Source organism: Podarcis muralis, chromosome 5, assembly GCF_964188315.1.
Source record: "Podarcis muralis chromosome 5, rPodMur119.hap1.1, whole genome shotgun sequence".
In the NCBI taxonomy this organism is placed as follows: Eukaryota; Metazoa; Chordata; class Lepidosauria; order Squamata; family Lacertidae; genus Podarcis; species Podarcis muralis.
Genome location: NC_135659.1, coordinates 92,992,415 through 93,064,503, shown reverse-complemented (window position 1 = coordinate 93,064,503; position 72,089 = coordinate 92,992,415). Strand labels below are relative to the sequence as shown.

General features: G+C 45.5%; 1 protein-coding gene across 1 annotated transcript; it reads left to right on the top strand.

The window, feature by feature from the left end:
- Positions 1–54,345: 54,345 nt before the first annotated feature.
- On the top strand, positions 54,346–60,493 carry BHLHE23 (basic helix-loop-helix family member e23). The gene is made up of 3 exons (XM_077929365.1): positions 54,346–57,560; positions 59,481–59,573; positions 59,754–60,493. Exon 1 carries the CDS (start codon positions 55,064–55,066, stop codon positions 55,805–55,807), a length of 744 nt encoding a protein of 247 aa, XP_077785491.1. The 5' UTR covers positions 54,346–55,063; the 3' UTR covers positions 55,808–57,560; positions 59,481–59,573; positions 59,754–60,493.
- The last annotated feature ends 11,596 nt before the right edge of the window (positions 60,494–72,089 follow it).

Here is a 72,089-nt window from a genome sequence, read left to right as displayed (position 1 = left end):
GCAGCGTGCCATAGAAGTTGCAGCTGGTGTTATCGCCTCTTCTCTGCAACTGTCAATGATGAAGGAGCCTCCCCAGTCCTCCTTTTGTTTATCCGGCCACTCTTATCTACAGAGCTGGCCGTCCGCGTTCAGGCCGGTGTGCTGCTTCTTGCAGCTGCAGCCTGGAAATTTGGGTTGCTGCGACGAGGCCATCCGTCCTGCGGCCTCTCTAATTAGTATGCATGCTGCGTCCAGATGGAGGAGGGACATACAAATCCCAGCATGCAACTGGACCGAAATTGCAGCCTTGCGCGCGGTGCAGCAGCACAGCAGCCATCTGCCACGGAAAACAACCAGCCAAGCAGTTTAAAGGCAAAGCATCGCGTTATGAACTGTGGAAGGGGGGGAGGAGAGGATGGGGGGAGGTAAAAATGTAGGGGTGCGGGGAAACGGGGAGGGTAAGATATATGTTCCTGCTGTACAGGTTTTAAAAGATTTCTCCCCATGTTAAATGAGGATGTGTACAAAAGCATCTTTAACCCACTGTCTGCTCCTACAGCCTATGGAATATTGGGCAGCGGAAGATCTAGCACTTTTGTGTCATTGCAAAGAATTATACCATGGTTAAATTTTGTACTGGAGAGAGAGAGGGAAGCAGAGATCTCCCCTCTAGCTGTTTAATTTGGTTACACATGAACACACATGCAAGCACACACACACACAGAGTCATCTTCCGCTTGTTGCTTTCTATAAACAAGCATGACAGCTCCTCCCACCCCAAATAAAGTTATTTGCCTCCACAAATTAATATCTCATGCCCGCTGCTGAAGTATCAAGAGTTATTTGTCTCTGGAGAAATCATGTTGAAGACTGACGTGGTGGAAACCACCAGCAGCCCCCTTTCATTTGCGTATGCAGATCTGCCTAATTATTCAGCTTGCAATTAAAAGGCTTGCATGTCAGCAAATGAGACTAATTAGATGCATTTATCTATGATAATCAGCTTTATTACAAACAACATAGATTCCCCTTGACTTCACAAGGAAGAGGGCGCCCGTTGGCAGGGGTGAGCTGGTCAGGGGTGGGTTCTCGGGCGAGGGAGGGAAGCCGCAAATTGACAATCAGAGCTTCCTGACTCATCCAAAGAGGCTGGAGGTAACGAGGAAGCAGCAGCTCTTTTACGGGTTGGAATCGGAGAAAGAGTCAGGGCGCTGATCTCCTGGCCTACTTAATTTGTTGCTGAGTGGCCAACTTAATTGGATGCTGGTTGCTGCAAATAAAGACATCACCTTCAGCCATGAGGCTGCTGTCTCTTAGGCCTCCTCCTCCACAGGATTCCTCCTCAGCTTTCCTTGGAATCGTATGCCGAGAACATAAGGCGCTCCCTGCTGAATGAGGCCAATGACCCATTCCCTGAAGGACCAGGTGTGCAGCCTAGGAGTCATTTTGGACTCACAGCTGTCCATAGAGGCGCAGGTTAATTCTGTGTCCAGGGCGGCTATCTACCAGCTCCATCTGGTATGCAGGCTGAGACCCTACCTGCCCGCAGTCTGTCTCGCCAGAGTGGTGCATGCTCCAGTTATCTCTTGCTTGGATTACTGCAATGCGCTCTACGTGGGGCTACCTTTGAAGGTGACCCGGAAACTGCAATTAATCCAGAATGCGGCAACTAGACTGGTGACTGGGACTGGCCGCCAAGGCCACATAACACCGGTCCTGAGAGATCTGCATTGGCTCCCTGTACGTTTCCAAGCACAATTCAAAGTGTTGGTGCTCGGTCCTGTATACCTGAAGGAGCATCTCCACCCCCATCATTCTGCCCGGACACTGAGATCCAGCGCCGAGGGGCTTCTGGCGGTTCCCTCATTGCATCTTCTAAAAGTCAGATAGTTGTTTATTTCCTTGACATCTGATGGGAGGGCATTCCGCAGGGTGGGTGCCACCACTGAGAAGGCCCTATGCCTGGTTCCCTGTAACATTGCAGTGAGGTAACCACCAGAAGACCCTCAGAGAAGGACCTCAGTGTCCAGGCTGATTGATGGGGGTGGAGACGCTCCTTCAGGTATAGGATGTCCCTGTTTTCATTGGAGAAATGTTGAGGGATATGGAGTTATTCGACCCCCGAGCCATCTGAAGGCAGCCCTGAAGGAAGGTTCCCTACACTGGAGTAACAGATAAGGCCCTTGGGCTTTCATAAGTCCTTGCTGGCAGCAGCTCTGCAGAGTCTCAGGAAGAAAAGACTTCCTTTCACCAGCTAGCCCAGGGCAGTCCAACCTTTCAGACCAAATGGGCCGCAAGAGTCCTTAGAGACAGAACCCAGCAGGAGATGCAAAAGGATGGAGTCTTCCCATGAAAAGCAACTACCATGGTGCTATGGTTCCACCTAGCTATTGGGTGGCATAACAGATTTCCGAAAGATCGCCTAGCATAATTCTGCTTGCTGTTTTTCATTTTTGAGGAAAGCATTCCACAGCATAGAGGCGTTATCCGTGTCCCATCATGTAAATAGCACCGTGATTTTTCATTAAATAAAGCATGAGCGCTTTTCCAGTCTCCTGCTGCCGTGTGAGAAATGGCTTGCTAAACCCCACTCGCTCTGTTTCAATGAAGCTAATTTCAAAGCAATTAGCACTAAACTGTGGTGTCTGCTAACGAGGGACGTGACAGTTCCCTAATTCAGAATAGATCTGTACACAGAGCTGCACCAATTTTGAATATCTGGAGTCGCTGATTACACTAATGTTAAGCCAAAGCGGCAACACACACATACACAAATATGGGGGGAAGATTGGGGGGGGGAGAGAGGAAGAGAGAACATTGGTATCAGATAACAAGCTACCAATTGGTAACATCAAGCAACATTGCCAGAGACACCTAGATCCATTACATTCAGTGAGGTTGATTTCCAGTAATGAATGAGTGTGCATACATGCGCACATTAGGATTGCACACCAAATTTTCACGGGGTGCATTTTTTCACAGCAATAGGCGCCATTTTGGATGGCTGGTGGGGAGGAGTGAAGTTTCATTCAAAACAACAGCACTCCCCTAAAAAGAGAAATATCACCTTTCTCTAAGTGATCTGCACCCACCTCCCTAGAAAAGCATTGTGGGAATGTTCAGGGTGGCAGGAGAGGATATATTGTTTATTAATAACCTTCCTAACTTGCGCTAGCAAGTTCGTTTATGTAGCAGAGTTACAGTCCCCCTTTTTAAGTGCACAGCAGATAGCTGGCTGCAGGCTCGTGTGAGCCTCTCACTATTAGACCATTCAATCTGTCTCAGATTGAATTGTATGTTCCTGGTAAGTTCCTTTGAATCCCTCTTAAAAGAATAAAGATGCCACAATCTTATTCAAAGTCAGTAAAAGAAGTTTACTCACATCAGTTCACAGTTGGATTCCTGAAGGCAGACTTAGCTACAAATATGTACATGTGAATCTGCCCCATATGGGGGAATAAGCCAAGTGCTTCTGCTAGCTAAGAGCTAGCAGAGCAGTCCTAGTTAGAAGCTGGTCAAATGAAGAAGGAAGTAAAAACAGGAAGGTGTGCTGCATGACTCGTCCTTTGGTTACCTGGACAGGTTAGGTCACACCCACCTTTAGTCACATGCAAAGGAAGGATGCTCCAGCCAGGAGGAACAGGAAGTTTTCGACTGGCTGGACCAAACATTCCCTCGCATGTCTTCTCTAGCATTACGAAGAATGTTGTACTTGACGGCCTCTCATGGATCACATCTCACAATCATCAGACTGAGTGTCGTGCTGCTGATCATCCCCTTTAAAGCTGCCACAGTTGTCACTTTAAAAAGGGTGAAGATCTTCAAAAGGTGTGTGTGGCGTTTCACAGAAAGGAGTCTCCCAGCTTTCACTCTATATGTTGTGATTCCTGCATTGCAGGGGGTTGGACTAGGTGATCCTTGGGACCCCTTCCAACTCTGCAATTCTATAACTCTGTGATTCATTTAATCCATTTGTTTGTTCATTCCTTGGTAGGGATGAGAGAGAAATTGGATTCAGTTTATGTTTAAAGGTGTACCACTTTTTATCTATGTTGTTTTGATTTGCTGCAAGTCGCCTTAAGTCCCAGTCTGGGGAGGAAAGGCGGGATATAAATAATACAATTGCCACTTCTGAAAAAAATACATGAACTGAGATCCTTTGAAATTTGCACTTCTGAAAACTTTACGCTGCGGTTGTGCAGCCAAGAAATGTGTACAAAATGTATACCCTACAGTAACATGCATGAGGTATCGTGAAACTGCTTTGTAAAAAAATGTCTATGTTAGGAGAAATTTGCACTATAATACTGGTTAATTTTCAAGAGTTCTTTTTTTAAAAATTGCACATTGATGTGGAAATGTAGAGAACCAAATTGGAAAAAATGAGAAGCTGAGAGAAATCAAAATGGACAGATTTGCCCATCTCTACTCTGAGGTGCCTTTAGACCTTCAAGACAACTATAATCAACTGAAGAACTCTGTGTCTAAGTGAGCTGTTGCAAATTAACCACCACAGCTCAAGCACAGTGCACATCAGTGGGAACAGCTCACACATTGTGACTTAGAGTCAAGCAGGGTTGCCAGCAATCAGGGTGTGAAATGGCTTGCTATTGTGCCTTTAAATATATATATATATATATATATATATATATATATATGGAGAGAGAGAGAGAGAGAGAGAGAGAAGACTGTGTGTGCAGCTTAGGAGCTGCAGCCTGGCCGCAGCTGGCTACAAATTATTGCATAGGATCTTTGGAAGGTCTGCCCTCCTCAGCTTCCTCTTCCCTTCTCCCAATTAACCTCCATCTCCAGGGCTCAGCGGTGGGAGAGACCCTATTGGATGAATCACCAGGGGCCGCCCCATGACATCACCAAGAGGCTGCCCTTAGGTCTCAGGTTTGGGCCCTGAAATCTCAGGGTCTGAGATGCTCCTGACATGGCTCATTCAATAGTCAATGGCGTCTAAACCTCCCTGTAAACCAGCCAGGATGATGACTCAATAAGCATGTCACCCAGAAGTCCCCTTTGCTTAATAGCCATGGGAAGACAACGCCCTCGCAAACAACAGACGAGATAGGAAGCCCATATCGGAGTGCTACAACTTCAGACTGTGGGGGTGGGCTCGCATGACTGCCTCTTCCTCGATTTAAAAATAAAAAAAATTTAAAATCTGCACATAGAATTTTAAAAAAGCTTTCCCTGGCGCACCAGTTTTCTGTGTGTGGAGAGATGTATTTATTATTTTGGTACAGCCAATCGTATGTGGCCCCAAACCTGCTTGCAATATGAAGTGGTACAGTTCAGAAAAAGCCCCCCCCCCCCAATTCATTTGCTGTTTGGGATAACTAGGCCTCAGGCTAAGCATGTCTCAGAATCACATAGGGTGCGGATATAAATATTTCCAGGACCGCGCCCCATAAAAGAGAGATAGACAATTTCCATAAGGAAGCACATACCGGTATATATGTTATGTATATTTTATATATATATATATGTATGTATATGTGTGTGTGTGTGTGTATATAAATGACAACAACATAGGGAGAAAAGAAAGAGCAGCTACTCCTTTAAATTATAATGTTGTACCAGGCTGTCCACCGGGAGTTGATGGATATCTAATTATTCAGGCAATCTGGCATCAAATGTCCTCATTTCCCAAATCCATGTGGGAATGAAGAATTCACTTATTCAGCCCAAACTCTGGTAGCGTCTTCCGCATTGTTCTTTTGTTCGTCTCTGCAGACTCGCAACAAGAGAGAAACCCGCTTTTGCCAGAAACCGTTCTCTCTCCCCTCTCCCCTCTCGCCTCGCTTTCCTGCTCCACCAACCTTTAATTAATTAGTTCAAGGCTCCAAAGGGAGCTGGGACATAAAGACCGCAGGTCAGTTTAGCTCAGAAGTGCCCACACCCAATTTGTGGCTCACCAGGGTTTGGGGTGGGAGTTTTCCCCAGCCCTTCCTGGAGATGGCTGGGATTCAATTTGGGACCACCTCTACCACAGATCTAATCCCCCACCCTCCAACATTCTGTTTAGGAAACAAACAGTCAAAGGATTTTGAGGGAAACTAAGAAAACTTCGCTAAAACCAGAGACATTCCTGAGGGCAGTTCAACACTTCACGCATCAGTGTAATGCATACAGCTTACAGGAAAATAGGGGCAATTGCTTTTCTCCCTCCCGCACTCCATCGTCACACTCAGAAAGGCTACACCTGTTTAATGTCTGCCTGCCATGCACTCATCCAAGGGGCAAGAACCCCACCCAAACAAAAGGGTGACGAGTCCCATTCAAATCTCACATTCCCATTCAAAGCCTCTAACACTCAAAGCAACTAACCCGGTAAAAATCTGCTGAGGCAAAATTTGAGAATTTAAATTTATCTCCCTGGCATCACCGCCTCTGATTTGTTTGATTTTTGGCACGTATCCTTTTTTTAAAAAAAAAAAAATTATTGGTTTTCCAAATTTAAAGCAAACATATCAACAAACATAAAAAGAAAACATCAAAAAAACAAGCAAGCAAACAAACAAATATATATCATAACTATAAGAAATCCACTTTTGTTTACCTTGTTAGGTGACTTCCTCAAATCCCCCTGGCTGAGTTTCCATATAAATCATTGTAGCAGTTTTCCAAAACTAGTTTCACATAAAATTTACTTAGTCCAATTAACATCTTTCTTTCTTATCACTTTAACTTTTATCCATACTATTCTACAACATCATATGTTTAAATCCTAGGCCATTTTGGTACTCACAAGTAATTCTATTTATGTTATCTTAACATATTTAACTAAATAATCTTTAAATTTCTTCCATTCCTCTTGATACTCCTCCTCCTTCTGGTCGCAGACTCTTCCGGTCAGGTCGGCTAGCTCCGAAAAGTCCATCATCTTCATCTGCCATCCCTCCACTGTTGGTAATCCTTGTAGTTTCCAGTTTTTGGCTAACAAAATTCTTGCTGCAGTTGTGGCATACAAAAACAATCTAACATCTTTCTTGGGCAATTCCAAACCTATTATTCCAAGAAGAAAGGCCTCTGGTTTCTTAATAAATGTATATTTCAACATTTTTTTCAGTTCATTATAAATCTTTTCCCAGAAGTCTTTCACCTTGGGACAAGTCCACCACATATGGTAAAATGTGCCTTCTTTACATTTCCAACATAAATTATCACTCTTATGGTATATCTTTGCTAATTTTACAGGGGGTAAGTACCATCTGTACATCATTTTCATGACATTTTCCTTTAACACTGTACATGTAGTGGGATTTTTGGCATGTATCCTAGTAAAGCCAATCACCGTTTGGACATTGCTTCCTTGATATCAGTCTGCTATTTGAGAGCATAGTAAAAGCTATGGTTTTCCCAGTAGTGATGTATGGAAGTGAGAGCTGGGCTATAAAGAAGGCTGATCGCCGAAGAATAGATGCTTTTGAATTATGGTGCTGGAGGAGACTCTTGAGAGTCCCATGGACTGCAAGAAGATCAAACCTATCCATTCTGAAGGAAATCAGCCCTGAGTGCTCACTGGAAGGACAGATCCTGAAGCTGAGGCTCCAATACTTTGGCCACCTCATGAGAAGAGAAGACTCCCTGGAAAAGACCCTGATGTTGGGAAAGATGGAGGGCACAAGGAGAAGGGGACGACAGAGGATGAGATGGTTGGATAGTGTCTTTGAAGCTACAAACATGAGTCTGACCAAACTGCGGGAGGCAGTGGAAGACAGAAGTGCCTGGCGTGCTCTGGTCCAGGGGGTCACGAAGAGTCGGACATGACTAAACGACTAAACAACAACAACATTTGAGAGCAGGCTTCCCAGCAGATAATCATTTTAAACAGATCTTTTCTCTGATCTTCTCTCCAAAGCTCCTCCGCACACTAGCCTGGGTGGAGAAGAGTTCATGGGCCCTTTATAAATATTCAGTCCCTATCGAGGCAACAGTCAAAAACATTTAAGCACAGCCTTCTGGCCTGGCATGCCAATAACTCACTGATTTTGCCTTTTTAGCTCCTTCAGAGTGCTGCTTTGACACAATAGCGCATCTCCGATCTGGGAAGGGGCCTCGGAAGCTATTGTACCAATGCTTGTGTGATTAAGAGACCCAGTGATAAAACCTTGACATGGCAGGTCAAGGCAATCTCCGTGGAAGGGAGCAGGGTTCTTTCAGCACTACAAAAAGATGGATGTCAGTTCCTTTCTGGTGTCACTGGGAGTTCAAGGGTGCGGAACATTTCCTTGGAAAGGGATGTCAACAGACCAGGAAAAATAAACAGCATGTTCTGCTCTTCTGCAGTTTGTGCAGCAGAAATAAGGTGAGATGAAGCTTTTCATGGCGTTGGAAACAAAGCATGCTGTCATCTCACATCTGCGCATCAAGGTGCTGCTAGTAGTTCCTATTCTTTCTTTGGCGATCACTCGTAGCCGAGTAAGATTGTCTGCCATCAACACTGTCTTAACAGTGAGTCCGTAAGTAACTGTGGAAGCCAATTCTGGATCCACACATCCTTCCACAGTGAGGACATAGGTTTCCGGGCGGGAGTGGATCACGGTGAGGGTTTGCCAAGCATGCCTTCCTCTTAGCACATTTCTCCCTTTCATCCTGAGTTTGAGCATCTTCAAAGTCCATGACACCTTTGGTAAAGGCTGTTCTCCAATTGGAGTGCTCGCAGGCCAGTGTTTCCCAGTTGTCAGTGTTTATACTACATTTTTAAAGATTTGCCTTGAGAGAGTCTTTGAACCTCTTTCGTTGACACCCAGCATTACGCTTTCCATTTTCATGACCAGTCCAATGAAGTTGATATTGAAGAATCATTGCTTCAACACTGGTGATCTTTGCGTCTTCCAGTACACTAGCATTAGTTTGCCATTAGACAATGCTGGATTTCGGCATGCATCAATGTCAGCCCTTGTGGAAAAATAGCCGCCCAGGTAGGAAAAGTGATCGACACTTTCCAACATTACACCATTGAGCTGGATTTGTGGCGCTGCAGAGAGGTTGTTTTGTGCTTGTTGGTGCACCACTTTGGGTTTTTTGGATGTTGAGGGATAGGCCAAGCTTTTCATAAGCTTCTGCGGAGATATTTAGGATGCTTTGGAGATCATCCTCTGAGTGTGCACACACTTGAATGTCATCAGCATGTTGTTGTTGTTGTTTAGTCATTTAGTCATGTCCGACTCTTTGTGACCCTATAGACCAGAGCACACCATGCACTCCTGTCTTCCACCGCCTCCCACAGTTTGGTCAAACTCTTGTTTGTAGCTTCGAGAACACTGTCCCACCATCTTGTCCTCTGTCGTCCCCTTCTCCTTGTGTCCTCCATCTTTCCCAACATCAGGGTCTTTTCCAGGGAGTCTTCTCTTCTCATGAGGTGGCCAAAGTATTGGAGCCTCAGCTTCAGGATCTGTCCTTCCAGTGAGCACTCGGGGCTGATTTCCTTAAGAATGGATAGGTTTGGTCTTCTTGCAGTCCATGGGACTCTCAAGAGTCTCCTCCAGCACCATATGTATTATTATTATTATTATTATTATTATTATTATTATTATTATTATTATTATTATTAAGCCAAGGAGTTATTGGACTCCAAATCCCATCAGCCCCAGACAGCATGGCCAATGGTCAAGGATGATGGGAGTTATGGTTCAAAAAGTCTGACGGGCACCAGACTGGGGAATGTTGACCTAATAGATATTGAAAGCTCCAGCCCTGAATGTCTAGCTTCATCTGAAGGGCAGCATATTACATATCCCTGATGCAACTGAAAGGGCTGTTTTTGATGTTTGATGTTTTATTATGTTTTTATATATCTTGGAAGCCACCCAGCTGAAGCAACCTAGCCAGATGCTTGGGGAATAATAATAATAATAATAATAATAATAATAATAATAATACATATCTATAAATGTATATCTCCAATCCACCTCATGGCCCCAATCTGTAGATTGACCCTCTGTCTCAGATCCAGTCCTGAATTAGTTCTGGGGTGGGGCTAATGTTTAATTAGGATTTTTATTTATTTATTTTTAAAGAAAATGAATTGCCATGAAGGGAGGAGGAGACATTACATCTCCTTTCCACCCCCCAACTGACTGAGAGCTAAGCAGGGAGGGCTCCATTCTGCGTAGTGCTCCTTCACAAGGAGCTTCTCTGCTTGTGAAACAGCACCCCACAGGATTGATGCCTCCACTTTAACAGCTGTTAGGTTTTGCAGGAAACTGAAGCTTAGAGAAAGCAGCTTGCCTAAGGCCCCTTTGAGAGCTTTGTGGCTAAGCAAGGATTTGAACCTGCATATCCCAGATATCAAATCTGAGGTTAGATCTACAGTATGCAGGCAGCAGGATGTGGTGTGGACTGCTGGTGTGGCAAAATATACTACAGTGGTAAAGGTGAAGGTAAAGGGACCCCTGACCATTAGGTCCAGTTGTGACCAACTCTGGGGTTGCGGCGCTCATCTCGCTTTATTGGCCGAGGGAGCCAGCGTACAGCTTCCGGGTCATGTGGCCAGCATGACCAAGCCACTTCTGGTGAACCAGAGCAGCGCATGGAAACACTGTTTACCTTCCCGCCGGAGTGGTACCTATTTATCTACTTGCACTTTGACGTGCTTTCGAACTGCTAGGTTGGCAGGAGCAGGGACCAAGCAAAGGGAGCTCATCCCGTCACAGGGATTTGAACCACCGACCTTCTGATCAGCAAGTCCTAGGCTCTGTGGTTTAACCCACAGCACCACCCGCATCCCTGCTACAGTGGTACCTCGGGTTAAATACTTAATTCGCTCCGGAGGTCTGTTCTTAACCTGAAGCACGACTTTAGCTACTGGGGCCTCCAGCTGCCGCCGCGCTGCTGGAGCACGATTTCTGTTCTCATCCTGAAGCAAAGTTCTTAACCCGAGGTACTATTTCTGGGTTAACGGAGTCTGTATCCTGAAGCGTCTGTAACCTGAAGCGATGTAACCCAAAGTACCACTGTATAAGAAAGGCAAGTCTGATAACCCACTTTTTAAATTCTGTTCTACATATATACCACTCCCTGCAGATAGAAAACTAACACATCAAGGGGAAAAAGCTGTTGTTCGGTCCATTGTCTGAGGGGCTAGTTATCCACTTGCACAGTTTTTCACATAAGATATCCCCCATGTGCTGTCTAAAGAGGTACAGTCCACTGTGTCACTGCCACCATATTCTGCTGCATATAGAGATACGGCTTTAAATGATCAGCTGTTGGATCCAGCTTTCTAGGGGAGAGATGTTCACACAAGATGCATCTCTGATGGCTAACGCTGCAGATACACACATATAAATGTGCTGAAGAAATATGCTCAGGTGGTTCCTGTTTTTCCTGCTTCTGATGCCTCTAAAATCAATGGGTCGCACGCTTGTCAAATGAGACTCTTTGCATCCCTTCGCCCCTCCTCCCCTCAACAGGTTCAAATTAATAGAGACGTCTGAAGAAAACCGTACATTTCCTTCCAGATATCTCCCCAAACATTGTGAGCATTTGCAATTGCAGGAGGCAGCTGTGTCAGGATGATGGCATTTGAGGTTGGCTTGGTTCCAAAGGCTGCATCTCCCACAAGGGAGCTGGGACAGCATTCTTCGAGTGTAAAATAGCTCTTCCTGGTTTCCATCATTCTAATGAACATGTCTGCAAAGATAGCTGAGTTTCTCTGCACAGCTGATAGGTTTGGTTTCTTGGCGCATGTATCCACACAGCCCGCCCAATGGGGAGCATCACAGAGTGCAATCACACAGCTGCCAGCTGAACGGCAACCACTGTGAAATCTTCTGGTCTGATGGATCAGAGTGCCATTTTTAACCTCTAGCCACATTGTGAGCTGAAACACCTCCCTAAGGTAAAGGGACCCCTGACCATTAGGTCCAGTTGTGGCCGACTCTGGGGTTGCGGCACTCATCTCACTTTATTGGCCAAGGGAGCCAGCGTACAGCTTCCGGGTCATGTGGCCATCATGACTAAGCCGCTTCTGGCGAACCAGAGCAGCGCACGGAAACGCCGTTTACCTTCCCACCGGAGCAGTACCTATTTATCTACTTGCACTTTGACGTGCTTTTGAACGGCTAGGTTGGCAGGAGCAGGGACCGAGCAACGGGAGCTCACCCCGTTGCGGGGATTCAAACTGCTGACCTTCTGATCAGCAAGTCCTTTCTATTAATTTTGTAAAAGCAAATTATTAACTGGCTTTCCACACACTTTTTTTTAAAAAAAACTGCTGCACAATACTTTCAAGTCAGTGAGTTTTAATAAGATCAGATTTTAAAAAATCAAAATGTAAAAGGACAAGCCTGGCTGAAGAAGAACAAGCATGACCTCTGCAACAGAAAGCATTGCCTCGCTGATGTTTCAAATAGAAATAGTGTAAAATTAGAGCTAATGCTGGTGAGGCGTGCCCCAATCTAAAAACAATGAATGATGAATCCTTGGTCAAACATGTGCTCTCTCTCTCTCTCACTGAAACACTGCAAATCTTTCCAAAGCAAATTATGGGATGGCATGGTCAAACATCACTAGGGCATGAAGTGAAAGAAGCAGGCAGCCAGTCCTTGTGAAGTCAATGTTTAGTCAGTCAACCGCCTCCCACTACTATGCAATGGGAATTGGCATTTGTATAGTCAGGTCACTTTCAGTCTTTTGATCTCCAGCCTTCAAATTAGGACTGCATGCAAAGGAGGGGTATCATGTGTGTCCCTTCTCATTTTCTGCCTCTCTCTTCTGCTTCTCTTTATCTATCTATCTATTTATCTACTGTATTATTTGTTCAGATAGTATAAATAATGCTTGATATTTAATGTTAACATTTAATAATAAGTAAAGGTAAAGGGACCCCTGACAGTTAGGTCCAGTCACGGACAACTCTGGGGTTGCGGCGCTCATCTCGCTTTATTGGCCGAGGGAGCCAGCATACTGCTTCCGGGTCATGTGGCCAGCATGACTAAGCCACTTCTGGCGAACCAGAGCAGGGCACGGAAACGCCGTTTACCTTCCTGCCGGAGTGGTATTTATCTCCTTGCACTTTGACGTGCTTTCGAACTGCTAGGTGGGCAGGAGCAGGGACCAAACAATGGGAGCTCACCCCGTCGCGGGGATTCGAACTACCGACCTTCTGATCGGCAAGCCCTAGGCTCTGTGGTTTAGACCACAGCGCCACTCGCATCCCTTTAATAATAATAAGAACTAATAATTAATCCATCTATCTATCTATGAACTGTTATTTGTTCAGGCAGATAGATAGATGTATTATTAATTATTAGTTGTTGTTATTAAATGTTAACATTAAATATTAAGCATAATTTATAACAGCTTACAATCACAAAATCACAGAAATAAGGTGAGTTCTAATAATATACATCTCAAGTGTCAAAAGCCAGGATAAAGAGGTTCATCTTCAGCATTTGATGAAATCTGCGCCATGAAGGCGTCAGATGCACCTCTGTGTGGAGGGAGTTCCACAACTTAGGAGCTGCCACAGAGAAGGCCCTGTCCTAGGCCGCCACCCTGAGCCTCTGACGGTGGAGGAACTACCAAGAAAAGAGCCTTCTGTTAATCTTAGCAACCGAAAGGTTTTGTGGGGAAGGAGGAGATCATTCAGGTATTTGGGAGTCTCAATCACTAAGGTCTTTAAACGCTAATGTGAGCGCCTTGAATTGGGCCCATAAACAAACTAACAACTAGTACAGCTGTTTTAAAACAATGAGGCTGCTACAATTTGGACCAAACTGAAGTTTCTGAGTGGTCTTCAAGGGCAGCCCCAGGTAGAGTGCATTGCAGTAATCCAGTCTAGATGCTGCCAGAGCATCCCTGCCTTGCTGGCAAACCAGATGGAGCTGAAAAGGCAACTGTTTATCGTAAATCCCATCCCTCGGGGACCAGAGGTGTCATCCGCAGTCCTCTAGGGAGGTTTACCATCTAAAGGGACCTCAGAAAAGGAAATATACCTTGTAGCAATGCACAAAGAAGATATCTGCCAAGGATGGTGAGAACTTTACCTGGTTGTTTCCAAAGACTTGCTTTTAACACTTTAGTGTTATTAGCATCATATTTGCAGTAAAAATTTATCACACCTTTTGCTCACGCTCTGAAGCATGTTGCTATTTTTCTCGACATTTCAGGCGTGGCGGGGTAGAAAACAATGTATATGGAAATGCCAGAATTGCCTTTCCTCTCTTCCATGATGACTTCAGATGTATGGAAATTCAATAGGAATCTGATATCATGTGAATTTGGGGTGCCTGGGAATCCCAGTTGCTTTTTCTTAAATCTTGTAGTGCTAGTAGTTCTTTATCATTTAAGAATTTATTGGCTAAAATCTGCGTTGCCCAGGGCAACTTACAACAGGGGGGAAATACAGAAAAAGTAAAAATACACCTGCAACTTTTACGTACATCTTTGTCCTTTCCCATCCTCTTTGGGGTTTTTCCTGGTGAAACCTAAGTAGACACCTTGAAAGCAGGAGATCTGTTGGAGGCTGAGCTGGAGGAGGGAAAGTCACAAGCAAGATGTATTTTGGGAAATAAGGTCAGAAGGCAGGACAGGACAAAAACAGAATCACACAGAGAGCATTCAAGGTTTCAAGGTATAGTTACGGGATTTGCTCTGGAAGGAGAAGGCAAGTAAAATTCAAAAGACTCACGTTTTTCTGCTATTAAGGCCAATGATTTACATAATAGATAGACCTTTATTATTATTATTTTATAACTCTCTAGCCTAATGAGAGTATTAGGAAAAGGATGTTTCCGATTAGAGTGGCCTGAATAACATCAAATTCTCCCCAATTCTTTCCAATGCTTGCAGGAAAAGGAAGATGTGCCGCTTCTAATCTTCTCTCAATTGGGAGTGAAATGGCTGTTTGCCAGCAACAAAAACACCATTGCCAAGAGAAGGCTGCATCCTAGTTAGAACGACCTTTCTCTCCCCACCCCCCTTCAAAGGCCATTTTCCTGCAAACGACCCAGATGCTCTGCGGCTCCATATCATCCGCTCACCTCGACAATCTGCCCGGGGCGTTTCTAGCCCATAATGTTATGCTGAGAAGTGGGATGGAAAGGCAAGGAGGCGATTGCAGCAAGGATGGCTTCCTGCATGCAAGCAAGCAAGCTCGCCTTGCCTCTCTCGTTTCACCGCAAACAGGGAACGCCAAGTCATTTGCCTCCGCCTTTTCTGTGTCAGTAACACCATAATCTCTCCTGCACTGCCTGGGCAACAAACAGCCCGGCTTTGCTTTCAGCGGGAAGAATGGATCTGAGGACTGCAATTATTCCAGCGGGCCGGGCTGGCGTCTCTCCTTGCATTGTTAAGGGATGAGGCTGTTCCATTGTGCAAAGAGAGAAAGACATGCTCATCACTCTTGGCTTCTGCATCTCCTGATAACTAAAGGTGGAATGATGATAGTGTGGATGGTCCATCTTAGTGTTTCCAGAGCCTGGAATGTGCAGATCATGCTCCCTGGAGCACACTCATAACTGGAGCAAAAGCTGAATGACACTGCTGGTTGGGTGGGTGGTCATGTGTCCTCCTTTACAGAAGAGAGTCCTCTGTTTGGGGGACCAGGTGTCAGGAACTGGCCAGATGAAGATTGGTGGGCACTGTTTGCCCAAGAGCCTCCCAGGGAGGAAACAGAAGATAATGACTTAGATCCAGAATCCTTGTGGTGGAACACTGAGAAGCAGTCTAACGAAGGGACAAACTGGGAGGTGCTAGAAGCAGGGGGGGGTCAGGAGAAGGAGGGCCTTCCAGGACAGGGTTAGGGACTGTCAGGAGTCCCTGTTCCCAGCTTGATAACACAGTAAGTGTAGGTAATTGAAAAGGAGGATTTATTGCAAAAACAAACAGAGAGCTCAGGACGGCTCTAACAAAGCCTCCAGCATCATTACTCAAGAAGACCCTTCTGAAGACTCCTTCCGGCGTCAACAGAAGATGTTGAAGGTATGACCCTTACGTCTCTTGTTTTGCTTCCTATCTAGCAGCCCTCCCATTTGCTGACTTTTCGGACTTAGTGGATCAGCTCCATCCTCTTCCTGTTCTGAGAGGCTATCTCTGAGTTTGTTCGCACCTCTTTGTGCTTCCTGCAAGCTTTGACTGTGTTCTAGCCTGCTCTCAGCTACTGCCTTATCAGCCTGCCCTTCAAGGTCAGGAAGAGATGAGGTCTGCAGCTGCTAACTCTCCCCTGCCTGATTATCATCTAAGCCTCTCTGTTCCTGGCTGCTTTCTGCAGTTGGCTGCAAACCTTCGCTGGGAGCTGGCTCATTCCTGACAGAGACTGAGATTGACAGTGTGAGCACAGGCAGAGAGGAGTCAGAGGTTGACCCTGCTACCCAGCAGCGGGACAGTCCCAGTCCTGCAGGCTCTCCTCCATCTCTGACACTGCTCAAGGAGAGTCCTGCATGCTGCTGAGCAATGGGCCAAACAGGTCCAGAGAAGGAGCCCATTGACTTTGCCTGCTTGGGAGGGGTCCAGAGTGAGAGGCTAGAGGGGGGAGGCAGGGCCAGTGGTCAGTTTCAGCAAGGTCTCCGGCCGAATGAGTCAAGTTTAAAGACGAAGAACTATGCGTTGGGAAAGTAGAGACAGACTAAGCAGGCACACACTTCCTCACAACAGCGAGATGTCTTGTGCTTCTATTTAAATTACAGTATTCCTCCCCTCAAAAAAATTGCAATCTCACCTCAATCACATTGCAATCACACCTCAAAAAAATTGCAATCTTTAAGGAAAATTGGGAAATGTTTGTAGAATATCTGGAGAATCATTGTAAACAGGTTAAAACGTTAGCAGGATTGGAGTGAATTCAGCAGCAAAAAGTATGTTGAGATAAAATGAGAGAGGAAAAACTCAGAGGAATTAGAATAGGAGGCCGCAAGGGATAATCAGAAGGAATCATGGAAGGGGGGTGGGGGGAGAAGGGAAGTTGATGTTTAATGTAATGTTTTGCTTTGTATAGGTGATCATGAAAACAATACAAATACAATTTATATATTGAAAAATTGCAGGTACATTATATACATAATTTAGCATATGCAAATCTTGTACAAGTCTGCCATCTTTTGTTCCAATCTAACACCGGCCACGGTTGTTGCTTCGGTCAGAAAAATAATTATTATGAGTTGTTTCAATTGGCTGGCAATATGAGATCACGAAGAGACACAGCAGTAACTGTAATTTTTAAATACTGGAAATTGATGAAACCATATATATCTATATATCTGACTATATCTATCTATTTATTATCTATCCATCCATCCATGCGGGTGGCGCTGTGGGTAAAAGCTTCAGCGCCTAGGGCTTGCCGATCGAAAGGTCGGTGGTTCAAATCCCCGCGGCGGGGTGAGCTCCCGTTGTTCGGTCCCAGCGCCTGCCAACCTAGCAGTTCGAAAGCACCTCCGGGTGCAAGTAGATAAATAGGGACCGCTTACTGGCGGGAAGGTAAACAGCGTTTCCGTGTGCTGCGCTGGCTCGCCAGATTCAGCTTTGTCATGCTGGCCACGTGACCCGGAAGTGTCTGCGGACAGCGCTGGCCCCTGGCCTCTTGAGTGAGATGAGCGCACAACCCTAGAGTCTGTCAAGACTGGCCCGTATGGGCAGGGGTACCTTTACCTTTATCCATCCATCATTGCTTTTAGAGAGACTGCTGAAGCTGTTTAAGGGCTCATGCCCCCTGCCCATGCCTTAAGCCTGAAATGTTATCTCAGGGTTGTTAGCCACAGTTATTCCTAAAACAAAAAATAATACAGTGGTACCTCAGGTTACATACGCTTCAGGTTACAGACTCTGCTAACCCAGAAATAGTGCTTCAGGTTAAGAACTTTGCTTCAGGATGAGAACAGAATTCATGCTCCGGCGGTACGGCAGCAGCAGGAGGCCCCATTAGCTAAAGTGGTGCTTCAAGTTAAGAACAGTTTCAGGTTAAGAACGGAACTCCGGAACGAATTAAGTACCACTTAATTAGGTGCCACTGTAACAGGAATTGCCCTTCTTACTAATGCAGCCATGTGGTAAGAAGCTCAGGATATGGTACAATGAATCCCCATCCCTAATAATAATAATAATAATAATAATAATAATAATAAATGTTTGCTTGCCCTTCTCTACAGCCTCGGCTACAGCGAGCCTTAGAGAACATCCCTTAGAAAATAAGATTTTATGGCGCGCACTGAAAACCATTGGCAACAGAGAGAAAGGAGTCCCCCGCGCGTGTGGCGGAAACACAATGCTTACAAATTATTAGCCTTTGTTGGAATTAATAACACACACCCAGTCACCTAAAGTGTCAGAATTAATCGGCATTGTTACAAGAAAAGTCGGAAAGGGAGAACATTGGCCTACTTTCTGCCATAAAAGTCTCTTTCTGCCATAGCGCCTTACCGTGCGGCAGAGAGGATGTTGCCCCAATGGCAATTGCTAGGGAGTTAAGTCTCACTTTGCTCACTGGGGGTTGTTCCTGAGCGAGTGCAGTTAGCACAGAGGAGCAGTGGTGTCACCCTCTTGACAGCTGTCATCGCCTCCTGAGTGAGCAGTGCTTCAGATTGCACAGTAGGTGGCATGTTGCCCATATTTCTCTAGGATCTGTCTCAAGAAGATGGAGGGAAAGGAAAAACCCAGCTCAACTCTTCTTTGAAGGATGAGAAAACCAGCACATTCAGGAAAGCTAGCAAGCAAGTGGTTCAGCTCATTGTTGCAGAAAGCCAGTTACAGGAAACAGGACTCAGCCATAGGGGAGAGACAGCAACCTCATTGCTTCATCAAAATGACATGCCCTCCAACATTTCTCCAAGGGAAATAGGGACGTTCTAGTCAATAATAATAGATATATTATTTATACCCCACCCATCTGTCTTCTAAAGGTTGTATAGTTACTTATCTCCTTGGCTCAAGGGGTCGCATAACTCCATACCCACCAACATTTCTCTGATGAGAATAGGGACTTCCTAAGGAAAAGTGAGACATTCCGGGATCAAATCAGCAACCGAGACGGCTTTTGTAAACCTGGGACCGTCCCTGGAAAATGTGGGAATGTTCAGGGTGGCAGGAGAGGATATCTTGTTTATTGATAGCCTTCCTAACTAGTGCTAGCAAGTTACTCTACTTACCAGAGTTACATTCCCCTTTTTACATGCACAGCAGATAGCTGGTTGCAGGCTCGTGTGAGCCTCTCACTATTCTACAATTCAGTCTGTCTTCAGATTGAATTGTACGTTGCTGGCAAGTTCCCTTGAATCCCTCTTAAAAGAATAAAATGCCACAATCTTATTCAAAATCAATAAAAAAAGTTTACTCACATCAGTTCACAGTTGGATTCCTGAAGGCAAACTTAGTTACAAATATGTTCATGTGGATAATCCCAGTGCTTCTGCTAGCTGAGAGCTAGCAGAGCAGTCCTAGCTAAAAAGCTGGTCAAATGATGAAGGAAGTCAAGAAAGAGAGAGGTTGCTGCGTGACTCGTCCTTTTGTTACCTGGATGGGTAAGGTCACGCCCACCTTCTATCATGTGCAAAAGGAAGGATGCTCCAGCCAGGAGGAACAGGAAGTTTTCGACTGGCTGGACCAAACATTCCCTCGCGTGTCTTCTCTAGCATTTCAAGGAATGTTGCACTTGACTGCCTCTCATGGATCACATCCCACAAAAAATAGGGACTGTTACGGAAAAATCTAGGTGTGAGGCTGCTCAGTCACCCAGCTCGTCGGGCAGAGCCCGCGGGTCCCTGCGGGATAAAGGAAGGAGTCCAGCTACCAACCAGAGCAAATAGCTGTAGATCAGTTTATTGCGCAACAGGTTCAAAGAGGAATTTTGAACCCCGAGGATGGGGTGACAAAGACTTTTAAAACTTTCCCACCATATCCCAGAATACAGTTCATACAGCATCATTGCTACATCATTGCTACATCATTGACATGTCACAAAAGGGGAGGGTTAGACAGGGGTTACACTAGTTTAACCTTGGCAAACATGTCCAGACAAGTCCTTGGTACAAGATTAACATACTCAGACATGGCAGGGCAAGACTCAGGTATAAGATTAGCGTAGACAAATATGTCTTAGCGTAGACAAATATGTCTTAAGTACCCACCACCCAAAAGTGCAATAGAACTTCCTTTGCATGTCTGGAGCCTGAGGCAAGTCAGGTGATGAGATTTGGCTTTCCTTGGCTAACAATGAGCCCAGCAATTGTCACCTCTGGGAACTTCCTGGAGTCCTTTTTCAAGTGGAAAATAGCTTTGGAATGGAGGAAACTGGCAAAAGAGTTGATTTTATATTATTTTTAAAGCTAGGTAACTTCCTTGAGCTTACATTCAGGGAATACATTCACGGATACATTCAGGCATAATATTTGTAACATTTAACTTTAAAGATGTGCCCCCCCCCCCATAATTTCCGTAACAGGGACACTTGGAGGGTCTGGACTCAGGGGCCACTGCCTGCTACATTCATTCTGGGGTTTAGCACCCTCCATGCAGTTACACCAGGAGTTTACAGTTTTATTTGCACTGCCCGTTAAACCACCTGTTATCCTCAGTTCTTCTTCGTTCTTAAGCCAGAAAGATGCACAGGCACGCACAAAAGTACAGCGGGAGCCTGCAAAGAATGCTCGTTTCGTTTCATTTCCCTCCCTAGATGGGCATCTATCTGGGCTTTGAAAGTTTTCCCCTCTTGTGACCGCCTGCGGCAAATAAACAAAATTCCCAGGGAAGTGGCGGCGGCATACGGCACTCAAACAGCCCCCCGAATGTTATTGTTCTCAGAGTTGTAAGGCGTTGACTACAAACAACCTCTGAATGGCAAAGGGAGAGGGCTTGCTGAAGGCAAGGTGATATTCCCTCATTAAAATACAGTTGTAAGAAGTGTGCGTGTGTGTGTTCAAGAGGGTAGAAAGCTCTGCCTTAGCGCAGATCAGAAACCACTTGGAAGTCCTTGTTTGCAAAAGCAGGGAAAAAAGGGAAACATGTATTGTACTTGTGCACAGAGTAACCCCCTGAGAACCGTTAATGCTGCCGCGTGTTAAAAGGAAACTTTTGTTAACTAAGTATGGATCACAACAATTGCATTTTGGGAACATTGTTCGAAATGGGCCTCCTAGGTTGTGCTTGCTGAACACACAGCTGAAAGGACGACGCGGAGTTTGTGCCTTGCTATATCTGGTGTTTCTGAAGTATTTCTAGAATTTCAGGTAGCTCACAATATGCCAGGCCGGCTTATGCATCATGAAAACAAGGACACCGATTGGCACAATATTTACATATGCTAATATAAGGTAAAGGTAAAGGGACCCCTGACCATTAAGTCCAGTCGTGGCCGACTCTGGGGTTTGCGGTGCTCATCTGGTTTTATTGGCTGAGGGAGCCGGCGTACAGCTTCTGGGTCATGTGGCCAGCATGACTAAGCCGCTTCTGGCGAACCAGAGCAGCGCACGGAAACGCCGTTTACCTTCCCGCTGGAGTGTTACCTATTTATCTACTTGCAAAATGGCGTGCTTTCGAACTGCTAGGTGGGCAGGAGTAGGGACCGAGCAACAGGAGCTCGCCCCATCGCGGGGATTCGAACCGCCGACCTTCCGATTGGCAAGTCCTAGGCCCTGTGGTTTAACCCACAGCACCACCCGCGTCCCCTATGCTAATATAGGTAAAGGTAAAGGTACCCCTGCCCGTACGGGCCAGTCTTGTCAGACTCTAGGGTTGTGCGCTCATCTCACTCTAGAGGCCGGGAGCCAGCGCCATCTGCAGACACTTCCGGGTCACATGGCCAGTGTGACATCGCTGCTTGCGAGCCTGCACCAGCGCAGCACACGGAACGCCATTTACCTTCCCGCTATAAAGCGGTCCCTATTTATCTACTTGCAGTTTTAAGGGTGCTTTCGAACTGCTAGGTGGGCAGGAGCTGGGACCAAAGGACGGGAGCTCACCCCACCGCGGGGATTCGAACCGCCGACCATACGATCAGCAAGTCCTAGGCACTGTGGTTTTACCCACAGCGCCACCCGCGTCCCTATGCTAATATAGAGACGCACAAAATTAGAAATGATTGCTACAATTTAAATAGAAATATATATCACTGTAGTTGGGAAGAAGTTGCATGCAGAAGGTCCCAGATTCAGTCCCTGACATCTCCAGACAGAGCTGGGAGAAACCCGTGTCTGAAACTCTGGAGAGCTGCTCCAGTCAGTGCAGGCAGTCCTGAGCTACATGGACCAATGGTCTAATCCAGTATAAAGCAGCTTCCTATGTTATGCTGCTAGGAAAGACCGACAGGTGAGCTGTACACCTGCTCAGGCTTCTCTCTAGGTGCTAACTGTTGATGGGCCCCTCTTGCTTTCTCTCCTTACGATGCCTTATCGTTAAATTGGACTTAGACTGAACAGCCCATTGGATGGAGAACACCTTCAAATGTCCTATTTACACCTGGTCAGGTAATTTGCCCATCTAGACCAGTATTGCCAATTCTGGCTCACAGCAACTTACCAGTATCACAGGGTCCAGCCCCGTCACCTATTTGACCTTATATCTTGAGGTTCCAGGAGCTGAAACTGGGGACTTCTATAATCTGTGATTCTCCAAGTTGGATCCCCAGCAGTTATTGGACTACAACTCCCATCATCCATACCTAGCAGGACCAGTGGCCAGGGATGATGGGAGCTGTAGTCCAACAACAGCTGGGGACCAACTTTGAGAAACATTGTTCCCAGGGGTGAGTTCCCCCAGCTGTTGTCGATGGACTCTAAGACCTTCAAGTCACAACCAGCATGGCCAAGAGTCAGGGATGATGGGAGTTGTAGTTCACCAACATCTGGATGGCCACAGGTCCCCTTTCCCTTTGTCTAGCCTTGAACAGCCCTTTGTGTTGCTCAGCCAATCGGCATTCGGAAGATGTCCTGTAAGCTCTCACACAGGCGAGGCTCTTATTGAAAGCAACGTGCATCAATATCTACAAAACATCTAATCATTCATTCTTTTCTTCTGGTACTCCTCAGTTGTTGTTGTTTAGTCGTTTAGTCGTGTCCGACTCTTTGTGACCCCCTGGACCAGAGCATGCCAGGCACTCCTGTCTTCCACTGCCTCCCGCAGTTTGGTCAAACTCATGCTGGTAGCTTCGAGAACACTGTCCAACCATCTCGTCCTCTGCCGTCCCCTTCTCCTTGTGCCCTCCATCTTTCCCAACATCAGGGTCTTTTCCAGGGAGTCTTCTCTTCTCATGAGGTGGCCAAAGTATTGGAGCCTCAGCTTCAGGATCTGTCCTTCCAGGGAGCACTCAGGGCTGATTTCCTTCAGAATGGAGAGGTTTGATCTTCTTGCAGTTCATGGGACTCTTGAGTCTCCTCAGTAGTTACGACTTAGTAACTCAGTAGTTATGACTTATTATCTCCTCAGTAGTTACAACTTATTATCTCTTCTGCGGATTTGGGCTTGGCGCTCCTATTATGCGCTTCGCTCTCACTCGGTCCACCTTCATCTTTCTATCCCATTAGTTCTGCTCCCATGACATAAATGAAGGCCTTCTGTGCCTGAGCCTTGTTCTGCCGTCAAACGCACATCTGTCATGTTGCTGGGCAGTTCCTGGGTGCCTTGAACGAAGAGGCGCTTAGGGAATCTGCCACAGCATCGTTACACATAACTTTGCCCTTGTGCATGGATGGGTTTTTCCAGTGCTTTCATAGAATCATAGAGGGTTGAGAGGGACCCCTAAGGGCCATCTAGCCCAGCCCCCAGCAATGCAGGAATCACAACTCAAGAATCCCTGACAGATGGCCATCTAACCTCTGCTTGAAAACCTCCAGCGAAGGAGAGTCCACCATCTTCCTTTGGAATGTGGGAATGTTCAGGGATGCAGGAGAAGATATATTGTTTGATTATAGCCTTTCCAACTTGTGTAAACAAGTTCACAATTTAGCAGAGTAACATTCCCCTTTTTAAACTCACAGTGGATACGTTTGCTCATGATCGCTAAAGCCTCTATAATAACTGTTCTGGTATTTTCCCCTTATTCCCTCATAAAAGATAAGACACAACACAGTCTTCTATAAAAGTATAAAAAGATCCCAGAAGGCAGACTTAGTTTAGAAATGTAACACAGTGTTTCCCAACCTTTTTTGGGCAAAGGCACACTTGTTTCATGAAAAAAATCTCGAGGCACACCACCATTAGAAAATGTTTAAAAAATTAACTCTGTGCCTATATTGACTATATATAAAGTAACTCTCTTTAATAGGAATCAAATAAACACAAAGAAAGTATTTTATAATTACTTTAATATGAAATAGTAAGTAAACAGAAATATGAAAAATTATAAAATACTTTATTCAGTGCGCAACCTGGGCCTGTTTGGCTGAACACAAAGCTGATATTCTGGCTGGAATCGAAGAAAGACACACACGTAGCTCTTCATCAACAGCTCTCAGTCTCTCTCTGTATTTAGTTTTTATAGCAAATGAAGGAAGAGTAAGCAGCCTGGGGTGGGTTAAGTAAGGGCTGAAAGTGCCTAGATGAAGTGGGGGAAGCTAGAGAGGAGGTACATTCTGACGTTTGAGGATAGACTAGGTTCTTTATGTGAATGATAGGTGAGTTATTTGACAGATCGAACTGAGAGAAAGGTGTGGCTTGTGTAGCTGGGGTGGACATGAATGTTTGGGGTGCAAACCCCAGGCCGGCCAGGTCCGAGGAGGGGCAGGGAGAGACGGGCCTGCCTGCCTCTGCCTGCGCTGTGGTGTGTTTTGCCCCGACCGACGGACGGACCGACCTGCCAGCTGTCTCCGCAGTAGCAGCGCGGACTGGAGCTCCGTCATTCTCCCCGCCGATGCCCGGGGAGGGGAGTGTGGGGCGGCCGCTGTGGAAGCGACGGCGTGCTCCTCCTCCTCCTCTTGCCGGGCTAGAGCCAGCCGGCTAGCACTTGCCCCTCCTTGCTCGAGCCGACCCCGCCACCGGGGGCCTTCCCGTCCTCTCAGCGGCGCCGCCTCGTGTCCCTCGTCCGGGGGTTGGGAGGGGGCTGGGGGGGAGGAAGGGGGCGAGGGGGAGCAGCCGCCGCTGCTCCTGAGGAGATTCTGAGGCGGTGGCGGGCAACGCGTGGCGGAAGAGGAGGGGTCCCGCCAGCCCCGCGTTTCTCTCTCTCTCTCCCTCACGGAAACCTTCCCCTCAGCTTCTGCCGCTTTTTCTCTTCTTTCCCTCTTCCTTTTTTTTTAAAAAAAATGAAAAATCTTTCCTTTCTCTCTTTTCCAGCCCCCCCCCCCTTCACGGAATTTCACTGCACTCGGGCGCCGCGGCGCGCAGGCGCACTGCTCGCTCCTCTTTCCGCGCAGGCGCCTTCTCTCGCTCTTTCGCCTCCTTTTCTTTCTCTCTCGGTGGTACGCCTACAAAGGAGCGAGGGAGGCGCCCGCCATGTTTGGATTTGCATCCAGCAGGAGATGCCGCCGCCGCCCCGCATCTCACCGCCCGACTCGCCCGCCTCCCTCCCACGGCACACTAGGCAACGTCTCGCGGCACACTAGTGTGCTGCGGAACACCGGTTGGGAAACACTGATGTAACATACACCTGGAAACTATCTCATAAGGAGACAGTCCCTTTGACAAAGAGAGCATCTTTGGCTAAGCAGATGTTGCTTCTTCGATGCATGTAGTCAAAAAGAGAGAGGTGGCTGCCCTGCCCTGTGCTTTTGTCATTACCTGCACAGGTGAGGCCACGCCCACCTCTAGTCACATGCAGAGGAAGTCTGTCCCAGCCCAGAAGGAAACAGGAAGTTTACCTGCTGGCTGGACAAACATTCCTCCCCGTGTGTAAACATGTTCACTCTAGGAATGTTGTACTTGACTGCTCTTGTGTTTCACATCCCACATGGAAGTGGGCCCTGTCGCTTTACCAGCTTGATCCATGCCAATTCGCAGTCTTTAACCATGTCATGAAAAGCTTCCTTTGCTGATTTTGTTTGGGTTGAATTTGTGTTGAGATGCCATACGACTGAATGGCAGAGGGAGAGCTTTTCACCTGCCGCTTTCAAATGGCTACACCCAGCCTAGGTCCATTCCAAAGTCCAGGGTCAAGATCCATTCGAAAGCAGCACATCGCGCCACAACGAGAGTCAGCCCAAGCAAAGCCACGGCCTTCCGGTTGAGTTGCGCTTGGGTTTTCCTGGATGTTGTTAGAAATTGACAGCAGAGAGTGCAGACGTGTGTAACCCGAGCAGACGGCTGAATCAGCAGAATGAGCCCTCATTGGTAAAGATTTATTATACGTTATCAGTAGCATCCACAATCTTTCTGTGATTAGAGCTCCATTGTGCGTAATTATCTCATAGGAATCTGGCTCTTTGATGTGTGCTTCATCCACCAGGCTGAAATACAGTTCAATTTGAGTGGCTTTTTCATGGTTGGGTGGAATTTACATTAATTCTTCTAGGCCTGCAGGGCTGGATTGGACTGTCACTAGTAAGATCATCATAAATATTCATATCTACAGCGTTCTTGTAATGCCGGCAAAGAGGCAATCAAGGAATCCCAATAATGACTAGCTCCGGCCCCATTGTGGAAACAGATGCCTGTGTAGAACTGATGTAAAAGGTAAAAAAGGTAAAGGAACCCTGGACGGTTAAGTCCAGTCAAAGGCGACTACGGGGTTGTGGTGCTCATCTTGCTATCAGGCTGAGGGAGCCGGCGTTTGTCCGCAGGCAGCTTTCCAGGTCATGTGGCCAGCAGGACTAAACCACTTCTGGTGCAACGGAACACAATGACGGAAACCAGAGCACGCAGAAATGCTGTTTACCTTTCCGCCACAGTGGTACCTATTTATCTACTTGCACTGGTGTGCTTTCGAACTGCTAGGTAGGCAGGAGCTGGGACAGAGCAACGGGAACTCATCCCGTCATGCGGATTCGAACCACCAACCTTCTGATCAGCAAGCCCAAGAGGCTCCGTGGTTTAGACCACAGCACCACCCGTGTCCCTTCTGTGTGGAACTGATGTGGAAGTCGATAGAAATTGTGCCTCCCCACATCCAACAGCAACAACACCAAACACACCATGTGACTCCAAGGTGGTCCTATGGGCAATTCCAGTGCATGTAGGAGATTCCTAGCTAATTTCCTGGCATCTCCTGATAGGGCTGAGAGTGTTCCCAGTTAGAAACCCTGGAAAGCTGCTGCTACCAGTCAGTGTAGGCAGTGTAGGCAAAGCTGGGCTGGAGAGACCAATTGTCTGACTCCCCTGTTTCAATGTGGCCTGTCCATTTTAAAGGAGAAGCATCTTAACCCAGCTCCGAGTCAGAGCAGAACTGAAAGAAGCTACGAGCACTATGCCTATTAGCTCTTCAGAGACAAATAATCTGCCATTGAGAGCTAACATGGGGGAGATCAGGCTGAGCGAGCGGAGATGAAGATCACTTTAATAGCTCTTCTCAAAGCAGCAGCGATCAGGCAGCAGCACAAGACAGAGTAGGAGGAGGAGGAGGCCTCTGTGTAGGTAAAGGCTTTGTTAAAGGGAGGTGAGGAAGAAGCTGAAACGCTGTTGTCAAGCAGCGCCGCGCTTTAATTTCATGCCACATTATGACAATTGGCTCTGCAAAGCACTCGATACGTGCGGCGGCCGAGCTGGTCTATTACAACTCGTGCCACCATGCCCAATGGGCCTGCGAGACTCGCGATAAACCTGATTAAATAGCAATGTGGAGGGAGGGGGGGTTGATTAATTCAATCTAGCAGCGTCTAGATCCAGTCTATGGGGAGAGCTTCACCCACTGCTTCAGCCCTCCGATCCTAGCTTTGCGAGATGGGGGATCCTACACTACTCTGCTTTCTCACAAAACAAAAACAAGCATTTGTTTTGTTTTGCTTTTATTTATTTAATTATTGCATTTACACCCCACCTTTTCCTCAAAGGAGTTCCAGGTGGTGTACATAGTTGTTCCCCTCCCCCCTCCTTATTTAATCCCCACAATAATTATGTGAGGTAGGTTGGGCTGCGAGATCCAAGGTCACCCAGTGAGCTTCATGGCTGAGCAGGGATTTGAACCACCCTGGTGTGGCGTTTGCCTCCCAGGTGGGTCATAAGGAAAGGGTTAAATGAGAGTGATGTGATTGGCCAGAGAGAAACTGATAGGAGGAGTTAGGGTTAGAGTTGGAATTGTGTGGAAGTCAGTTGAGAGTTGTTGGGAGTTGGAGAAGGAAGAGGGAGGATATGTCTGTGGGTTAGTCGAGTTGTGTGGTGAGAGAGTGAGAGGAACTGTTAGGTGGAGTCACACAGATAGTTGGGATAATCAGTTTGAAGTTGTTAGGAACGAATAGGACAGTTAAGGAACTAAGATTAAGAAACTGCCAAGAAAAATTAACTGAAACCTTAAACCTGTTCATGCTTCTAAAAATAAACTTGATTATTTGTTAATGTTAACAACTGACTGGACTCCATGTGTACCCGAGGGAAACGGGTTGGTGGCAGCGAAGAGGCAATCACAGTGGTGGCACAGGGATCAATAGACCGTCAAACGTCCGGGGACCCTGTGTGATCGCCACACCTGGTCTCCCAGCTCCCAGTCCAACACTCCAACCCGTACGGATCTCACAGAGCTCTTCAGTACTCCATAAGCAGCATTTTAGACAGCCACAGGTTGAGAGACCTGTCCAGGTTTACTAAAGGACACAAACCACCACCAGAAATAAAGGCCAGTGTGAAGCTGCAGTAATAATAATAATAATAATAATAATAATAATAATAATAATAATGTGCAAGCAGGAATACACACCACTCAGTCACCTCTTAATTATGTTAAGGGAAGAAGGAGACTTCTTCCCCCTTCCCACCGCCACTGAGGGATTATGGGAGAAAGTCAATCCCTCTTACTTCAGCCACATAAAATCCCCTGTATCTATTTGTCTGCAATTTGGCAGGCTTAAGCCACTCTGCACTTGTAAATTTCATCCACACTTGCCAAAGGGAGGCAGCCATAGCTGTTTTTAGATTCCACGTTATAGTGAACTAGCAGAAAGTACTAGGCATTGCTTGGTAATTCTGTTTAAAAAACAAAAAACCCTGAGATTTATGAATGGGTAATGCAATTTGTTAAGTTTCCTGCCAAATTTTGTCAACACCAGCACAGTTTTAAAAGATTCTGTCAGATTCAAAATGGCCTCTGATGTTATCCAAACAAAGACCAAAATCCTCTCCTTGATATCACAAACCATCGTGTCAAATTGGGAGATAGAATGGTCAGAGGTGCTCTAATCAGCACAGTTTAAAATGGTTTAGTCTGCCATCTGGATTCAAAATGGCATCCTCCTACGCCATTCAAACATAGACAAAGCCCTGCTCCTCTATCTCAGGAACTAGCATGCCAAACTGAGTGATGATGTGTGTCAATGAATAAAGAACAGCTGACAGACAGACGAGCAGACAACTTTCCAAGGTTCTGTCTAGTTTGGATACCACTGGACGCCATTTTGAATCAAGATGGTGGACTACATTGTTCCCAGCATGCATTTGGACACCTCTTCAGATATCATCGCCCAATTCTGCATGAAAGTTCCCTGGATCAAGGAGCAGGCTTTTTGTCTACGTTAGCTACCATGGGACACCATTTTGAATCAAGAGAGTCGATGGAATCTTTCTCAACTGCACCAATTCCTTGGTTTCTGAGTATTCCTGAGCAATGCTGAGTACAAGGCTGCTAGTCTCCCATTACGTGTAGTAAGGCCATGAGCATTCAGGCCCTGAATTTCTCATGGAAGAGATGAAGAACTGTTTGGGTACACAGCTTGCGATTCAGCAAAGGTAAAAGCAGCCCGTGTAGGCTGGTGGCCTGCTAAGCACTTGACAGCTGCCCCTCTTCCAAGGCCCTATGCAGAAAAATCAGGAGGTTTACTTGGGATTCAAAAACACTGTTTTGAATGCGTTATAAACATGCAACACCAGATGGAACCAGAGAGTAAAATAAAAAATTCTATGGGATTTTCTGTAGCATTTTTTCTTCTTTTGTTATAGCAATTTAATTTCTGACTTATATTGTTTTTTCCTGGGTGTAGACTCACCCAAGAATAGCTGACGGGTTTCATTTAGCTTAATGTTGTTGTTTAGTCATTTAGTCGTGTCCGACTCTTCGTGACCCCATGGACCAGAGCACGCCAGGCACTCCTGTCTTCCACTGCCTCCCGCAGTTTGGTCAGACTCATGTTCGTAGCTTCGAGAACACTGTCCAACCATCTCGTCCTCTGCCGTCCCCTTCTCCTTTCCCAGCATCAGGGTCTTTTCCAGGGAGTCTTCTCTTCTCATGAGGTGGCCAAAGTATTGGAGCCTCAGCTTCAGGATCTGTCCTTCCAGTAAGCACTCGGGGCTGATTTCCTTAAGAATGGATAGGTTTGATCTTCTTGCAGTCCATGGAGTTGTCTTAATTGTAGATTTAATGTATATAACCCAAAGTCCAGTACTTTACTGGGGAAACCCAGCCAGATGGGTGGGGTATAAATAAATTGTTGTTGTTGTTGTTGTTGTTGTTGATATTATTATTTTCTGGTTATGTGTTGTTGTTTATTAATTTGTATTCCGCTCTTCATCCAAATATCACATGGCAGTTCACAACATAAATGGAGTATCTCTTTCTCCCTGGAGAGAGAGAAAAAGCAGTTTAGATTCAAAGCACATTGAATCCAAACTGTTTCCTCTGCAGAGGAAACTGCTTCATATCCCCCCCCCCCGCCCTCCTTGCTGAGGCTTCAAAGAGGCTCCTGATCAGCAATTACAGCAAATCTTTTTTTATTGGTGCTGAAAGACTGTCTTCCGAGGAGGTTTGCTGCAGCATCTGACTGGCACTTAGTCACCTCCTTTGGCCTTTCACTGGTGTCAGTCACCTGGTTTCATTATGACATCAGATGACTGGCAGGTGGGTACTCTCGTCTACCAGTCAAAGTTGGTCTATGGGGGGTGGGGTTTAGGAACCCAGCCCATGGGCTGGACCCAGGTTGCCACCCCTCTTTTACAATGTTAAATGTTTAGTCCAGGCATAGGCAAACTCTGACCCTCCAGATGTTTGGGACTACAATTCCCATCGTCCTTGACCACTGGTCCTGTTAGCTAGGGATGATGGGAATTGTAGTCCCAAACATCTGGAGGGCCAGAGTTTGTCTATGCCTGGTTTAGTCCATACGTAAGGATTCCCAATGCCTTGCTCAGCTGATACATACACCTTGGAGCCCCATACGAGCTCTAGGACACAGCAGTCACCAAGATTGGAATTCGCTTTCCTAGAAAGCTATAAATAATGGTAAATAGAAACTATCGCCGCTATCCTTCCCCCCCCCCCCGCCTCTCTGTTTTAGTGCAATTCAGATCCTTCACTTTAAACGATGGCAAGGCAGATTTGCTCCAAATCAGTTTGTTTATGAAAGCAAGCTTTAAATAAATTGCTGGTAATGAAACAAAGAGGGGGAGGGAAGGAAACAGGGTGGCTTTTTTTTCCTCCTGCGCTTATGGAACACTTGTTACTAAGGGGTGGGGGTGGGGTTGTTGTTGTTTTTTAGATCTTTCTTTGAAAGCTGTCATTCCTCCCGGTAAAAAAAGAAAACGCATTTCCCTATCCATTTGTGCAAGCCGTAATTTCCTGCTGTTCTCTCTGCAAATGCATAATGGGAATTGCAAAGGGTGAAACCCATTTTGGAATTGCAAGAGAGAGAGAGAAGCAAAGCCTTATTGTGCATTTGCCACCAGGGAAGCAGCGATGGGGAGAGTGGGGTGAGTGTGTGTGTGGAGCGACTTGCCTTCTGAAATACATACGAAGGCCTACCGCTGGCGCTACCGTGGTCAAATCAGTTTCAATTTAGGAGGGTCATACCATTACCCCCCCCCCCCAATCTTGCGCAGATAGGAGCCGGCGGGTAGCTGCAAAACTGTGGACAGCAGAAGCGGCCGAGTCTGCAGGAAGCCACTTTGCGTTTGGGTTTTGCCGGCTCTTGTCAAGCCACAGCAGTGATGAAAACCAGCAATAATTTAATATCACTCAACGCTCGGCTGTGTTAACAGTAATATTGCAAGTAATGCTATTAATGTAACGATGCATTAGGAACCGCGTCGCTTTCAAATACGGTTGGCCTGGGCAAATTGGAAGCAAAAGGCCCCAAAGAATCTTTAACAACGAATTCTCGGCACTTTGCAAAGCCGCAAAAACCAGGAATCGTTGTTTGTGTGTGTGTCTTTGCAGGGAACAAAGCCATGGCAGTTGAGCTGGTGTGAAATGGAGACAAATTTGTAGCCTTTGGGCCTACTTCTCCCACCTAAAAAAACGACAATTCCCGGCTTTGTTCTTCAGCAGAGGTGGGGAAGCTCTGCACGAGCTGGGCCAGCCCATCTGTTGGGTAGGATGAAGCACGTGCCTCAGGAGATGGAAGCATAAGAGGGAGTGCCCCGCCTACCCTACTCCTGTGGTGTAGTGGTTAAGAGCAGTGGACTCGTAATCTGGGGGACCGGGTTCGCTTCCCCGCTCCTCCACATGCAGCTGCAGGGTGACCTTGGACTAGTCACACTTCTCTGTGACTCTCAGCCTCACTCACCTCACAGAGTGTTTGTTGTGGGGGAGGAAGGGAAAAGGAGATTGTTAGCTGTTTTGAGACTCCTTACGGGGGTGAAAGGCAGGATATCAAGTCCAAACTCTTCTTCTTCTTCTTCTTCCACTCCCACTGGAACAGCCCCCCCCCTCCAGCTTTCCATTGTGTGCCGTAACCACGCATCTTCACCACCCCTTGATATCGAGCATCCATGACAACTTCAGCAGTGGGGTGTGGTAGTTCAAGCGTTGGACTTTGACCTCGGAGGCCAGGGTTCAAATCCCCACTCGGCCACAAAGCTCAATGAATGGCCTCGGCTGGGCAACGTCTCTGGGCCAAAACTTACCTCTCAGGATAGCTGCAAGGATAAAAATATGAGGAGGTGGAAGAACTGTGTACGTGTCAGGCTTCAGGGAATCAGATTCCTTCCCCCCGCCCCCAGTGGCAGTAGATAAGCAGAACAAAGGGAAAGGAGTCTTCTTACCAGTTAGGAAATTTAATAATCACAGCCAGAGAACAAAGAATACATTTCCTAGAAATGGCGGTGCTCCCAATTAAGTTCGCTCCCCCCCTCCATACCCAGGGCCGTCTTTACCCGGGGGTGCAAGGGGTGCAGGGCACCCGGGCGCCGAATTCTGGGGTGGTGCTGGGCACCCACCGCTGAAGCCACCTAAGCACATTGTATTGAGCTGCTATGTGGCAGCAGGGTCAGTAGCATCTTTGACACAACTGATCTCGCGCCACCTGCCTGCCGGGAGGAGGGGGAGTGACAGGAAAGAGGGAGAGACAGACAGAAAGAGAATGCACCTATCTAGTGATGGGAGCATAGGCTCCAGAAGAAGAACTCGTATATGCGCGCTAGCAAGGGCCCTCCCAGCTCCTCTAGAAATAAGGCTGCTCCCACAATGAAAGGCTGCCTGATATGGCTCTCCCATGCATGCGCACAATGCCCACCCGTCTCATCTTTCAGACACCTCCCTATGACCGTAAGCACATGCATGGAGTCTTTACACCAACTCCCAATGTGTTCTTTGTCTTCTTTAGAAAAGCTGGTTTTAAAGAAACAAAACAACTCCTTTGGGAGCTGCGCAGGCCTGAGCGCTATTTATCAAATGATAATAGTGACATCAGCATAATAAAAGTTAATTTGGGGGCTAAACTAAATTTGGAGGTGCTGGGCGGATCTTTGCACCCCGACGGAGCATATGCTAAAGATGGTCCTGTCCATACCTATTAATCTACCTCACTCCTACGTCTTCTAATCTGAGTTTGTAGCCTCTGTGTTTTCTGTTCTGCCACTTTCTGAGCTCTCCGGGGAAGGGGGATGGATGCTATCCAGAGACTGTGAATCTGTTAACTCTATCTCTCTCCCAGTGTTTTTTCTCCTAGCTGTTCCCCATCTAGTATTTCCCAGCTTCTGCCTTCTGAACTGTGCCCTTCTGCAAACCACTGTTCCAAATCTATGCTGTCCTCCTGCTCCTGGGAAGATTCAGGATCAGGGGGAGGGGGAGGCTCCCACCATTCCTCCTCAGTGCAGCCCTCCTCAGCACAGTCCCTGACAGTATACCACCTTGAGCTCCTTTGAAGGAAAGGTAGGGTGAAAACATTGAATAAATGAATGTATAAGAGTTGCAGCCACAGACCTCTAGAGGGCATCACATTACCAATTCACTGGATGCAGTGGGGCTTTGTTCAAAGACAGCCTGTGCAGCACCGTGCTGCTTTCTGTTTGCAAGAACAGTAACCAGGTTCTTGCTTTGCAATGACCACGTTCATCACTTATTGGCCTTTTGGCTAAGATCAAGTGTAGGACCACGTTTATGTTTTGCAAGGGAAATCAGCTCTGGAAGAACAGCCGGTGTGTTTGTGTTTGTGTGTGTTTGTGTGTGAGTGCAAAGGACCATCGCTCCCATCTTGCTGTCAATAATCCACACCAGAACTACATAATCATGGCGTTTAATTAAACAACAGAGGGGAAAGGCCCATGTATTAATAATGCAGCCCAGCGCTTCAGCATGTCGGGCTAAATACTATTTTCAAATTCGTAAAGGAGCGCCTCGGCATTTGCAAGAAAACAAAATGTTATTCGCAGCTTTAAAAAGTCCTTTCTTCGCTCAGAGTTCTTGCATCCCAGGAGCAAGAGGACGAAAGGGTATCTGCGGGTGAGGGCGGTGGAAAGGAAGGATGGATTTTCAACCCCATTTTCCTTAGCTGAACAACCAGGGAGGTAAAGTGCCAGATTACCAAACAGGCAGAGTAAGCACCATCCTATGAGCCTCACGCCTTTTAGGGGGGGCCAAGGGGACGCGAGTGGCACTGTGGTGTAAACCACAGAGCCTAGGGCTTGCTGATTGGAATGCCAGCGGTTCGAATCCCCGTGACGGGGTGAGTTTCTGTTGTTCGGTCCCCGCTCCTGCCCACCTAGCAGTTCGAAAGCACGTCAAAGTGCAAGTAGATAAATAGGTACCACTCCAGTGGGAAGGTAAATGGCATTTCTGTGCGCTGCCCGAAGCGGATTAGTCATGCTGGCCACATGACCCGGAAGCTGTCTGCAGACAAACACCGGCTCCCTCGGCCTATAGAGCGAGATGAGCACTCAACCCCAGAGTCGTCCGCGACTAGACCTAATGGTCAGGGATACCTTTACCTTTATGGGCCTCACACCTTTTAGGGGGGGCCCCGTGACAAGGGATCAAAATAATATTGATTTGATCTTAAAAGAAAATTACAGTCAAGTATTGGGAGATGTTAGGTGTTGAGCGCTATTGTACCTTTCTGTTATTGTCTCTTTCTGTTGTCTTTCTTTCTGTTATTGTCATCTTTCTGTCTCGAGAGACAACGCCTCCAGGGGTGAAGTCAACCCGAGTTGTTTTTGCTACGTTAGCAGCACCAAAGTGAACTCTTCAGGAAAATGCTATTCCTCTCACGGAGCTACGATTCCCAGGGTGCTTAATCAATCATTCCCTCTTCTGAGGGATCTCTGGGAATGTCTTATAAGCTGCCGTAGGTGTTTGAGCTGGAATACCGGATAAAAATAAAGGTATAAATAATGCCAAGGCAACCAGATTGATATAAGTGCTATTTAGTGCCGAGCTGCGGTTGACGCTAAATACACCGTTATTCGCTTATTTACTTAAATTATTTCTAACCTGCCCTTTATTGAAAAACGATCCCAGCATGGGGTGCGATGAGAATCAAAACACAGAGCTTAAAACCCACAAATAACATTCCAGTCCCCGTAACTATAAGAAGGGATTAAAAATGCAGTAAATAACAGTGATCATCAAACATAAAGAGCAGGTTCATCCTTCAAAATAAATTCACAACAACTAAAGGTAAAGGTAAAGGTACCCCTGCCCGTACGGGCCAGTCTTGACAGACTCTGGGGTTGTGCGCCCATCTTGCTCAAGAGGCTGGGGGCCAGCGCTGTCCGCAGACACTTCCGGGTCACGTGGCCAGTGTGACAAGCTGCATCTGGCGAGCCAGAGCCACACACGGAAACACCATTTACCTTCCCGCTAGTAAGCGGTCCCTATTTATCTACTTGCACCCGGGGGTGCTTTCGAACTGCTAGGTTGGCAGGCGCTGGGACCGAGCAACGGGAGCGCACCCCGCCGCGGGGATTCGAACCGCCGACCTTTCGATCGGCAAGCCCTGGGTGCTGAGGCTTTTACCCACAGCGCCACCCGCGTCACAACAACTAACATCCTATAAATGCCCGAGAAATTAGAAAAGGAGAGGGAGTGTCAAATGTACTTCGGAGAAGAGGGCTTTCAGTTCTGGTTGCCTTACTTCAAAAAGGATATGGTAGAATAGGAAAAGGGCAACCAAAGTGATCAAGAGGATGGAGGAAAGGCTGTGTCATAGACTCATAGAATTTGTAGAGTCGTAAGGGATCTCTGAGGGTCATTTAGTCCAACCCCCTGCAATGCAGGAATATTTTGTCCAGCTTTGGACTCGAACTCGGTGTTATGTATTCAGTGGTCTGTGTTTGCTTGAGCTTGAGTCTGGACTAAGGATTCTGAGCTCCTGTGTTCTGATTCGATACATAATGTCCAATCACAGAACATTTCTGGATTTGGGTCCCTGCCATTGGCCTTTGAACTCTGAATTGTGATTCGCAGCTTGGAAGCTTAGACAGCCATTCACATTGGGAGTGGGAGTGGCCCAGGCTTTCAGGAATGAAATATTTACCCCTGTTTTCCAGTTATGTAGTTCAATAAAGGTTCTTACTGTTATTGCTGTGTCTTGTCTCGTGGGAACCCACCCACACTTCACCCACAACCCTGAGATTAAGGGTCTCATGCTCCACCAACCGAGCTGTCCCCTGTCATTTGAGACTTTTTAATTTAGAGCAGGCATTGCCAAACTTGGCCCTCCAGCTGTTTTGGGACTACAACTCCCATCATCCCTAGCTAACAGAACCAGTGGTCAGGGATGGTGGGAATTGTAGTCCCAAAACAGCTGGAGGGACACCACTGATTTAGAGGAAAGTTTGGCCACCAGGTTTGGCCACCACTGATTTAGAGGAAAGCCAAGTTAAAGGTGACAAGATAGAATCAGGGCCGTCTTAAGTATATCCAGCACTGTGGTGCAAAGCTCCCTCCGGAGCCTGCCCCCCCTCCGTTTCCCAGAGTTTTTTAGGGAGGATGGCACTGCCGGTGGGGCTGAAGGAGGCGGTCAGCGGCTGGAAGGCGGCTCCTCTGGCAGGGAAGAGGCGGAGGCTGGACGCGGCGCCTCCCGGCTCAGCTGGCCACTTCGTGCCGCGGTGGCCATGGCAGACGGAGGCTCCGGACATGGTGTGGCGTGGCAGAGGTGGGTGAGGGCAGCGAACTGATGCCAGGAGGCGCCGCATCCAGCTTCCGCCTCTTCCCTGTTGCCCTCCAGCACTTGGCGCCCTGGTGCCCCGCGCCTCTAGCCTCTATAGGTAAGACGCCCCTGGATAGAATTACACCTGGCATGGAGAAGTGGATCCAGAAAAGTTTTTCTCCCTCTCTCTTGAATTCATAAACACCCAACGAAGCTGAATGTTGAAATATTCGGGACAGGCAAAAGAAATTGCTTCCTCCTGCAGCACATAGTTCAGCTAGGGGACTCACTTCCACAGGATGACCGCCAACCTAGATGGCTTTGAAAGAGGCTTTGCTCTGCCTCCATGTTCAGAGGCAGCCATGTTTCTAAGTACCAGCCGCTGGAAACGGGGGGGGGGGGGAGAGAGAGAGAGAGTGACCTTGTGTGACTCCTCTGCTTCTGAGTCCAAGCCCGAGTCCCAGGCCATCACACCTGTGTTACAACCAGTCTAGAAGCAACTGAAAGGAGAATTAGCCAAGGTTTTAAAGGGAGGTCAGCATGAATTCCTGAAAAAATAGAGAGAAGGCACAAGATAGGGTCAACAGCATTCTTTATAGCCTTGCTGGTTGGTCAGAGCCAGTGTGGTGTAGTGGTTAAGAGCGGTAGACTCGTAATCTGGTGAACCGGGTTCACGTCTCCGCTCCTCCACATGCAGCTGCTGGGTGACCTTGGGCCAGTCACGCTTCTCTGAAGTCTCTCAGCCTCACTCACCTCACAGAGTGTTTGTTGTGGGGGAGGAAGGGAAAGGAGATTGTTAGCCGCTTTGAGACTCCTTAGGGTAGTGATAAAGCAGGATATCAAATCCAAACTCTTCTTCCTTTGAACTAATCCTGCTTGCGAGCTTCTCACAGTCTTCTGGTTGGCCAGTGTAAGAACCAGAGGAGCCATTGGCCTGATCCAGCAGGTTCTTCTTTTGATCAATAACTGCAGAAAGTGTCTCACAACACTTGTGAGTTCCAAAGAGTAACAAGTAGAAGCTAGAGACTGCACACAGTCGCCGGTGGCATTATGTTGTTGTTGTTGTCGTTTAGTCGTGTCCCCATGATGACCCCATGGACCAGAGCATGCCAGGCACTCCTGTCTTCCACTGCCTCCCGCAGTTTGGTCAGACTCATGTTTGTAGTTTCGAGAACACTATCCAACCATCTCGTCCTCTGTCGTCCCCTTCTCCTTCTGCCCTCCATCTTTCCCAACATCAGGGTCTTTTCCAGGGAGTCTTCTCTTCTCCTGAGGTGGCCAAAGTATTGGAGCCTCAGCTTCACGATCTGTCCTTCCAGTGAGTGGTGGCATTATAATGCAGTGCAAAAATGAACTTGCCAGGCTAAGAGACAGGGGCTAATGCTAGACAAGATATTTAACACGACCAACCAGCAAGGCTATAAAGAATGCTGTTGACCCCATCTTGTGCCTTCTCTCTATTTTCTCAGGAATTCAAGCTGACCTTCCTTTAAAACCTTGGCTAATTCTCCTTTCAGTTGCTTCTAGACTGGTTGTAACATAGGTGTGATGGCCTAGGACTCGGGCTCGGAACCAGAGGAGACTCAGTCTGCACCGAATCCTTTGCCTCAGGCATCATCTGAACCAAGTCTGGGGCCTGATCCTGAAGAGTCCCAGTCTGCACAGGTTCCCCTGCAACAAACACCAGCTGGGCCGAGTCAGGGGCGTGAGCCTGCCCTGGCTCCAGATGCGGGGATTACCTCGTTGCCTTCAGCTGGGCCATCACTTACAGCTGCTTCATTACTGGTTTGGTCAGGGGAGGCTGAGGCGGCCCCTGGGTCTAGTAACCCACCGCTGTCTCCCGAGATGCAGAGACTAAGGTCTGAGAGAAGGAGAGACCTGAGTACTCGCAGGAGGAGTGCTCGCCTTCAGGCGAAACAGGGAGGTGAGTCACTGGGGAATCAGGACCGGCTGTTACCCCGACAAAGATAAAAGGCTGCCGGACCCCGTCCCAGGTTGCAGGAGCAACATTGCTGTATGTCAGACCCTGCCTGAGAACCTGTACCTGTCCTTGCCTGGTTTCCTGCCTTGGCCCTGTCAGACTGACTCCCAATGGAACCTTCGGATTGTAGTCCGGTCCTGGACTGTGTTTCATGGGTTACCCCCAGGCCCAGCACAACACTGCAGAATGAGGGACTGAGGAGGGTGCCCATTGCAGACCTTAAAGGCTGGTGCAGGGAGGGAGGGCACTTTAAGTACAGTCATACCTCCGCGAATGTTCGCCCCCTCAATCGTCCATTTCGGTGGACGTCCGCGGCAAACCCGGAAGTACCGGAATGGGTTATTTCCAGGTTTGGCACTTTGTGCATGTGCAGAAGCTCTAAATTGTGTAGAAGTGCGGGCGCAGAAGTGCAAAACCGCTCCACGCACACGTGCAGAGCGACGCTCTTTCGAGCATCTCTTTCGTCGAGCGTCTGGGGCTCCGGAACTGATCCCGGACGCTCGGCGAAGTACCACTGTATCTAGTTCTCAAGTTGTATGGGTTTTAGAAGTAATTTCTCAGGGACACATCTAAATTATCCATCCATTACTTTCACTTACTTCATATGACTAATATTTCTAATCACATAGTCGTATATCTTGCATCCTGTTTACATTAACAGTGTCTTTCTTGTGCCTAAAAATGTATATACATTAATTGCATCTTGTGCCTTATTATTACAATATATTATAAATAAACTCCATTGTGCAGCGAATTCATCACCGGTGGATTTTTGTGAGGACTTAAAGAAACAATTGCAAACTGCTGCAGAAATAAGGTGAATTAAGCTTAACATTGGAGATATGAGGAACTGATTCAGCCATCCCTAGAGGATAGATTTAATCTATGCATTCCAACTAAAATTGTGTCCCCCTCGCACATGTGTTTAGCCCGAGAAGCAATGCTTCCATTGACAATATAACAAACACTGACAATATTCCGTTGTTGTTGTTTTTTATTATGACAATTAATTAAATTGTATTGGCTGCCTCTGAAATCAGTAGGGGTGCAGTGCCTCAATTAACCAGCAGAGGGCTCGGCGACGTGTTTGGCTCTTATCCTTTCTTTCCAATTAGAGGCACACTTCAAAATACGGGTTATGATATTGCATTAATAACTCCAAATGCATGTATTCAAAAAACAGCAACAACAACAACAACAACCTGACTCTGCAATTCTCCTTTCCCCTCTCTGGGCAAGGGAACTAGTCCTGGCTGTTTTGCACTTCCTTGGCTTCAACAGAGAGGACAGGGCAATGGTTGCCCAAAATGCGAAGCTACAGCTCTGCTTGAGCTGTGAAAAGAACAGCACAGCTAAGGATCATAGATGCTGTAATGCTGCCACCTAGTGAAGGAAAAGGAAGTTGCCATAGGCTTCTGGCAAGCATATCCAGAAGAGGCAAAACTGTGGTTTGTGCTCCAACTGCCACAAGTCGTGAGACAGTACGGTGTAGTGGTTAAAGGACTAGGACTGGGGTGGTGGTGGGAAGGTTCATATCCCTACACAGCCAGAAAGCTCAGGGGGTGACCTTGGGCCCCTGTTGCACTCTCTCTGCTTAATGCCCAACCTACTTCTCAGGGTTGTTGTGACAATAAAAATGGAGACGGGGGAGAAAATCGTGGGTTGCATCGACAGTGGTGCTGAGTAACATGTCCCATCAGCGTAGGAAATTGTCTTACATGATCTTCTGGAATTATAGATTTGGAAGGCAAACCAACGGTCATCTTGTCCAACCCCCTGCAATGCTGGATGTATACACATTACAATCCACAATATCACTTTGTGGCCAATTTTCACTGGAGGATTATTCCACAAAGTCAGCTCCATGTGAGTCAAAGGGTCAAAGATTATGCATGCAATGCACCTAACGATCCCCGAGGATTTCTGTTTTTTTACAAGTGAATGAGATATGTATGGATATTATGGGACATCCATTTGTAAGAGCCGGGTCATCCACTGGTCATCTGCACTGACAGCCTTGTCAACAGGGATGGAGAACCTGTGTTCCTCCAGACTGGTTGCTGCACCACAACTCCCATCATCCCTGACCGTTGGCTTTCCTAACTGGGGCTGATGGGAGTTGTGGTCCAACAATATTTGGAGGACCACAGGCTCCTCATCCCTGAACTAGAGGATTCCATCCATCCACACCAGGTGAACAGAGTAATCCTCTAGCTGAGGTGTTCTGTTGGGAGAAACTAGCATGGGGAGGGAAAGAAGGGGGGGATTTATATCAAACGAGCCTTAAAAATCATCCTCATTGTTGGAAAAATCTGAACTAAAATGCCAGTTTATGTTTACTTTACAAGTGTATAAAAGAGTTTGTTGTTGTTTAGTCATTTAGTCGTATCTGACTCTTCGTGACCCCATGCACCAGAGCACGCCAGGCACTCCTGTCTTCCACTGCCTCCCGCAGTTTGGTCAAACTCATGCTGGTACCTTCAAGAACACTGTCCAATCATCTCGTCCTCTGTCGTCCCCTTCTCCTTGTGCCCTCCATCTTTCCCAACATCAGGGTCTTTTCCAGGGAGTCTTCTCTTCTCGTGAGGTGGCGCCAAAGTATTGAAGCCTCAGCTTCAGGATCTGTCCTTCCAGTGAGCACTCAGGGCTGGTTTCCTTCAGAATGGATAGGTTTGATCTTCTTGAAGTCCATGGGACTCTCAAGAGTCTCCTCCAGCACCATAATTCAAAAGCAAAAAGCAAAAAGAGTTAAGACTCACAAAAGGCTGAATTCCTAGATAGAACACATCTGTGATGTCATTTCCCTTGAACTTCTGTGGCGGGAAACTCAGACAAAGGGTTTTAATGCTTAGTATTTCCTCCTTGCCTCAGATTGTCCTCTTCTTCATCTGCTTGCTGATGAAGATGGCTGTGTCATTTGTTCTCTCCTGAGAGTAAACACCATCTTAGGACATTTTACTATGCAAGAAGTAACTTAAAAGTATCACTGCCTGCCTTGTATTCTTCACTGTACGTTGCTGAATCCTGACAGATGAAGGTGATGGACTTTTCGGAGCTAGCTGACCTGACTGGAAGAATCCGCAACCAGAAAGAAGAGGAGTTTCAAGAGGACTGGAGGAAATTCAAGGACTATTTGAATAAATATTGTAATATAAAAAATTAGAAATTACTTGAAAGAAACAAATAGGCCTAGGATTAAACTAAGTTATAATTAAATAAATGGGATTTAGAATGTTAAGAAAAGTGAATAAGGTGGAAACTGTTTTAGTTTAATAATGATATTGGAAAGCTGTTACTTTTAATTACAAGGAAACTCAGAAGGGAGGGATTTGAGGAAGTCGACCAAGATGTTTAAAAGGTTGGATTTGTGAATAATTAAGTTTGTTGTTATTGTTTATCTGTTTATTGTTCCCTTTTTTCTATTTTTGTGTATCATTTTGCTTTGTTGTTTGTGTTATTATCGTGGAAAATCTAATAAAAAATTTAATTTTTTAAAAAAGAATGAGTGTAATGCAACTGATTTATTAAAAGCAAACACAGGTTTCAGGAGAACTTTGTGGGAGCGGGGTTTCAAATGTTTCTATACCTTCTCTGTTACTTCACTCCAACCAAAACAATGACTATTGTTCCTTTGATGCTAATCTAACCAACCCAACTTCATATCCACCAATTGTCACAGCCATCCTGCACATCTCGGCACCTGCAATTCCACCCTCCGAAACACAATTCCAGCTCTTTCCACTAGTCACCAAAACTCAACCGATGCACCAGTCACTGTCAGCGGCTCCTGGCTGGTTGCCCAGGAAAGTATAAAGATAAGGAAATGTTTCTTACCGTCCTTTTTTTATTTCAATCTTTACAGAGAGAGGATATAGAACCCAGCCTCTTGAAATAATGATGTCGCGAGTGAATCTCCACCCAGTCTCTCCCTCTCCCTCATTCGTCATTCCCATCGTCTCCTCTATGGGTGCTGCTACATGCCCTCTGTCTTTGAGCTCTTTGCTCTCCTACTTTTAAGGCTCGCCAGGTTCTGGGAGATGGAGGGTCTGGAATGCTTTCTAATGACAACCTGTCAGCTGGGTGTTGTTCGGGCCCTCCCATGATTTCCCAGCTTTTCCCCTCATCTGCCTCTGAGCTGCTACCTCCCTCAAATCCCTGTTGTAAATCTATATTGTCTTCCCTCTTCCTCCTCCCTGGGAGGGTCAGGATGGGGAGGCAGTCTCCACCATTCCTCCTCTGCTCACTCCCTGACACTCACATTCAAACCTTCACTCACCAGCCATCAGTCCAGACTCACTCTCTTCCCCATCTCACATACCTTAATTTTGCTAGTCTAAATGTCATTATTACATTTTAACTGGAAGACATTTTAATTTAATACATGTGTACGCGACTTTGTATTCAAGCACTAGAACGGGGTCAGCAAACTTTTTCAGCAGGGGGCCTGTCTACTGTCCCTCAGACCTTGTGGGGGGGCCAGACTATATTTTGGGGGAAAACCTGAATGAATTCCTATGCCCCACAAATAACCCAGAGATGCATTTTAAATAAAAGGACACATTCTACTCATGTAAAAATACGATGATTCCTGGACCGTCCGCGGGCCGGATTCAGAAGGTGATTGGGCCAGATCCGGCCTCCGGACCTTAGTTTGCCTACCCATGCACTAGAACAGCCTTTCTCAACCTGTGGGTCCCCAGATGTTGTTGAACTACAACTCCCATCACCCCTCACTAGCAAGGCCAGAGCTCAGGGATGATGGGAGTTGTAGTCCAACAACATCTGGGGACCCACAGGTTGAGAACCGCTGCACTAGAACATCCCACACACCACTGGGCATTTCTCTGTGGAAAGGAGAGAGGATGAGATTCCACAAAGGCCTCGTTTTCACTCGCCTCCCTCCTGCCTCCATCAATTATGCCAGATGATCTTCATTGCATCATCTTCTGGAAGATATTGTAACAGCTGACTATGAGCACATGTCTGGCACCCAGGACTCTCCCTTTGCAAATCATCATCATTGTTGTCATCATCATCAAATGCTTGACATTGGTGTGCAACGTGCCCAAGGATTAAGGCTTTCTGGGAGATGATATATAATGAAATGAAAAGGGTATTTAAATATACCTTCCTGAAGAAACCAGAGGCTTTTCTCCTGGGCATGGTCGGCCAATTGGTGCCAAAGAAGGATAGAACTTTCTTTATGTACGCCACGACAGCAGCAAGAATACTTATTGCAAAGTATTGGAAGACACAAGATCTACCCACCCTGGAAGAATGGCAGATGAAGGTGATGGACTACATGGAACTGGCAGAAATGACCCGCAGAATCCGAGACCAGGGAGAAAAGTCGGTGGAAGAAGATTGGAAGAAATTTAAAGATTACTTACAGAAATATTGTAAAATTAATGAATGTTAAAATGATGCTGGATGAAACTTATGTGGTTTTTAGCTATAACGCTATAAGGAGTATGAAAAAAAACCCAGGGTATTAACAGTCAAAAGTTAATGTTACACATTATTCAAGATTAAAGATTAGGATAAACAAAGAGGGGAAGGATTTGCTGAACTAACAAATTGAACTGGAATACAAAAAGGGAGGTGTGAGGAGGTCCGGGAAATATGCAAATGAAAGAAAGTGATGGAAAGATGGAATTGTTTTTTATCTATTTTTATTTTGTATTTTTCTTTTTTCTTTTCTCATTTTGTAAAATTCTAATAAATATCTGTTTAAAAAAAAGACATTGGTGTGCAGACTGCCTGTTGTTAACTTACAAACATCTTTGACGTAATTAGTGAAATTAGCTAAAATATATAATAATAATAATAATAATAATAATAATAATAATAATAATAATAATTTATACCCCACCCTCCCCAGCCAAGACCGGGCTCAGGGCGGCTAACAACCGATAATAAAAACAAGTTGATTAAAATACAACTTAAAAAATAAGATTAAAATATAACATTAAAACATTAAGATGCAGCCTTATAAAATAAGTAATAAATGTTGGAAATGTAAAGAAAAGGAAGGCACTTTTTATCATCTGTGGTGGGAATGTAAGAAAGTGAAAGGCTTCTGGGAAATGATTTATAATGAGATGAAAAAGATGTTGAAATATACCTTTATTTTAAAAAACCAGAAACATTTTTACTTGATATTGTAGGCACTGACATTAAAAGACAAGATAAAAAACTGTTTTTATATGCGACAACTGCAGCAAGAGTATTATTGGCACAGAAATGGAAGCAGGAAGAACTACCGACGAAAGAGGAATAGCAGGTGAAATTGATGGACTATGCAGAATTGGATAAGATGACAGGGAGAATTCAAAACCAGCGGGACCAGAAATTCTTGAAAAATTGGAGTAAATATACAAGTTATCTGAAAGACAATTGTAACCAACTGACTACACTTGTAGGACTACAATAAGTTTTGTAAGAAGAACTATATGAAATATTGCAGAAAAGATTTATGAGAATGGATTTTAAGTTATGGATTATTAAAAGTAATAGTTAGGATAACAAATGTAAGATTAAGAGGTGAGGTTTGTATGTCGTTAGACGTGGTTGAAGTCTCAGGCTAAAATAGCCAAAATGTTGTATAAGATGAGAAGAGATGATATGTTCTGTTTGGAAAATATATGTAAAAACTAATAAAAAAATGTATATTTAATAAAAACTTTGACATAACTAGATTTTCTATAGCACATTGTCCAGAATGAAAGAGTGCCTGTCACCAACCAAACCTCCCCCTACCTTAAGATCTCTAATGGGAGGCCTTCACCCTCTGAGGCAAGATGACGGAGGGTCTACCAGAAGCAGGGCCTTCTCAGTGGTGGCATATTCTCCCAGAGTGTCTTTACTGCACTAGGCAAAGGCCGTTTGATTTTCTGAGCCTTTCAGATACAATTTTTACCTTGCTTACTGTTTTATGCTGTTTTTGTGATTGTCACCCTAGAATTAATTTAAAATTATTTTATTGTTTCATGTGAACCACCCTAAGAATGTAATTGAAGGGTGCTTTTAAAGAAACTTCTAATAAGTAAATCATGCCCCCCTCCCTTTAGCCCTCTTTTCAAAATGCATTTTCCTACAATGCCAGTAGATGTCAGCATGTGACTGCAGATATAGGGAGAGAGCTCTAGGTAGAGAAAGAGAACAGCATTGAAAGCTGGTTTGTGAGTAGCCGATAAAGCGTTTGCCTAAGGCTGCATGGATTTGCAACAGCGACTTTATTGCTGGCTGCACCACTGAGCCCAAAAAAGGATGAATTTCACTTCTACACAGCTACCAAAAGTATGGAAGCGTTGCCTTCTTTTGCATCTGATCACTAAACACACACAAAGAGTGGGGGGGGATTGCATTGGCCTTACAGCTGCCAATATCTTAGGAACATACAAACACAAAACCTTCTTTATATTGAATCAGACAAATGCTCTGTTTAGCAGAGTAGGGTTTACACTTTCTTTCCCAGCCCTGGGATAAAGGTAAAGGTAAAGGGACCCCTGACCATTAGGTCCAGTCGCGAATGACTCTGGGGTTGCAGCGCTCATTTCACTTTACTGGTCGAGGAAGCCGGCATTTGTCAGCAGACAGCTTCTGGGTCATGTGGCCAGCATGGCAAAGCCGCTTCTGGCGAACCAGAGCAGCGCACAGAAATGCTGTTTACCTTCCCGCTGGAGTGGTACCTATTTATCTATTTGCACTTTTATCTATTTGACTAAGCTATCCAGCCTCACTTTCCCTCCCAGACAGGGAGGTCCATGCATTGGTAACTTCAAGGTTGGATTACTGCAATTTGCCCTATGTGGAGCTGCCCTTGGGTCTGGTTCAGAAGCTCTAGCTGGTGCAGACTGTGGCGGCCAGACTGCTGAAGGGGGTACCTGCCTGACAGCATGTGCTATCATTGCTAAATCATCTGCCCTGGCTGCTCATCTAATGCCAAGCCAGGTTCAAGGTTCCTTGCGTTAATTGACCAAGCCATGAACAACTTAGCTCCAAGGAACCTCGGGAATCCGCTGAACCCTTAAATCAGTCACTGAGATCATCTGCAGGAGTATCGCTGGCCATTCTGTTGATGGGGCTCGTCTGACAGCAACAAGAAACTGAGCTTTAAGAGCCATCAACCCAGTATTGTGGAATACTCTGCCAATAGAGGTTCAGCAGGTGTGTCAAGTTTCAAACATTTGTTCTATTCCTTCAGGCTTATGCAGGTGATTAAGAACACATCTTTCCATAATAGTTCACTGATTTCTGGTTTTAACATTTTAGTATGGGTTTTATTGCATGGTTTCATGTATAACTCTTGTAAACCACTCTGATTTATTTTTTTTAATGAATAGTGGTCTATAAATAAAATAGAAAAAAATAATGTTCGGGTACATTCATCAGAGGAAGCTCCAGCAATCTATTATTATTATTATTATTATTATTATTATTATTATTATTATTATTATTATTATTTTAAAAATATACTTTTCAAATTTATACATTTCACTAATTTTATACATTTCACAATCATTTTGACATTTCAAAACTTGACTTCCTTCCCTCTCTTTCTGCAGTTCCTTAAATTTTTAATATCTTCTGCATATCCAAATTAACGTAATTTGCTCATTTATTAATCTTCTTTTTTAAAAAAAAACAGCTTGCAGGTTATTACAATAATCCAGCCAATGTTTTTAATCTGTTTACAATTTATCTGTAAATATTCAATAAACCATTTCCATTTTTTTATTTTAAAAAGTATGTTATTTTTGATTTCTTATTCTTTTGGCAAGTTTCGCCATTTCTGTATATTCCATAAGTTTTTGTATCCATTCTTCCTTTGCTGGGACTTCTGCTTCTTTCCTGCAATCTTGAAATGGGTTTTATAGCACTCAAGTGTTCAAAGCCAGTGGTGACCAGTGGGGTGGGAGGCAGGAAGCTCAGTGGTAGCTATAATCGAAACTAATGATAGGTGGGTTGGACTAGATGACCCTCAGAGTCCCTTCCAACTCAACCATTCTATGATTCCATATCCATTTCTTTGTTTGGGGCCTGCTTCTTGGGAGAAAAGCAATGACAAACCTAGACAGCATCTTAAAAAGCAGAGACATCACCTTCCCAACAAAGGTCCATATAGTTAAAGCTATGGTTTTCCCAGTAGTGATGTATGGAAGTGAGAGCTGCACCATAAAGAAGGCTGATCGCCGAAGAATTGATGCTTTTGAATTACGGTGGTGGAGGAGACTCTTGAGAGTCCCATGGACTGCAAGAAGATCAAACCTCTCCATTCTGAAGGAAATCAGCCCTGAGTGCTCACTGGAAGGACAGATCCTGAAGCTGAGGCTCCGATACTTTGGCCACCTCATGAGAAGAGAAGACTCCCTGGAAAAGACCCTGATGTTGGGAAAGATGGAGGGCACAAGGAGAAGGGGACGACAGAGGACGAGATGGTTGGACAGTGTTCTGGAAGCTACCAGCATGAGTTTGACCAAACTGCGGGAGGCAGTGGAAGACAGGAGTGCCTGGCATGCTCTGGTCCATGGGGTTATGAAGAGTCGGACACGACTAAACAACAACAACAACAGCCTCCCTGCTGAGTTCTGCAAGGGGGAAAACTGAGCCTAAGGAGGAGGAAGCTGAGAGCCAGGACCACCCCCTAGTCCAGTTTTAAGTAAGATAGCAGGTGGAGGTATATCTCTAAGACCCACTTTATAGCTGTGATTCTAAGCTGTTTTAAACTCTCTTTAACACTGTGTTTTAATTGTTGCAACCCACCTTAGAACCTTCGGGTGAGGATGAGGAGCTTTTAGGGCAACAAGTTTCATCCAAATGGCACAACAGGTGTACCCAGTTTAAATATATGAACAGACCTGTTCCCAATTTAAAAACAAAGATGCCAAGCCAAAGCTTTAAGGCTGCCAGCTAAGCTCCGTTCTCAAAAGAGCACCGCCCCATTTCCCAAAGTACAGCTGAATTAGGAACTATCTTGGGATCTTGTAGGAATGACAACTTGTACATAATTTGGCACAGATGATGCTCCCCCTAAACCAAATAGCAGTTCCATAAATAAATTGGGAGGTCATCCTAGCATTAAAAACTTTTAATAGCTGCAAGGACATGCAAAACCCCTTTGGTGTAAAAGAAAACAAAAACCCTACAGTATACTATGAATTTCCTGGAAAGCAAAGGATCTGTGAGTGGTTCATGATATAGTATGATGAAATACCACCCCCCAATTATTGGAAGCTTTAAACTTATCCCATAATTTGGGCATCCCAAACTCGCTTATGCTGGGAAAACTTTTCTAAAATTCTTTAACTTCCCATAATTGATCTTCAGTCAATTGTGGTTAAAGGTAAAAGGTAATGGTACCCCTGACCGTTAGGTCCAGTCACAGACGACTCTGGGTTGTGTGCTCATCTCACTCTATAGGCCGAGGGAGCCAGCGTTTGTCCGCAGAGAGCTTCCGGATCATGTGGCCAGCATGACTACCCACTTCTGGCAAACCAGAGCAGCGCATGGAAACGCCGTTTACCTTCCCGCCGGAGCGGTACCTATTTATCTGCTTACACTTGACGTGCTTTCAAACCGCTAAGTGGGCAGGAGCTGGGACCGAGCAACGGGAGCTCACCCTGTTGCGGGGATTCAAACCGCCGACCTTCTGATCTGATCGGCAAGCCCTAGGCTCTGTGGTTCAGACCACAGCACCACCCGTGTCCCCTTCAATTGTGGGTACAATAGATTAAATACTTGTGTGTGTGTGTGTGTGTGTGTGTGTGTTTTGATGGTTGCTAGGAACTGCTGCTCTATGATGATGGACAGAGCCCAGAATTATCTAAGAGAAAGAAAATACTTGAAAGGTATAGTGTGTACACAGCCTTAGATAAGAAATGTTTTAATCCAAGTCTAGTGCAGAAAATAACAGTTATAGCACAAGGATAAAGGCGGATACATTTTTTCTATTTCCTAGTCTGGATTGGTGCCCATCGAAAAGCGAGTGGATTCCTGAGGATGCCCCTACCTTGAAGTCTTAACGGGAAGCCCAATGGGGAAATGAAATCACCATCCCAAGTAATATTTGTCATTCCCTGCAGACAAGGCCAGGCCCTACAGAGTAAAGCGGTCATTTCAGACAACAGTTGCTGGGAGGAGGGACAGTGGAGTGTTGGAGGAGTCGTAGTGAGATGGAAAACAGAGTTGTGTGTGCCATGCTATTTGCCTTCAATGGGGGTCAAGTCTGGCTGAGCTTTGTGCAGAAGGGTGTTATCCTGTGCTTTTTCTCAAGCAGCAAAATGTCTTGGGTTGGCCCTGCCTGAGGAATATGGCTTGGCTCACTTATTTGAGTCATCCCGAGCAATTTGAGCATTGCTGTGTGACGCGCTTGCTCTGTATACACAGAAGTAAAGGAGGACGCCACAAGCCATACAACCGAACCATGTTATATGGTGACCCAGTTTGCGTCTTGGTGGACCTCTCAAAAGCTGCTGCATGGATGGTCTCGGAATTGTGCTAAATGTTTTCTCAGCCCCTTCTAAATCTGTGTTACCGTTGATTCTCTGTTACGGCCACAAATGTCACACTTTTCCAAAGAAGGTAAAACTGTCAAATTGCATCGAGGCAGCTAAGAGCCGACTGACTTTGCAAAGGTCTGTTTCAATTTAGATCTCAGTGAAAGCCAGGAGTCAACAAAAAGGCATGAATTAAATGGGAGCAGACAAGGCCCCTGCTTCAGAAGTTCCTCTCCAACAGCCAACCACCATCACCAAGCCTCTCCTAAATCGAGATGATCTTGCCAGCTCTCCAGCATTGCTCACTTCCAGTTCCTTCATACGTATCATGAAGATAAAGTTAGAAAAAGACTTTTCAGTATGGAGCTCAGATTCCCCCAAACTCTCATATTTCTTTTTAAAAAAATCAGTTTTACAGTATACAATTGAATTAAAACATTAATCATAATCATCAGCATTTAGGATTCCCTGAATGCTTAGACTTCCTTCCACCCCTCCATGGTTTCCATTATCAAACTTTTTCTGCTGCATTATATATTTTCTCTATTTTTCTTGAAATAATCCATTTTCACCTAAGTTTTTAACACATTACAAGCATTACCTCAATTCCTGCCAAGGTTTTTCATAGAATCATAGAATCATAGAGTTGGAATAGACCACAAGGGCCATCGAGTCCAACCCCCTGCCGAGCAGGAAAAATTTTAATTGTCTACAGTGTTGTATTTTTTTCCCATTCCTTATTAAAGCTTCTATCTTTCCCAGTCATTTTCACCATTTCAGCGTAGTCCATCATCTTCATCAACCATTTGTCTCTGGTCGGGACTTCATCTTCTTTCCATCTCTGGGCTAGTAGGATCTGGCTGCTGTCATCGCATACATAAATAATCGTTTCTGCTCCTTTGGTATCTCTGCATCTAAAATTCCTAATAAAAAGCTTCTGGTTTTTTCACAAACATTATTTTAAACATTTTTTTCAACTCATTATATATCATTTCCCATTTTTGTTATCTTGCACATCCACCACATCAAACTCTCATATTTCTGTTACTCAAACTATTGCAGGCACTGAAGAATTGATGCTTTTGAATTATGGTGCTGGAGGAGACTCTGGAGAGTCCCATGGACTGCAAGAAGATCAAACCTATCCATTCTGAAGGAAATCAGCCCTGAGTGCTAACTGGAAGGACAGATCCTGAAGCTGAGGCTCCAATACTTTGGCCACCTCATGAGAAGAGAAGACTCCCTGGAAAAGACCCTGATGTTGGGAAAGATGGAGGGCACAAGGAGAAGGGGACGACAGAGGACGAGATGGTTGGATAGTGTCTTCGAAGCTACCAGCATGAGTTTGACCAAACTGCGGAAGGCAGTGGAAGACAGAAGTGCCTGGCGTGCTCTGGTCCATGGGGTCACGAAGAGTCGGACACGACTAAACAACCAAACAACAACAACAAATCATTTTCCTTGCAATTCTTTGAGATAGAGCAGAATCCACTGGGAAGTTATCCAGTTCAACCACAGCGCATTTCAATGGGGCCTGCAAAGAAGAAATTCTTGCCCTCCTTGTCCTACTTTTGATGTCAGCTACCAAAGGGAGGTTATGCTTTTCAAACCCAGTCACAAGTGTTACAGGAAACCTTCCATGGTGATTCTTACCTTTGTACAGTAGGCTACATTCTAAGGGCACACCTTTCTATTCTCCAGCCAGGGAAGAGTGAGTCATGATCGGATATTTCAAAAACGCTCAAGGATATGAACCAGGGCCAATAAGAGGCATGGCTACAGGGAGACCTGTGGAGGCAGAGGCTTGGAGGGCCATATTTAGCTCCCTGGCCAGATGTTCACCCTGCATGACAGTCAACGTCTGAAATTTAGTAAACGCCAATGTTGTCCCCTTGTTCTCTGAACACAGCCACAAAATAGACCCTTAACCAAACCAGCTTTGGAGCCAGCATAGTAAGACCCCTTCCTTCGCCTGCAATAGATGAGGAAGTCATTACAAAACACCTGCCCTCTCAGTCCCCACCTAGACTCCAGTGAAAGGGTTTAGGAAGTGGGGTAGCTTTGCTACAGGAAACCACTACAAATCCAGGATGCAGAAGCTAGACTGGTGACTGGGAGTGGCCGCCAGGACCATATAACACTGGTCCTGAAAGACATACATTGGCTCCCAGTATCTTTCCAAGCTCAATTCAAAGTTTGGTGCTGACCTTTAAAGCGCTTTGGCCCTGTTTACCTGAAGAATTGTCTCCTCTCCCGTCATTCAGCCCAGACACTGAGGTCCAGCTCTGAGGATCTTCTGGTGGGACTTCATTGTGAGAAGTGAAATCAACAAGAAACTAAGCAGAGGGCCTTTTCGGTAGTGGCACTCACCTTGTGGAACACCCTCCCATAGATATCAAGGAGATAAATACCTATACAACTTTTAGAAGACATCTGAAGACAGCTCTGTATTGGGAGGTTTTTAATGTTTGATGCTTTATTGTGTTTTTTTTTGGGGGGGGAGCTGCCCAGAGTTGTTGTTGCTGTTGTTGTTGTTGCTGCTGCTGCTGCTGCTGCTGCTGCTGCTGCTGTTAGGATATTGACAAGCTGGAATGTGTGCAAAGGAGAGCAACCAAAATGATTAAGGATTTGAAAACCAAGCCTTATGAGGAATGTTTGAGAGAGGTGGCTATGTTCAGTTTGGATAAGAGACGACAGAGATTAAAGACATCTTCAAATACCAAAAGGGCTGTCACATGGAAGAGAGAGTAAGTTTGTGTTCTCCTGCTTTGTAGGGAAGGACTCGAACCAATGGCTTCAAGTTACAAGAAAGGAGATTCTGACTAAACATCAGGAAGGACTTTCTGACAGTAAGAACTGTTGGACAGTGGAAGGATCTCTCTCAGGAGGTTATGGACTCTCCTTCCTTGGAGGTTTTTAAGCAGAGAAGTTGGATGGCCATCTGTCATGGATGCTTCAGTGAGATTCCTGCATTGCAAGGGGTTGGACTAGATGACCCTTGGGGTCCCTTCCAATTCCACTGTTCTATTATTCTGTTATTCATATTCCTATACAGTGGTACCTCGGGTTAAGAACTTAATTCGTTCTGGAGGTCTGTTCTTAACCTGAAGCACCACTTTAGCTAATGGGGCCTCCCGCTGCCGCTGCGCCGCCGCACGATTTCTGTTCTCATCCTGAAGCAAAGTTCTTAACCTGAGGTAATATTTCTGGGTTAGCGGAGTCTGTAACCTGAAGCGTATGTAACCCGAGGTACCGCTGTACTAGTTTACCTAAAAAGAGATCATGGGTTCACTGACCAGGCCAGTAAAATGCTACCTGGGTTTGTAATTCTAATTAAGCTGTAGGGTATTTAAAGAAATACAGTTTTTTAAAAAAAAACCTCAGGAAAGCTCTTGGCTGTAGGCAGCATTTCTCCACCGAGACAGGGTGGTCCCTACTTAGCGCAAGGAAGGCGAGTCTTCAGTTTCTGGGATGCGGCTAAATGGCACTCCTCCTTGACCAGACACTTTTGCCTTCTCTTTTCCTGATGATTTTAAAATGCCATTAATTAAGCAGATCCCTCTGATTGGACGGCTGCTGAGTCCCGGCGGGCCCCTCGCTGCCATATAATGGGCAACTTGGGCAATGATTAATATCCCGCCCCCGGTCAGGGCACCGCGCGGTGCCAGCTGGCTCCGGAACGAGCGAGCGCATCCAACAGGACCAGCCTTTCTCTCTGTTAAGAGAGGGACAGCAGAAAGCGCGACGAGCCGCCGCCGCCGCCCCAAGCTAGGCAGAGAAGTGGGGAGGCGAAGCGGAGAGAGACACCCCACCCCCGCAGCAACCACCCAAACACTCCGGTTTGGATCCAAGAGGGAATCGGGCGAAGCGAGAGCGCGCGAAGCCCCTGGCTCCGGATCCCAGACGGCAGCAGGAAGGAAGAGGGAAGCGCGCGTCCGGAGCGCAGGAGCGGTGCGCACAGCTTACAAAGGCGGTCAGAGCCCGATCCCGGGAGAAGACCTCAGCACCTGGACGATCCTCGAGTGGGGCACAAAGCCAGCCCTGGAAGGGGCGTGCAGGACTCTCCCTGCCCCGAGGTGAGGCACGGAAAAGCGAAGGGGGCGCACGTCTTCTTCGCCCATCCCGGCGCAAGAGCGCACGCCCCGGGGTCCCGTAAGAGGGCCGCGGGGCTCTGAGCGGAGCAAACCGGGCACCCTCCTGCTCTTCTTCTTCGCGCAAAGGGGCGCACGTAGCTTCCCTAGTCCCCGGCCGGCTCGGCGCTGTGGAGAGAGCTCCGACGGGCGGCGGCGCCGATGAGCGTGGCTCCGGGCGCGCAGCTCTTCGCCGGCTCGGCGGAGCTGCCGGAGAAAGCCATGGCCGAACTCAAGTCCTTGGGCGGAGAGTCGTACCTGGCTCTGGCGCAGAGCTACAATCAGACGGCGTTCGCCTACGGCGCAGTGCGAGGCGGCGAGGCCATGCGCGGGTACCCCGGCGGCGCGGGCGGCCTGGACTTCCATGCCGCGCAGTTGGGGAAGTCGGCGGAGAGCAGCGGCGAGCAGAGCTGCGACGAGGAGGACGCCTTCGACGGCGCCAAGGAGGGCAGCCCGGCGTTTGAGCGCGACGGCAAGCTGAAGGCGCCCGGTGCCCTCGGGGGGACCAAGAAGCCTAAGGAGCAGCGCTCGCTGCGCCTCAGCATCAACGCCCGCGAGCGGCGCAGGATGCACGACCTGAACGACGCCCTGGACGGCCTGCGCTCCGTCATCCCTTACGCGCACAGCCCGTCGGTGCGCAAGCTCTCCAAAATCGCCACGCTCCTCCTGGCCAAGAACTACATCCTGATGCAGGCGCAGGCCCTGGAAGAGATGCGGCGCCTCGTGGCCTACCTCAACCAAGGCCAGACTCTCAGCACGCCCATCCCGGCCGCGCTGGCCCCCTTCGGACAGTCGGCCGCCGTCTACCCTTTCACGGGCGCTGCTTTGGCCAGCTGCCCCGAGAAATGTACTGCCTTCCCCGGGGCCACCTCTGGCCTTTGCAAACACTGCAACGAAAAACCTTGATGTAGCCGTTTGACCTTAGAACAAACTCCAAAAAAAAACCCCACCCGACTTCCCTTTTCACTCCATCAGCCCCGCCTTCTCGCCATCAGTTAAGTTGCAATTTTTTTGCTTTCAGCTGCTTTCCCGGCTTCTTTTGCTTTCCATCGTCTCCCCTGTGAAAATAATCCGGATTCTCCTTCCTCACCTTTCCATACACACATGCAAACCATGGTTTAATCATTTCACCGTCTTCCCCAAACTCTCTGTAGATTCCCCCCCCCCTTTCCTCTTTCAGATCTGTCATGGATTAATTTTGTGCATAACTTTTTATTGCTACTACTATTATTATTATTCTCGTTTTGAGGCTGCCTTAAGCCAGGCTTTGAAATATGTCTCTATACCTAGAGTAAAAGAGAAGGGGAGGTTTTGGAAAGGAAACTGCAGTGAGAGTCTCTCTGGAATGAACCGACTTGTGTACAAACTATGCAATGTTTACAGAATGCAAAAGTTACTAAAAATGGAAAATATCCTCCAGATATAATTGGCAGTATCTGTACAATCAGACATTCAAATGACACCTGATCTTTCTTTCTTTTTTCATTTTCATTTTGGGTGCCGCTTGTGAAATTCAAGAACGCTTCTTAATGGGTTGGTCAACTTATTTATACACACACATATTTTTAAGCATTGAACCCATTCTTAGACTTTTGACTACAGTCTTTCTATTGTACGCTGTTGCCTGCTCTCTCTCTCTCTCTCTCTCTCTCGCTCGCTTTTTCTCTTTTTTGCCTGTTTCTGAGCTTTGGCAGGACCACTTTTCAAAGTCGGCCACACATCTTGGTAAACAAGGAAAATAAAAATTCATTGAGCTTATTTATATGTATTTATAATAAATAAAAAGGACATCAACTAACTTGGGTTCTGTCCTAAATCTCTCAGAAGGTCAGTTTGCTAAGCAAACCAATCCTAAAAAGAGACATTGATGGCACTGAACTGATTAAATCTTCCACCCTCTTCCTAAATACCGAGGGCATAACCTGGCCAGATTTAAGCCCTCTTCTTGATTTCAGTGGGAGACAAAACGAAGAGTTGATTCTTCCACTGAAAACGAAGAAAATTATACCTGTGCATGCTTACACCCAAGTAACTCCCATTGAACTGTATAGGACTGGCCGCCTCTTGAGTGAACAGTCATGTAAAATTGTCTGTGTGATTGCATAAATTTGGATTCTGCCCGTAGGAAGCAATTTTTTTCCTAGTAGTTGGTAGTAAGTTTTGCTTATATTAAGTGAAGTTTTATTGCAAGGAAAAGATATTTTGAATTGGAGTGGGACAGATTTGGGGGGTAGAATGGGACTGAGGATTCTTAACCCCCTTCTCCTTTGCTTGGGAAGGGTCCACAGGTCCCTGGCAGCACACCTGCTGTGCATGTAGAAGTTCCCAGGTTCAATTCCCGGCTTCACCAGGTAGGTCAGGGAGAGATCTCTGCCCAAAATCCTGAAGATTTTGCAGTCAGTGTAGAGACAAAATTGGACCAGATGGACAGCTTCCTATGTTCTTACTCAGCAGTAAGTCCCACTGAAGTTTTGAGTTAATGTGCTTATCTTAGCTCTGCACCCTTATTCAGAAACGTTGCACTGAAATCTATGGAGCATCCTTCTAAGTAAGTATGTTTAACACTTGAGTATATATGTTTAAAAAAATCTGTTTCTCTCTGCATTCAAGATCTTTAATCTTCCAGAGCTGTACAACCTACAAACCTCAGAAATCCAATGTAAGTACATTTGTGTGACCTTTGTCCATTGGAAATCAACAGTGATTGGACTTTGGGTCAAGTTGTGTCTGGGTGAGAAGCACTGCTTATTTACCTCCCCAACCCCAACCCCTTGCAACTGAGAATGAAACAGAAGTGAGCATTGAACTTGATGGATCGGCACAGTTGACCAGCAAGTTCTTCCTCCTGGAAGCTGCAGGGAACGTGGAGGAAAAGGGAGATGGATTTGGATTTTAAGGAGATGAAAGCCAACGAGGTGGTGTCCAGTGTCTTAAGAGCACGATCCAGTAGTCTACAGGAGGGAAGGCAGGAAAAGATTATGCAGTTCCGTGTGGGGAAGAGCAAGCCTTGCACAACTAAACGTGCACCATCAGCTGTGCAAAACAGGTTTTTGCACATGGGAACCAATGATCTTGTTACAGTGTGCATTGCTGGGAAGGCTGTTTTTCCTTGCAGCTCTGTTGTATCTGCAATTTGTTTAACCAACAGTCATGAATAAAGCCTGTAGATTGAGCTGCTTACCTAGATACGCTGCCCAGCCTACAGTTGCAGTCTTGTGCACACTGATTTGTGCTGAATTCAGTGAATCTTTTTCCCGACTTGCAGCCTTAGACTCGATCTAGTTCATTAGGTCTCCCTAATCAATACAGCTCAAGGCAACTGTATTTCTGTTCCTTTACTTGAAATACCATAGTTCTCATTGAAGTCAGGAGGACGGAGGATTGACTAATATTTTGGTTTTGAATGGTTGCTTGGACTTCAGCCACACGAGAAATGGCATGTATTACTAGCAAATCGACGAGGCAGTCGATTCAGCCCATTAAAGACTACTATGATTAGCATGTACTTAAATGAGCTGAAATAGTTGGTGCACCCAATAGTCGTGTCTTTGGTCTTTCAGGTCTTAAGACGTGGCTGGTTTGTGGGTCATTGTGTTACCGCCTTTCTAGTTTTTGCCTCATTGATAAGTGATGCCGAGTGAACTTTTGGGTGAGGAAAGCAAATGCCTGGGTTTGGAGGGGATTTTCTGGGGTTTCCAGTGCAGTCATAATAAATACGCACTTTGCGATTTGCGTTCGGATAGGAGAAATCTCACCATTCAATGTCAGAGCAGCCGCACAAATTGGTACAATGGAAGCCTCGGGGGCTTGATCTGTCCAGGGCTATTTAAGTTAGAGGTGGGGGGTGTAAGTATTTAAGGTTATTAAACCAATTTCCTGGGCTGTCGCAAATGTTATGCTAATGCAAAAGGGACTTGCAGTGCCTCCAAACCTGCTTGTCTCAAGCATTTAATTTTAATTAATACACTTTTTTTTTCCCAGAAGCCCTTTTTTTTTACCTCATGTGTTTGCAAAAAAAGGAATATGTGATTAACCCTCATTCAGAAAGACATATGGTTTCAAATTGGTTCTTCTCATTTCCATTTTAATTTCTTCATTTTATTCTTCAGAAGCCTAGTTTATCTACATTCTGCCCCACAAAGGCTATATTAAAACAACAAAAACTGGTGAGGGTTTTTTTTTGGGGGGGTGCAATATCAGATACGTCCATAAAAGAAAGGAAGTGAGAGAAAGGGAAAGAAAGGCAGTAATCATTTTCAATATTGCAGACTGCTGAGATGCCAGAAACATTTGTGTGTGTTTTAAATAGAGGTTTAATTTAGGAGTGAATCATGATGTTCAGATAAACGTTTATTAATTCTGGCACAGAGCCCTAGACATTAGAGTTAACTGGGATTATTTAAATGCAGAATGTTATTAATTGTTCAACTTTCAGTCTTCCCACCCCCTCCCCACCAAAGAACCGCAGAATAAAAAGTATTTAAAGAGCCTGATTTTTAAAAAGAAACAAGCTCTTCTTCTTTTTCAAATCAGCGACTTCTATTAATAACAATGGGATTTATAATTGCTCTCTTTTTAGATAATAATGACTGAAAAGCTTCGATTCTCCTACAACTGCCAGCTTATGAAAAAACCTCCCATATTGTTAAAAGATGTACTGTCTGCAGCAGAGGTAAAATGGGGTTTTACCATTACATTATTGCAAGCAGAAATGTTGACTGAGTCATATGCTACTCTGGTCTGGTGGATGGTGCAATCCAGGCAAAATTGAGACTGTTGCATTCAGCTGAAGTAGTTAGGTGAAATTTCTCCCAGTGGAATGAATGGGACTTAAATGTGCTTATCTTTGCAGGTGGATTTCGCCTGCCCCAAATTTTCAGAGAGCGGGGAAAGCCTCACATACGTTGACACGCCAGTCTTTCAACGTGAAACCATTTCCCACAAACAGACCCATGTTCTATGAGAGAACCATGGTGAGACCTTGGAAGGGAGAATTAGTGATGGATGAGTGAAGGTTCCTCCATTTTCTCGTTGTTCTCTATGAATACCTGCTCTCAGATCTCTTTCTTGATATTACCCAGCCGGCCAGGCTCCAAACCAACTGGTGTAGAAGCAGTGAGGGACTGTGGGTGTGCTTGCAAGGAGAAATCAGAAGGTCTGGGATTTAATTGCTCTCCTTTCCCACCTACCAGTTCTCCTCCCAAGCCCACGTTTATCTTGGCAAATGTTTTGGGAACTTCCGTTTGCTCAGAAATAATGTCCTCCTGCTCTGAGGCTGCAGCTTTCAAATTGCTCTCACTCTGGAAAAGTCCCACAGACCTTGCAAGTTTGCCTATGTCTACTCCAAAATGAGGTCCATTGAATTCAGTGAGCTTTGCAACCGCTAATCACTTTGTGCATTTTTTCAGTGGAAATGGCTGTTTTTAGTAACAGTAAAATCAGTCTTAGCAAAGTCTGAATGAAACAATGGTTTGGGTTTCAGCAAAAAAAAAAATTCAACCATGCTGATGCTGTGAGCTGGTTTTATTTGTATAGATATATCACTGTAATTTGATTAGAATATGAAATGTATTACTGAACATATTGGCAAGATTTTTGTGTGTGTTTCTGTTTGTATAGATATGGATTATGTTGTTTGCCCCTCATGTGGTAAATAATCAACATTAACGTGCGAATATGGATAATCCCAAACAAATTTTCTGTATGCCCCAACATACATATAGATCTCCCTACTTTTTTGGACATGAACCACTGAAAGGGAATTATCGCCAGCTGGATGACTGTCCTCATTCACTGGTGTATTGCTTTGTTTTTTTGGACATTTCCATAATTCATATGGCAGAGACTAACATATCGTCTTCTTGTTCTCCCTGCTGCAGTCCAATGCAATATCTGCAATCTTCATTTAGACAGCAATTGCCCAAACAAACATAGAAGGAGGTTTGGGGTGTAACTACAACTACAGATAGCTGAATTTGGGACTGTGCTGGATGTGGTCCCCTCATTTTTTGACAGAGCCCTCTTTTAAATAAGGCTACAGCCCTATATGTCGGGAGTGTAAGAACTGTGGAATGCTGGGGGCAGGTGACTTTCTTCCAAATGAACATTCATAAGATCGGGCTTAGTATATGTTTGGGTTTAAGGTAGTAAACTTTTACTAATGTATTATTGGAGATGCTGCTGTATCTGGCACTGGGAGCCTCCCATCATCCCCAAATAATATTATTATTAAAATTTATATTCCTCCCAAAGGAGGAAAACAATTCCAATGCGGATGCAGACATGGGACATGGTGGAGGAGGGCCAGACTAGGAGGAAACCACAGATTCCCCATCCCTGTGAAGTCCATGGTTGTGAATTTCTTTGCACTGCTCTGTTAGCACAGGAAATAGGTACCTCGTGGTGTATTTAAACAAAACAGGCAAGTCTTTTCTGCTATCACACTTTACAGGGCAAGCTTTATCAGGTGGGAAGGTAAAGGAAGGTAAATTTTAAGCATATACCGTATTGGCCTGAATATAAGTCGCACCTCCCCCCCCCCCAAATTCTGACCTTGAAAACTTAAAGTGCGGCTTAAATTGTCAACCTTACAAAAATTGGCTTGTACGATATCTCTGCTGAAACAGACACTGTAAAACAGAACAAAAAAAATGTTTTATTGCCGATTTGCGAGCTTGAGACTGTTGTGCAATTAATTCTAATGTCATTCATTACTTTTCCCGTTTTTTTTACAGTGCAGTATTGAGTTTTTATTTTGCATTTATGGTGCTACAAACAGGTGTTTAATCCACTTGCAGATCCTCTCTAGGACCCGTAGGATTTTCTTCTACATTTGCCATTTATGGATGTGAGTGCCTGCAGAATTTTAAGAGAGCAGCAATTTTAAGGGATTCAGGTATTGTCTCCCCTCCCCCATCCCCCTGGATTTTAAAGGTGCGGCATATTTGCGGGTGTGGCTTATATTTGGGTCAATACGGTGCTGGAGAGCAGCCGATAGGGAGTTGGCCTCCTTGTTTGATTAGAGCCTACTGTTTATTTTGACAACGCTTTGGTCAGGATCCAAAGAGATGGTGATTGTTTATTGGATTAGTATTTTCCCCCTTTTTTTAAAAAAAACCTGCTGTTCTCCATAAGGTTCCAGAGCAGATTGCAATAATTTTTTTTAATGCAATTTTAAAATAAGATACAGTGATTTGCAGAATAGGGTGGTTCCAGGAAGAAGAAAAAAACAGATTTGCACATCTGGTAGGATTTTTAATCTCTCCCTGGCATGTTGCAAACTGGGTTTGTTTATTTGTTTGTTTGCCATTAGTAAGGAGGACTTGGTGATTTAGAAACAAGAGACCAAAGCACCCCACATTTCCTCAATGTATAGAATGTATAGAATAAGTTTTATAGTCTACTGTTTCTAGGGTTTCCTTTTTGTATTATGGGTAGAGAACAGACTAAAAGAAGGTGTATTTTAACAGTTAAAAATTAACTTTGGGAAATCTGCAACCAGTTATTGCTTAGTTAGGTGTGTTTGCAGCACCAGAATAATAATGGCATATTTTGTGATGGTGTAATGGCTCTTTTTTCCTGTCTTTTTTGCTTGTGCAGTACATCAGGCCAAAAGAGACTGAAGTGCAGCCACAAAATGCTTCCGATACCCAGTTAAGAGTTTTCGCTTGTGTCCTGATTCCAAACACACATGCTTTGAAGTGCCGTATTTTTCACTCCATAAGACACACCTGATCATAAGACGCACCTAGTTTTTAGAGGAGGAAAGGGCCTGTTTTGGGGGGGATGAGCTCAAAGTTGTGCAGCTTCTTTTGCAAAGGGGAAAAGCCCCCTTTTTTGAGGATCAGCTCAAAGTTGTTGAGCTTACTTTGCAAAGGGGGGGAAATCCTGTTTATATGGGGTTCAACTCACAGTTATACAGCTTCTTTAGGAAAGGAAAGGGAGCCGTTTCTACAGTTTCCAGACAGATCAGCCAGTCACATGTTGCTGGAGAAACAAACAGCCTCTGTCTGCAGAACATTCAACAATGGAGGACTGGCCAAGGGAGCAGGGCTGGACAGGGAGCCAGCGATCAACCACACATTTGCCCCATAAGATGCAGACATTTCCCCTTACTTTTTAGGAGGAAAAAAGTGCGTCTTATGGAGTGAAAAATATGGTAGGTCCCAATGATTTCAGTGGAGCTCCCTGCCAAGCAAGTATTTGGAGGACCACAAGCTTTTGAAAGGATGCGCTACACAGATGTCTAGCATTGGAAGACTCAAACAGTGGACGGACTTCTGCAGATACTAGCTTTCAGATCCGCAGGGTTGTCTCTGTGGATTCTTATTGAAAGCGGTGTCAGCAGATCTATTTCAGAAGTAAGGAATCCCCTCTTCTTCCTTGATAGCTAGTCTTGCTTCTTTCTTAGTCCAGTAGCTGATGGCCACAGTTTTAAAAAATAACAATAAATGAGCAAGTATCAGGTGCAAGGAGCTGGATTGGGAGGCAGGGGAACGAGGGTGGGGTCCTAAGGTCTTTTAATCTTTTCCCCTTCCTGTGGTACCAATCCAAATCCAGCCTCCTGTGCCTGCAGTTTCCATTGGAACGAACATTCGTAGCAATGTTCCCTCTCCTTCCAGGGCAAATAGCAGGCATGGGGTGATCAGGAGCTGTTGACCATGCTAACAAATAGAACTTCCATGTTCAGCAACAGTATATCTTTAAATGCCAGGTACAGATGACAAGCAACAAGGGAAGGCTGTGCCCTGTTTATGTGCTTCTCTGTGGCATCGCACTGGCCAGCATTGGAAGCAGACTGCGAGACAGACCTTTGGTCTGAAGACTCCAACAGTACTCTGTTATAGTCATGTCATGTATCATACTTAGCCAGAAGAAAGGAAAGAAAGAAAGGAAATTATTCAATAGTTGTCAGACAGCTGGTTAGTAGGAGCTTTGTGCAAATAATTTCTATATTATTGATCCCAGAGAACATGAACTGCAAATTAGTAAGGTGGCCTTTCCTACTTGCCTTCTGCTGGTAAAGGAATGTGCAAGCTTCTGAATTACACAGAACTCTTCCTTAGCCTAAGGAAGAGTTCTGTGGGCATATACCTCTTTAGCACCAGGATCTGGGCCAAGCTATTTAGAATGGTTCAGCTGAGTTATATTTAATTGTGACAGATGGAAGTACTCAAAACTTCTTGAAAGACCTGGATCTAGCAGGCCCTGGTTTTTATTTCGTTCCATTTTCTTGCTAAGCCAAAATAGCATATTTTGCCTTAACTTTGAACCTTCTTTCTGTGGGTACTGTACTTGTTAGGGAAGGTTTTGATGTGTTCAAAGGCCACGACACTAAGAATGCTTCCTGTGGAAATAGGTCACCATGATACAAAAGACGTGAGTTCACGAGGTTCCCATTGTCTGCAAACACAAAGATCGGCATATGACTCAGTGTGGATACAAACCTTTGACTTTTTAACAACTGGCTGCACATTTGTTAAACCCATTTGCACTTTGGAGCCTTCTAAGCTGGAATCACTGCGTTTAGACAGGAAGAGCAGGCTCAAATCTCCCCATCTCATAAAGGATACTGTAGAAGGACGACTGAAATGATAAGAGGGATGGATGCAATGTTCTAGGATGAAAGACCAAAAGGTTTTGGGGAGGTCTTTTCAGTTAGGAAAAGAAGGGGACTTGGTAGGTTTTTGTACCATAGGGTGATGCACATTATAGAGAAAGTGCATCGAAAGAAGTTTTCCTACTTCTCAATAATTCTAGAACTTTGGGTCAGCCAAAACATGGATTGGCAGTACAGTGGTACCTCGGGTTACATACGCTTCAGGTTGCATATGCTTCAGGTTACAGACTCTGCTAACCCAGAAATATTGCTTCAGGTTAAGAACTTTGCTTCAGGATGAGAACAGAAATTGTGCTCTGGTGGCGTGGCAGCAGCAGGAGGCCCCATTAGCTAAAGTGGTGCTTCAGGTTAAGTACAGTTTCAGGTTAAGTATGGACCTCCAGAACGAATTAAGTACTTAACCCGAGGTACCACTGTAGATTTCTGGTGGACAAAAAAATAAATAAAAATCATGACGGTGTAATTAATTGTTGCCACCACGTGGTGATGAAGGCCACTCACTCAGATGGCTTTAATCATAGAGTTTCAAGGATAGGTCTTCTAGTCCACTCTGCTGCAATGCAGGAACCCTGCTCTCAGCTGTCCCTGGTTGAGCTTGAACCATCAACCTTCTGGTTAATAGCCAGACACACTGACCCATTGTGCCGCTGAGACTCTTAAAAGGGGATTGGGCAAATTTATGGAAGGAGGCGCAGTCTGTAGGAACTGAGGAAGTCACCTTATCAGGTCACTGGTCCACCTGGCTCAATATTCTCCCCGCTGAGTGGCAATGGCTTTCCAGGATTTAAAGCAGGGCGTGTCTTCCAGTTCTTCCTAGAGATAACAGGGACTGTACCTGGGTCTTTCTGTATGCAAAGCAGATACTCTCCCATGGAGCTACAGCCCTTCCCCCATCAGTGACTACTACTAGTCATGATGGTGAAATGGAACCTCCTGTTTCAGTGACAGTCTGACACTAAACAGCAGTTGCCTGGGGTATAATAGCAGGAGAGGGCTAATGCCTTCATGCCCCGCTTGGGGGCTCCCATCAACATCAGGCTACCCACTAGAGAAAATGAGATGGTCCTCAAGGTGGTAGACCTTTGGTTTGATGCAGTATGGCTTTTCTTACGCTTTTAAGTCAATTACAGTCAGCGATTTCATTTAGTTCAGGATGATGCTAGGCTAGAACACCCTTCAGTGCATGCATTTTGCATGCCACTGTCACAAATGCGCTAACTGGATTCTCTAGGTTGCGCCTGCAAAGGTTCTGTTTCCTGCCTTCCCTGTTACATGAGGCTTGCAAATAGTCACTGGCCTGTGGCAAGTAAGTCTTGCTTTCAGATGAGCAGGTGAGGTGGTGCTCCTTTTCTAGTTATATGTGAATGAATTACAGGTAAGCCAGAACTGGATTGGTAGGCTAGTAAGAATTGATGCAGGCAAGGTTTCTTGAGAGGCAGTGTGGTGTAGTGGTTAAGAGCAGTGGATTCGTAATCTGGTGAGCAGGAGTGTTTGTTGTGGGGGAGGAAGGGAAAGGAGAATGTTAGCCGCTTTGAGACTCCTTAGGGTAGTGATAAAGCGGGATATCAAATCCAAACTCTTCTTCTTCCTCCTCTTCTTCTTCTTCTTTTGGCAATGATATTTTATATAGCGGTTGGTTGGTTGGTTGGTTGGTTGGCTGGTTGTTGAAAGTGGTAGGTTGCATAGCTCATATCACTTAAAAACCCAAATAAGGGTTACCTAGCAGGTAAGAAATAAAATTATAAAATTTTAATAAAATTATAGAAGCAAATGGGTCCATAGTGTTACTACCAATTCTTATGACATTTAGGATTGCCATATTCCCAAAAATGAAAACGTTTTTTGCCTTTTCTTTGATTGATTGATTGATTGATTTTTTAATCGTCCAACTTGCCATACATCCGGGTTTTCCTGGACATGTTGCCAATTCAGCGAAAATCTGCACGGACACCATTTTGCTGCCCGATTCTCAGACGTATGGCAGCCCTAAAAACGCAAAAGCAAATAAACGTACCTGGCAATTGAACCATCCAGAAAATACAAGGATCCAGAAATTAAACATCAGATATTTGCTTTCTGCTGCCTGCTTCCTCTAGTCTTAAATTAATTTATTTGAAGAAAGTACCAAGCAAATCAAAGATGAAGAATTAGGGAGATGTGGGCGCAAACTAGTTCCCGTCTCTCAACCCCTCAAAAATTACAAGAGTGAGAGGGTTTTGGTTTTTTAAAAAAAACTTTTAAGTGTTTATTTCTGTTGTTTCTTATTCAGGTGGTTTGCACAGTGTAAAGGTAGCTTATTTTTGCTAGGTGTTTTTGATGCAGTCTTACACGAATGTGTATTTCAATTCTTATTGTTGCATACATGGTAAAAAATTGGGGGGGGGGGGGTCAGGAGGTGGATGACCCAGAATGAATTTACTTTAATGAGCTTTTAAATTCCACTATTCAACATGGTTAACTCCTGTTGTTGGTTTGAAATTGATTTGTCTATTAACAATTGCTTTCCCTTTCAATTTAAATTTTTTTTGGGGGGGGAGCACACTGAATTCGTCCCTTAAAAATGGATAGCAGTTACTTAGTAATCTCATCTTGAGAACTTTAATAACTGCCACTGTTGAATAGCTTTAGGAAGATAAGCAAAGGAATAGATGAAATTGTTTAGTAACTACTGCTGGTAAAAGATTTAATCAGATAGACAAAGAAGAACCTTAGAAGACAAATAATAACACAAAAGTGAGTGGGAGGGGGGTTGTACTTTTGATTTGTAATATGATTCAAGCCTGCAAATCTTTTCAATGCAGCTAATGAGATTAAAGGAAATTCATAATCATAAATGTGGATGGAGGAACTGGTTTCAGAGGATCCCTTCACTTTGACCTGCTTTTTTGGTAACAGATTTGAGCTGGCTAGGTTCTGCTACTGCTTCTTTGTACTCCTTAATTGCCACAATCTGCTTCTCAGATAGAAAAAGTGTGTGTGTGTGTCTGTGTGTAGAGATTTAAACTTGTTTAAAAGCACCCTTGGAATAAGGAGATAACACACCCTTCCCGATCCCTGGGAACTATAGGTCTTTATGGAGGAGTTGTGGGTTCACCCAGTGCTCCCCCCCCCCTAAAAATAATGTTTACAGGTATTCTCATTTTCCTACTCATATTGAAATACTGCACCTCAAGGAGGCCAAACTTAGATTCACAAAATGTTTGGGGGTATGCGTACCCCCAGGAAAAAAAGCACTGGGTTCACCTCCATCGAAGGAATCACAAAGTATTGTGACAAAGGTACCGGTAGTTAAAACGAGGCAAAGTGTGTCATGGTGGAAGGGACTTTAAAAAGTGTTTTCAGAAGTATGTCACACTTTAAGGAGGGATTTCTATAATTCCTCACCAAACTCCAGTTCCCAGCACTGTTCTGGTTAAACAGGTATAAAATGAGATAAAAGAAAGGTATAAAATTAAAAAAATTGTAATGCAATATCAGGGTGTATGGGGGGGGGTGTCAGATAGCATTCTGGGCTCTCAGAAGCAATCTGTTCCCTTAATGTCATTTAGGGGAGGTGGGACGTGTTTTTATCCTTGGTTCGTTATTTCTGGAAGCAGTTAGAAGTCTATGCATGATGTGTGTTGAAGGAGCAAGACTTTGCCTTCTAAGATTACTACCATGTTCTGTGTGTGGGTGTGCCTTAGAAGGTAGTGCAGAATTCAGCTGGGGCCTGCTTCTACACAAGGACTGGCCACAGAGAACACATCACACCAATTTTTCTATTATTATTATTATTATTATTATTATTATTATTATTATTAATATGTGCTAGCTTCCCATTTGCTTTCAAGATTACAGTGGTACCTCGCAAGACGAATGCCTCGCAAGACAAAAAACTCGCTAGACGAAAGGTTTTTCCGTTTGCGAGTTGTCTCGCAAGACGAATTTCCCTATGGGCTTGCTTCGCAAGACGAAAACGCCTCGCGACTTTGTTTCCTTTGTCTAAATAATAATTCGCAAGACGAAAAATTCGCTAGACGGCAAAACTTGCGGAACGAATTAATTTCGTCTTGCGGGGCACCACTGTACTTAGATATTTGCAAGCTAAGGTTCCTTCCGGTTCAAGGTTACCAGAGTAGCCAATGCAGTGTCCTTCAGATCTTGATGGACTCCCATCAGCCCCAGCCAGCATGGTCAATTCTCAGGGATGATAGGAACTGTAGTCCAAAACATCTGGAGGACAACATATTGACTATCCGTACCTTAAAGAAGCCTGCTTCTTGGAGAAAAGCAATGACAAACCTAGACAGCATCTTAAAAAGCAGAGACATCACCTTGCCGACAAAGGTCTGCATAGTTAAAGCTATGTTTTCCCAGTAGTGATGTATAGAAGTGAGAGCTGGACCATAAAGAAGACTGATCGCCAAAGAATGGATGCTTTTGAATTATAGTGCTGGAGGAAACTCTTGAGAGTCCCATGGACTGCAAGAAGATCAAACCTCTCCGTTCTGAAGGAAATCAGCTCTGAGTGCTCACTGGAAGGACAGATCCTGAAGCTGAGACTCCAAGACTTTGACCACTTCATGAGAAGAGAAGACTCCCTGGAAAAGACCCTGATGTTGGGAAAGATGGAGGGCATAAGGAGAAGGGGACGACAGAGGACAAGATGGTTGGACAGTGTTCTCAAAGGTACCAGCATGAGTTTGACCAAACTGTGGGAGGCAGTGGAAGACAGGAGTGCCTGGCGTGCTCTGGTCCATGGCGTCACAAAGAGTCGGACACGACTAAACGACTAAACAACCACAACAACAACCTTAAAGCCAGGGCCCTCCACACCTAAGTAGCATCATTTGTTCAATGAACAGTCCTTTGTTCAGTGATCACTCTTCTAAAATAAGGCTATGAATAGCAAATAGACATGATGGCTATGTTCCACCTTCACATATGGATGCAGGATCTCTCTGGGTGTCAACTGCTGGGAATCAGAAGTGAAGAGGGTGCTGTTGTGCTCAGTTCCTGCTTGCAGGCTTCTCATGGGTAGCCACTGGGTGCTCAACCAAATGGACCATTGGCCTGATTCTGCAGCCAGGCCCTTCTTATGTTCTACAGAAGTGAAATCTGTTGGGGGCAGGAATTTTGCCACTGTGGTACCCATAGCAGAGGAATATCGGCTTAAGGAGATCAACCAAGTTGTTTCTGTTATCCAGTGAAAATGTTTCTGAGTTCTGTCTTATATCTTTAAGATATAAATGATGCTGTTTAAGGGTTTTTAATACTGATTTTCCAGCTCTGTTCAAGAGAACTGCTTCCTTGGATGCTTATCATGGTTTTGTTTGTTCTTCATTGAGAAGATACTGGTGGCAGATGAGCTTCTCTGAAAGATGATTTGCCCTCTACTGCTGATGTTCCACCACAGTGTGTAGCTGCAGGAGAGCACTGGGTGTGCTCTCAATAGACACAGGGCATCCATGTCGCCCAGTGGCCTTGGCCAGCACTTTGCAAGAATTCTGTCTGCTCTATAATCTGGAATTTGCTCTAGAATCAAATCAGTATGAAAGGGCTTCTCAGACATTAGCAAGTGTAAAAACTGTCTTTCTTTCTTTCTTTCTTTCTTTCTTTCTTTCTTTCTTTCTTGCTTGCTTGCTTGCTTGCTTGCTTGCTTTCCTTCCTTCCTTCCTTCCTTCCTTCCTTCCTTCCTTCCTTCCTTCCTCCTTTTTTAGATTAATGTTTATGCAAAGGTGCAAATAATAGTAAATTTTATTGTTGTTAAGGTTTAAATTTTATTTATTTTTTGCTACAAGGGTGTGTTTATAATGGTGGTTTGCCGGTGCTTATTTGGTAGCCCATGTAGAATCAGTTTAATTTATTAGTGGCACAAAATGCACATTTACTACTAAACAGATTTTTGGACTGGAAGGCATGCAGTGCAATGATGAGGAGCTGTGACATGTACCATTGAAAAATGACAGTGTGCATATGCATATAATATTCAAAGTGCCGGTTTTGACCTATAAAGCTTCAAATGGCTCAGGTCACAATACCTCAAGGACCGCCTCTCCCCATATGAACCATCCCCCCGGACCCTGCAGCCTTCATCTGAGACCCTTCTTCGTGTGCCCTTTTTCCATGAGAGGTCTGGATGGTGGCAGGGCCTTTTCTGCCCTGGCTCCCCGTTGGTGCAATTCTCTCTCCAAGGTGGTTTGACTGGCTCCTTTCCTACATATATTTAGGCACCAGGTGAAAATGTTTCTCTATAACTAGACCTTTGGGTGATTGAATATTCTATGGCTTTTTAAATGTGTTTGTGGGACGAAGGTTATTGGTTTCTGCTTGTTCTTGCTTTATTATGTATGTTATGCTCTCATTTTGTATTTTTATGCTGTGATCTTTGGATGAAGGGTAGTATACAAATTGTAATAGTAATAGTAGTAGTAGTAGTAGTAGTAATAATAATAATAATAATAATAATAATTCTGGAGATTCCCCAGTACAAAATGCAGTATGCAATGATGTCCATGCCACAGGATCTGGGCATTGTTGCAGGGCGCAAATTTTACATCTTAGAAGAGGCTTTCAGTCGCGCACACTGGAGTGTGCAGGCGCATGAGAAACTTGCACTCAAGCCCCAGGGCGCCCAAGGCCTTTGGGAACTGCTGGGTGTATACAGTGGTGCCTCGCAAGACTAAATTAATTCGTTCCGTGAGTTTTGTCGTCTTGCGATTTTTTTCGTCTTGCGAAGCACGGTGTCGGGAAAGTTTTGGAAAAGCTTCAAAAATCACTAAAGTCTTTAAAAACCTCAAAAAAGGCTACCACACCGCGTTCTATGAGTTGCTCCTCGAAGTCAAGTCGCAACTGTATTAACGGTGTTAAGAAAAAGGAAACAAACTTGCAAGACGTTTCCGTCTTGCGAAGCAAGCCCATAGGGAAAATCGTCTTGCGAAGCAGCTCAAAAAACAAAAAACCCTTTCGTCTTGCGAGTTTTCCGTCTTGCGAGGCATTCGTCTTGCAAGGTACCACTGTATATTTAATGCTTGCATGGACTGCTGCACTGGAGCTCCCACAGGAGGACAGATCATGTTTGTAAAGCACCAACCAATTATATCAATGAGAACTTACAGCCTTCTCCCTACTTGATTTCAGTTTCGGCCCAGTTTTCATTTTTGCCAGTCTGTGGCACATGACTAGAATTCCGCCTGCCCCACTGCCTGCTTCCAGGACAGAGCATCCCAGAGAGTCACATGCCTAACCTGTTGTTCCATGAGACACAAAAATACGTTTGACAATTGACAGTTAACAGGGTCACCATTTATCACTGGGCATAGCGAACACAGCATCTTTGGGCAGCTGTTCCTCCTAAGCCCACTGTTCCCCTTTGGGTGCCGCCCCAGACAGAGCTCTGTGCACCCCCTGAGCTAGCCTGCTTGGCTCAGGTGCCGTGAAGGATGCCACCCCATTGCTAATAGCACTGAAGCCAGAGTCAAGCTACCTTTCTGATGACTTTCTGTACATGCAGCGGGAGAGCAACAGCTTGTCTTGCACCCCAGGCCCCAAGATGCATTGGGCCAGCTGTGACAACTGGGACATTTCACA

Excerpts from the sequence above, each read along its gene's own strand:
- BHLHE23 (XM_077929365.1), top strand. The coding sequence starts at position 55,064 with ATGAGCGTGGCTCCGGGCGCGCAGCTCTTCGCCGGCTCGGCGGAGCTG.